General features: G+C 41.5%; 1 protein-coding gene and 2 long non-coding RNA genes across 6 annotated transcripts; 2 read left to right on the top strand and 1 right to left on the bottom strand.

Moving 5' to 3' along the window:
- Positions 1-5,848: 5,848 nt before the first annotated feature.
- LOC116041302 lies at positions 5,849-9,003 on the bottom strand. Its single transcript, XR_004102900.2, has 3 exons — positions 8,526-9,003; positions 7,107-7,198; positions 5,849-6,843 (listed from the first exon to the last, which is right to left on the bottom strand). It is a non-coding gene; the product is annotated as an uncharacterized LOC116041302 (long non-coding RNA).
- A 2,531-nt stretch (positions 9,004-11,534) lies between these two features.
- Positions 11,535-42,679, top strand: fam49al (family with sequence similarity 49 member A, like). Of its 4 annotated transcripts, XM_035993169.1 has the most exons (13): positions 11,535-11,883; positions 25,814-25,904; positions 29,964-30,043; positions 31,419-31,498; positions 34,832-34,953; positions 36,629-36,734; positions 39,079-39,215; positions 39,316-39,393; positions 39,640-39,756; positions 40,386-40,465; positions 40,805-40,931; positions 42,030-42,100; positions 42,235-42,679. In XM_035993169.1, the coding sequence occupies exons 4-13, from the start codon at positions 31,426-31,428 to the stop codon at positions 42,296-42,298; spliced, it is 975 nt and encodes a 324-aa protein (XP_035849062.1). In that variant the 5' UTR covers positions 11,535-11,883; positions 25,814-25,904; positions 29,964-30,043; positions 31,419-31,425; the 3' UTR covers positions 42,299-42,679. The 4 variants fall into 4 exon arrangements, with proteins under 4 accessions (XP_035849062.1, XP_031142997.1, XP_031143000.1 ...); XM_031287137.2 differs by lacking the exon at positions 29,964-30,043; XM_031287140.2 differs by lacking the exon at positions 31,419-31,498 and having other exon boundaries at positions 11,536-11,883.
- Positions 42,680-49,225: 6,546 nt separating this feature from the next.
- LOC116041274 lies at positions 49,226-49,623 on the top strand. The gene is made up of 2 exons (XR_004102889.2): positions 49,226-49,345; positions 49,397-49,623. It is a non-coding gene; the product is annotated as an uncharacterized LOC116041274 (long non-coding RNA).
- The last annotated feature ends 6,633 nt before the right edge of the window (positions 49,624-56,256 follow it).

Raw genomic sequence — 56,256 nt, 5'->3', positions numbered from 1 at the left:
AAATAGAGATGATGGGGTATTTACAGGTGATGTTGTATAATGTTGTGTTCTGGTTGGTCTGCTCTCTGTTGGTCACTGTGTGTACTAGAACTACGAGGATGAATAGTAGTACAAAGAACATTCGAATAAATAGTGTATGCATATAAAGTGGGACATTAAATATAGAGGTGGATGTATGTACAACTATTGCACAATACGGGCAAACAGGCTGTGTTGAATGAAGATGGTAGAGTATTTGAGAACTAAAGAAATATTATGTACAGCACAGTATATAAAGGCCCATATATACACACAGCAACAACAATAGTTACTGCTGGGTGTTGTGCAGACACTGTAGGGAGACATTCACATATCTGAGTTTACTGTTTATGAGTGTGATGTCCTGTGGGAAGAAATGCTCCTTGTGTCTGCTTGCTTTGGCGCACAGTGCCAGAGGAATTCACATACGTTTCAGCCAAGGTGTGACGTGTCTGTGATGAACAGTGGACCTCCACTAAGGGAGTTTTCCTGACTCTGGATCTTACAGCAACATTGCAATTTTTGGGACATGTGCTATATCTTCACCATATAGGAACTGGGTTTTAATTTATGTATATGTATATTCTGTATATGTTAGTTTTTTTTAGACTTTAGAGATGATTTGTTATTCTCATAAATTCAAGCTATTAATGCCTGCCTGAACAACCATGTGTTTTCATAAGAAACGGTGTCAAGTCATGAGGACTTTCTCTAGCCACAGTATTTACTCACACTAAAAAAAATTCTGTGTAAAACAGTCCTGTGTAAGATTTTAAAAAAGCAGGGCAATTAATGCAGGCCTCGATACTTCACAGTTCGTAGCAGTTATCCATCAGTGAGAGAATGATAGAAATACTGAGAGTAATGACTGTAACATCGCAAAGAGGAGCAAGAAAGTGGAGGGTGAAAGAGTTGGAGAGTGTGAGAGAAATTAACAGTAGATGAGTCTCATTAATATCAGTTAGCTGTCAGCTCCATCTCTTACAGCTCCTTATAACCAGACACCACACACTGCCTGGGAGACAGAGTCCAATTTGATGAGTGATAGATTAGGTGAAAGGGAACATATTCTGTCTCTCTCAGTCTATTTCACTGAGTGTGTGTGTGTGTGTGTGTGTGTGTGTTTGGACCAAAGACAGAGAGGGATCCTCTCCAGAGTAAATAGCCTGACCCCTTCACCTCTCCTGAGTTAGACAAGTTGGGAGTCACTTGGGATAAGACCTCCAATTTCAGAGTCAATGTGTGTGTTCTCTTGGTCCTACTGGACAATTCACTATACTGTATGTCTCTGGTGTTGAAACGCCCCCTCCCCCCCTCACCCAACTCCCAACTGATCACTGTCTGGTTCTAACTTGCCCCAGAGCTCTGGCCAGAGAGATAGAGAGATGGAGGGGAAGATGGGGATGACGGAACAACAGCTGGCTGCCAAAAGGAGGTGAGGGAGGAGAGAGGAGGCTAATAACTGCTGTGGCTGCTGCAAAAACAAAACACTCTGACCACACTTGGCTGCTCTGGAGTAAAAAACACAATCTCTAAAATATCAGTTTTTCAGGAATCAGAAAAATGTTGGGTTTTTAGGTTGAGTGCCATTCATTTCTTAAGAATAACAATATGAAAGCTGAAGCTACAGAATGACCTCATTGTCCTAATGTGTGTACACTGGCAGGCATGAGTGTATTTAGAGTTCAAAATAAACTAATTTTCTCATCTTTCTGTGTGTAGACCATGTTGAGGACCTATAGACACCCCCTCCAGGCCTGCCATGTCCTTTCCACTTACATTAACCTACAGTCTGGTGTGCTTTTGTCTTTGTCTGGCCCGTCCCTGCAGGGTCTATGTGCATTATTACTGTGCCATTGGCCTCATGTGGAGCGTGGGGCCAAAGGCCGCCTCCATCGGTCCATTATAATTCACATTATCATGCATTGTTGTTCCCTATTACTGTTAATCAACTCAGCCTCAGGGGAAAGGAAAGGTCTGGACGTGTAAGGGTTACTGGGAAACTCCGGTCTAGACGCATATGGAGTCATGGCGGGATGTACAGTACAGTACAGTGCAGTGCAGTGCAGTGTGTCTGTGTGTAAAGAGGGAAAGTGGAGTTGTTTTTCCTATAGACTATATAGGGAATATGCACCCTCACCCCTAAAGCTCTGGTAATCCAGGATCTGTTTTCAACTGATAGCGTTTAAATGGATCTGCACAAAGAGGGTGCAGCAGACAGGCCATGAGGATCATCTGGGTGCCAGGGGGAAGACATGCTGGCATCCCTCCATCTTCTCTCTCTGGCTTTCTTTCCTTCCCCTTTTTCTAGTCTGTCACTGTCCATGTGGGTGCCCAACGTGGGGGGAAGGGTGAGGGGCAATTGACAATTTCTGGGACACCCCAAGTTCCCCCCCCCCTTCACAGCTTCTCCTATTGGCACTGATACATACAGACACACACACACACACACACACACACACACATATACACAAACAATGTGTTAACCCCTTTTCTTTACCCAGTGACTGTGTGGTCACTGCGACTCATCCAACAGTGCATCATCTCATTTTGAGCCAATAGCTTCTGAAAGTCAGTATTAAAGTCAGCCTGAATCATCACCATGCGTAAGTCAATGTTGCCTTTTTGGCCTGAGGACCCCTTGTCACAGATTGCATACTGTATGTCTACATATGTCTAAAAATTGAAATAATACCAAATGAAACACTTGCTGGGCATTTTAGTAGGGACAAAGGTAAAGTAAATAAGGAGAATAAATGTGCATTTAAAAGAGACCTACAAATAAATTACACACAGGTACTTTATTTCAATTGCCCACTACATAAAAAATACTTACAGTAAAGACAAGGGACCAGCAGTCTAGCCTACATGTTCGTTCACATTATGCCATGACAAGGAGCCAAAACTGTGTATTGGTATTGGAAAACAAAAACCATAATATAAACTTTAAAATAAAATATGATATATTGTGCACACACTTGAAATGGGTACAAAATATAATAGCTACAGAAATCTTCTCAGTGTCCATCAATAATAACAATGCTACCCAAAATACCGTTACTTGGTATAGATCGAGGACAGTCTCTGTAGGGCCTCAATGGCCTGTTGCTTGAAAAGTGATGCATTCTGGGTATGAGGATGATTATGTTGTTGCTAGTGAGTCTTTTTTCTCTCTCCAATGATGTACAATACTGAGAACAAAATGCCCTCATAGTTCTAGCTATTTGTTGCTGGTGAGAACCATGCTAGGGAGCCGAGGCAAGTAAATGTGTTTTCTTCTGAAGTTTAGAAAAATCAGCATACATGATGTACCATTAATATTAACTACTGCCAATTAAAAGAGCCCTTTGTGCTCAAATGCACGTCTATCCTGTCAGCAACCCCCCCCCCCCCCCAACATTGTAAATCTGTGACCTCGTTCTTGTATGTCCTTCAATTTACTCATGCCAACAACTCCATCTCTCCTCTTGGGTTATATTACAGTCTCTTTTTATAACACAACAGAGAGAGTTATCAAGACTCATCTCTCTCTCTCATCAGTTTTCATTCCCTAATTCCTTCAAAGGGAAGGCCAGTTGAGAAACATGATGGAGAGATGTGAGGAGATTATTCACTGTTATATAGTCTGAGAGGAGAGATGGTGAGAAAACTCCAAACTCCTTCAAGATCCTATTTATTCATCTGATCTATTTTCTTCTAAGATCTGCTCAGTTGCTAGGCTTTAGGGTGGGTTTGAGTTTTATCCCCGTGGGGGAATTACTCAGAGTAAATAAAATATTGCCTACAGGTTGGTAAAGATCAACTAGAGCAGATGTTTCATACTGATGAATATGCCGAAACAAACACACACAAACCCTACGCCATTAACGACCCCCCTGGCTGCTTCCTTTCATAGATGCTGACACACTTAGCAGCCGGGTGTTATGTTGGTTTAATTCCCTTCTCTTCCCTTCCTTGCGTCTGCCTTTTACTCCACTTAGGGACCTGTGACTAAATGGATTTGCATCTCTCTTCCCGCATCATTCCCAAAGGGGTGTCATCCCTCCATCTGCGACAAAATGAGGGGTCTATTTACCTTAACAGAGACAGATACCAGCGCACAGAGAGGAGGTGTGTTTGCAGTCTGTGGCACTGCTGACGCTGATGTACCACACACACACACACACACACACACACACACACACACGCACACACTGAACAAACACACATGGATTACATGAGGACCCCCCCCCCACTCGACACATTCACCTCCATTCATGGCAGGCGCCTCCATTCAGAAGCTATAAGCCCAATTAGCACCTGCCCAGTCCTCACAGGCAGACCAGGCCTCTTGCTACACAAGAGGTGTGACGCTGAGAAATGCTCCAGCTGAACCAACAGGACCGACACACACACGCAAACACACACACACACACACACACACACACAGGCTTGACAGGGGAAAAACTTCATTTTATCTGTACCCTGTCACTTGCACAAGAAACTGAGACTCCTTACCCTCCCGCACTCTCTGTCACACTCCACACTGAACTTTATATTTGAAGCTGATCATGCACATTCAAGTTCATATGTTCATCTTTTGACATATAATGAACTGCATATACTGTACACTCGCCAGCCACCACACCTTGCTGGTACTGACCCCCTTTTTCCTTAAGAACTGCCTTAATTATTCCTGGCATAGATTCAACAAGCTGCTGGAAAACATTCCTTTCACATTTTGGTCCATATTGACATGGTAGCATCATTGCAGTTCTGCAGATTCGTCAGCTGCACATCCATGATGCGAATCTCCCGTTCCACCACATCCCAAATGTGCTCTATACAACCAGTTTGAGATGATTTGAGCTTTGTGACATGGCACGTTATCCTGCTGGAAGTAGCCAGAAGATGGGTACACTTTTGTCATAAAGATTTAGCCATCAGCAACAATACTCTAACAATACTAAAATAGGTAGGCTGTGACATTAAATTATGCTCAGTTAGAACAAAGGGACCCAACGTGTGTCAAGAAAATACCCCTCACACCATTACCACACCAGCCTGAAGCATTGATACAAGGCAGGATGGATAATTTTCCTCTTCTTATTTTAAAGCTTTTTGTTTGATTACATTTTGCGTAACTGATCAATACTTTATCATGACGTGGAAGAACATGATGATTAAATAATGACGATGCTGACAGCAGTCATTGTTATCAATACTGATGCTACTGTCAGTATTGATAAAGATGGAGTTTCTGAGCAAAAGGCTAACTCCACATAAGTGTAACTTACTGTGGCAATAAATGCTCTTCTGATTGTGATTCTGATCCAGCCAACAAACCAATACATTTTACTGTGTCAGATTCTGAGACTTGCTGACATCACCTTTGGGGATGACAAATATCTTCCACTGGGAGGAAACTTTTCTGCATTTTAGAGTTATATCACAAGCAACGAGCAATACGTTCTGGAGCCAAAGCCTCCTGTGTATAATATGAGTGTTTTATGTTACAATGTTAGGTTTAGGGTAGCCTATTTACCATAATTGATGCATACATTTACGTAATTGTTCATTTTATGAATGGCTTATTTTTTAGATTTGTGGTCTGCATTAGCCAGGCTACTTAAAGTGCTTGGCACTTTGATCAGCTTTGGAGACATGGTATCATGCAGTCGGATAATTATGGGTTTTGGAGGAAGGTTTTGTTATATTTGTCTTAATGCTGTTTCACTGTTTTTGTCTTTCCAAAAATAACATTTAGAAATTTACAAATATTGTATATTCAGACTAACTATCAGCCGTTTCTAATCTGATTAACCTTGTACCTTGTTTTAGTGGGTTTTGTGTTTCTTGGTAGGGTTTTCTACCCTGAAATGAAATGAAATTCACGGAGAAAAACTAGATCTTGAAATCTGAAAATCAATGCCACAAAATGTGCTACTGGCCTCCTCAGTGGACAAATGTTGCTATTTTCTTTCATAAGCCTCCAAGCTTTAGTTGAACCCAATTTTTTATGACACAATCCCCATCACCCTCTCTCCCTGGCCATCTTTGTCTCTCCTTCTCCCTGTTCACTTTTTCCTAATCTCTGCTCCTCTGGCATAATTTCTCTCTCCTCCTGTTAGAGCCACTGTCCCCCTACCTGCCTGCCTGTGCTGGTACAGCCCCCCTATCTCTGCCTCTGTCAATGTATTTTGCCCTTATAAGGAGAGAGCACAGGCAGACTGTACTAACCGCGTGTGCTCAGCAGGGGTGTTGCAGGGGCAGGGAGACCACAGCGACTGTAACGGCAGGGTAAGATGGGAGGTGGATGGAGGAGAGTGGATGGACGGGTGTGTATGTGTGTGTGTGTGTGTGTGTGTGTGTGTGTGTGTGTGTGTGGGAGGGGGTGTTGAGCTACCACACTTCTATCAATGACTCCAAATAAGACGACAGAAATAGGCATAGGAGAGGAAGAGGTGGGGTGGAGGGGGAAGAGGCTGGAGATTAGAGAGGCAGGTGAATGTATCTGTGAGTGGGGATGCTTGTATGGTATGTACAGTATGTATGTATAGTAATGTTAGTAAGTTACTGAGTGACAGAGCACTTCCCAGCAACATTTACCTTCCATGTCAAAAGCAAAAGTCGGTCCACACTGATAATATACATTTACAAAGCTCTAATTTTCTTGATTCTGACACTTTGAGTAGTGACTGCTTGATGCCAGCTCTCCCGCTGCCCACATACTCATCGATATGGAAGACTAACATTTAGCTGGTGAGAGTCATGGAGGGAGAGTGTGGGCTACAGTACGGACGTCTGTGGTGCAACGTGACTGGTCCAGGCTTCAGATGTTCCGTCCTTTTATGAGAAGAATAAGACAACATTTGACACGTGGAACCTAGTCATGCAAAATAATAACTTATTTAAAATTGTTAAACATGTTCACCCTGATTATCTTTTTTTAAAAGTACTTATATAACAAGAGTACTTCTATAACATAATCAAACTCACAATGGACAGTTTGAAAAAAAAAAAAACAATAAAAATCAATGCAGTAAAATCTGAGATATCGTCTCTTTTATTCCACATATTCTTCTTCCTTGTCAAAACCTGGCACCTACCCTACCCACAATGCAACTCGACCGCCGACCCTTTGGTTTGAGATTCTGGTGTGTAATGCTAGTAGCAGCTAATGTAGCCTGGAGCCGGCAGCCTAAAACAGAGATGAGGAGTGGGCTACAGAGGTCTGGTAAGTCACTCCCAGATTATTTTCATTTTCAAACTTGCAGTCTTCAGCCCCAAACGATGCTGACTCAAGTGACATCACAAGAGGCAATATAATTCAAGACTTCGCACAGCTTCCTCCGAAACCGTAAAAGGCAGTCTACAACTGTTTCCCCATACGCAGCAGTACTTCTCAAGACCTGCAAGCAGACTTTGATGTGTAAAAGAGTTCCCCTTTAATGGAATAAGCATAACGCAGTAAACCATGAGATTTCTGTAAAATGTCATGATTTATGTCAACAATGTGGCTAGAATTCTTTTGGTTTGGACAGCTTGACTGTGGATGTCAAAGGTCACCATGATGGACTGCTGGTTTTTACATTTGTTCCTTTAGACGGGAAGAATGAATATCAAATCAGTTAAAGTGAAACTATGTTTCTTACAAATGAAAAGCACAAATGATAAGCAATAAAACGCATCCTTCCACAATTCAAAACACTGTTTTTTCTTGTGCTACTATTAGACTCTATCTTTTGGCATTTACCATTTTTCTCAATTGTCACTTGTGTCCACAGTGATTGATACAGTCTCACTTTAATACAAACCTACTTAAAGAAAGCCTGTTTCATCAAATTATCTCCTGTTGCAATTTTAATATTCCTTAAAAGTGATTACACAAATAATCAAGTCATTTAATTTAATCTCTCTTAATTTTATTTTTTGTTGAATTCTCCTGAAATAAATGTCCTCAGCTTTGATTTTCTCACCCCAAGTTGTTCTCTCACTGGTGCACTTTCATTCTCCTCATAATTCATAAAGCCTGCCTTTATAAAGAATAAACTCATCTGAGGACAGGCTCACACACCACAGGCAGTCTCTGCCATTCATGCAACGGCAAGCAGGATGGGACAACTGACCTAAAAAATAATAGACACTATATAAATAATCCAAGGTGCTGGTTGGCAATAATGTTCAGGTATTAATATTTCAGCCAAAAAAAGACCTCCATTTCTGTCTTGCACATTCACATATTGCAGGTTGGGTCTCGAGAAGACAGCTTGTCATCTTTTGCACCGTATAATCAGTATGGACAATCAAACTGAAAATGCTTTCAATTTCACAGCTGATACAATGTTAAAGGAGAATTTAACGTATTATCAGATAAAGAGCATGAAACAGAGACTTCTGTTCAATTAACCAAGTTAATGAGCGGCTTAGCAATCATTAATTCATATTTATGTACTGAAGGACTGTATACAGTAGGGTTCTCTGGAGGCAAACTTTCCCTAGAAGCTTATGCAAATTGACTTACTCACCATCCTCCCACAGTATCCTTGGAAACGAGTCATGTATTCATGTTGGTCTCCTTCAGTGCAAATCCGCTGTCTTTCAGAGCAGGTGATGATCATGTGTCTCAGCTGGGGTCTGCGGTATCTGCTGTTCAGTCTGGCACAAACACACACACACACACACACACACACACACACACACACACACACAGAAAGACACTGGTGTGAGTCTACCATTAACAGCATACAGAATTGAATTTCACGGTGTGGTGTGATGTAAACAATTTATCTGTTAGCCAGAGTTCAGTTAGTCAGGAGGGTTCAATACAAAGCCTCACATCAAAGATGATGTTTATTCACAGACAACAGGTAAAGCTCACTGCTCTCTCTCTTGTTTCAAAGAGAACATCTGGTCCTGTGCATATTTGAGTCATTATGGGGTGGCCCTGCTTGTTACCACTGTAAAACTGGAGTATTTAATTGTTTGAAAGCCTTCCAGATACGGATGCAGTGAGTAAATAAATGATCTCAGTCTATGTCGGAGTCATTTTCAGAAGGAGAGAATGGCTCAGGCCATCACATTTACTGTAAACTGCTGTGCACCAACACCAACAGATGCCTCCATTTATGTGATGCCAAAGCCTCAAATTTCAGGACATATCCTCAGGACCTAATCACTGAACAGATCGGTGCAAACAGCTTTATAATAAACTACCACTCAATGAGCTTCAGTGACTCATGAAAAAATGTCTGACGTTGGTTCTCTTCCGTTCCTCAGCCTTATCTGACATCCAAGTAGGGAAACTCTTCATTGTTAAATATAAAGCTAAAAACCTTTTATAGCACTACAAAATGAAGTGATCACTGTTTTTCCTATTCTGCCTTTCCCTTCTTTATCTTTGGTGTCCGTTTCATCTTTGTGGTGCTCAGTTGCCAGCTAACAGGAGGGTGTCAACCACTGCAGCACCATGTTTCTTCCTCTGTGATGTACTACAGATGGAATAGGTGCATTCTGGTATATGGAGTCTACTCAGAGTTATTTCTTAGAACGTGTGCCTTGACAGTATAAATCCTCAAATATGTATGTATGCAGTGGTTGAAATATATTGTACCTATATGTTTTTTTTCACTATAACATGGTTTGGTTCATATTTCATCAATTCTGCTGACTTTTCTCATTTCTATTACAAGATGATGTCTGCAGAGTTAGTAATGTATTATAACAGGGAAGTTGAGGTCAAAACAAAACTATGTTTAATGTTTTCACGTGATTACAAGCTGCCAATCTGAAGACTGTTTAGTAATGTCGGACAATGTTTGGTCATGTGAAAGTAGCAGTCAGAAGATCCACTTCTCAGACACAGCTTCAAAAACAGGAAGAGCCATATTGGTAGACATTAAACTCTTCCTCTGGTTTTCATTTAGGTTTAGCAGACAGCACAGAGACTGTATTGTTTCTTATTATCAACATCACATGCAAGGCTTTGCATATGATGACATCTGAACTGAATTATTTGACAAATTAAAAAATGTTATGACAAAAAAGTAAACGTCAAATGTGAGAGAAGGGCACTACTAGCTAACTAGTAACCACTCAGCTATTCTAAGTGGTGGTATTATTAGCTACTAGCATGCTAGTTATAGATCATCATACACAGATAGTTACTAACCAAGGCCACATGGGAGCTCGTCTATGCTTATTACTACTCTGCTAGTGCAGACACCTCTCCATGCTGGATGATTTTTTTTTCTAGCAAACACTTCTTTTGAACTCTATGTAAACCTTGAATTAGTATTTCTTTCATCCAAAGTTTTCTAACGTTAAGTAAGTAGTAAGTAACGGTTTGCATGGTTTTCCTAAGAAGTGAAGTAAGCTTGTTATATTCCCACGACAACTGTCTTCCTGGTTTACATTTGACACAACAACCTGTTTAAATATTAATAACGTCCTCAGTGGGAAAAGTTCACCAACTGGACTCTTCTCACCAGTCCCCAAATACACTCATTTTGTAACCTGATTATAAAAGGGCACTAGGTGTTCCAACCTGATTCTGCCCTAAATTTGGCTGTAATAAAAACTGTGGTTAAGTATCACACGGCAGCATGTGGCCTTCAGCTCTTTTTCACTGTTTCAGTCCCCCGGGTGGCCTGCCATCAACACTGATCTGGGTAGAAGACCACCAGACAATAGACACTCTCCCCCCCCCTGCCCCACACACACACACACACACACACACACATATGAAAAAGGGACAATTTAGCCATGGCTCATTTAACCATGCCCTTATTCCGGGCTGCGACCCTAAAGTAAGGGTTTCTAACAGAGTTTTCACCATACCAAACTCTTACTGAATGACAAGGACCAAGAGGGAAGGACACACACGCACACACGACAGCAGTTACCTAACCTGGTATAGTAACTGTTTCATAAATGTAAGCTCATTTATGCCCATGGTTGCTCTGTGCCGTTCTTACTGTCTTACAGTAAATATAAACAGCCTCACACTAACGCTGCCTCTAACCACAAATAAAGTGAATTTCCTTCCCCTCTGCAGCACAGTAGCAAGAGATGCTCAGCAGTCACCCACACAGTTTGTAAAAATATCCTGCTGCACATCCTTACTCACCATGATTCACTTTCACACCGTATGGACAGAAAAAGTCACTCTGTTGCTGAAACAATGTCAAACACAATACAACTCTGCACTACACACACGCGCACACACACACACACACACACACACACACACACACACACACACACACACACACACACACACACACAGAGTGGTGCCCCCTCCTCTTATTGCCAGCAGGCTAGTGGTAGATGTTCGTCAAAGGGGGAGGGGGCGTTGTGAGGACATGCCGAATGTGTGTGTGTGTGTGTGTGTGTGTGTGTGTGTGTGTGTGTGTGTGTGTGTGTGTGTGTGTGTGTGTGTGTGTGTGTGTGTGGTGGGGGTCTTTGTGAGCGAGCGTGGTAGGAGGAGAAGGGGAGAGGGAGGGGGACATAGCGTTCTATTTCTCATAGACCAACAGCTGCTGTCTTTAGTGCAGAGAGCGAGAGAGGAAGAGGGAGGGCTGTGTGGCGTGAGGCATTGCGTGTGCTCAGTGTTTAGGTGAATCCACAGCCCTCTGGCTCACAAGGATAAAGGAGTCTCTCCAAGAAAGACAGAGAAAAGCAACACAAGGACTTTTTTCCCTCTTTTTTTGCATCCTCTTTCTTCTTTATTCTCGTTTCATTCTCTCTCTAGCCACCAACGGCTAGTGTCACTTTGTGTCCTTCTCTTTTGTTCCCTGCATCCATCTGTGTTTCACCCCCGGTCCAGAGAGACGGAAGGAAGAGCAGTGTCAGAGGCATCATCCTCCCGTCCTGCACGCCCAGCCGGTAAGCTGAGCCAACGCTCTCTTCATTTTTTTCTCTATGTTTTATGTCTCACCATCGCTCCATCAGTTTAGATCCGATGGTAAGAAGGGGCTTTACAGTCACACCCTGCACCTAAAAAGAGAGGCTGCAAGCTGGCTTTGCAGGAGGAAGAGGAGGAGGCTGAGGCTGGAGGATGGATGTCGGTTAGACTCTAGACTACGGCTGGAGGCTGACTGGTGCTTGGTGGCCGAGGGGTTTGGCTGAACGATGGTGCTTGTGCCTGTTGTTAGAAGGACTGTGGAGGACTAGCATGGGTCAGGATACTGGGGGGGTAGGGAGGGAGCGTTGAATTTGGTCCGACCACATCAAACCCTGTGGGGCTGGTCAACTGGGGCTTGTTCTCTTTCACTGCAGTGCTTAGCCAGAGCAGCACGGCCAATGCCACAGTCATAGTCACACACATATCTATATATATATACACACACACACACACACACACACACACACACACACACACACACACACACACACACACACACACACACACACACCTCAGCAAAGAGCCATTATTCTGTGTATTAGCAGGAATCAATCAGGAGAATGTGTAGCCCACATTGTGTGTTTGTATGATGGTTTGGTCACAGGACATACACTGTGACCTAGAACCATCACATCACATGTCTCCTAGCCTTTTCAGCTCCATTATCACAAATGCATTATATCAGGAATTCTTAGCATCACTACAAAAAGTATCAAATTTTATACAGTGAGTTAGGTGTGTTTGTGTGTGTGTGTGTGTGTGTGTGTGTGTGTGTGTGCTTGTGCAAGCCGTCTCTGCAAACAGCCTGCTAAAAACAATAGCCCCAGATTGCACTGCTGATCAGAAGGGGTGGGTGCATGCGACTAGAGTGGAAAACAGGGAGGAGGAAAGGAAAGAGGGAGAGGGAGGGAGGAAAAAACTGAATGGAGGGATGGATGAATGAGGGCTAAGGCTTTTCAGGAGTGTTTGGTCCTTTCCAATGTGACAACATTTCTGGTGGAGGAAAGGGTGTACATGAGGTTGTTAGACAGAGCGGGAGAGCAGAAAGGGTGACCTACCGTGCGACTCTGCAGGTCTTCTTTGTGTGTGCGGGGGAATGAGAGAGCGATGTATGGAGAGATGAATAAACAGTAAGGTGGAAAGAGAAAGCATGATAAAGTACTGTTGGTGTTTGAGTGACAATGGGCGGGTGGAGGGGGAGAGGTGTGTAATTGAAAGATCTGGTCCCTGTCTATCCCTCTCTAATCTACTGACTCTGTTTATAATCCGTATGAGTAGATTAAACAATGATTTACTGCCATGACTTTTATGACACACACACACACACACACACACACACACACACACACACACACACACTTTGGTTTGCAAGGAGGTCATGGTGGTTTGCAAGGAGGTCATGGTGTAACCTACAATGTCATTTTACAATACATCCACAAACAATATGCAGGTATGTCTTATCCTCTCTCTTTTTTTTTTTTTTTTTTTACAACATAGCTATGCATACACTTATTCATATACATATACAGTATATATGCACAAACATATTTACAGATACATTTATCAATACACGTGTATGTAAATGTGTGTGTATTACATATACTCATATATACACAGATACCAGCTAAAATAACATAGTACTGAATATCATACATCTTGTCTATCTATAAATAGAGACAGTATATGTTTTATGTTTGCCATGATTTATCACAGTCATGTGAAACATGCTTACATACAGTGAGTGCCATAAAGGTTTCACTGTATGGTCATGAATCAGAGTATGCAGATTACAACCCATTTGAGTAAATGGCAAGGTGCACTGAAACAGCTAACTGATCTGTGTGTGTGTGTGTGTGTGTGTGTGTGTGTGTGTGTGTGTGTGTGTGTGTGTGTGTGTGTGTGTGTGTGTGTGTGTGTGTAGGTTTCCTTTTTTTCAGTCTAAGATGGAATGGTGGCTGCAATGGTATTTACTCTGCTGTTGCTAGGACACTCCCTTTGAACATTTTAACCGAGCCTTTTCATTGGCCTGCCGCGATGATGCAAGATTCCCTCATCCCAACTCTTTCCTGAGTGCCCATAGAAACATGCCCGTCTGCATTTCCTCCTCTCTCCTCGCTCCTTCTCTGTCACTCTTTGTCTCACACCTCCTCTTCTCTCTCTTTTTCTTCTGTCTGTCAGTATCTCTCCTCGTGCTCTCTCTCTCTCTCTCTCTCTCTCTCTCTCTCTCTCTCTCTCTCTATATTCATCTCTTTCGCTTCCACCATTAACTCGTTAATTCATCCCTGCTCTCAATATTTCTTTCCCTCCAAGCCCCTCCGATCAGTCTCTATCACCTCGGTACATTCTGTCACTTCCTTCGTCCTCATCTAGTCCAAATGCTCAGCGCAAAATGGTGTTGACAGCATGTGCCGGTGTCTTCCAGCGCTGCACAATCATTCTGTCCTGCAGTCTTGCAGAGGATTAGTGCTCTGTGTGTCTCACAATGTCCCATTCCCTCTGTCCATATGAGGTGCAGTATCTTATTAGGGTTGCCTTAGCATGTGTCAGGATTATCAGGTTTGACAAGGCGGAAGACAGGAAGGGGGGGTTGGGGTGTCATGGTGGAGGAGGCTCTCTTCTTTTCTATTTTTCTTAATGTACATCACCTCAATCTTTTCTCCTCAACCATTATTGTTATGTTATTCATGTCATAACAGCAATTACTCACCGCCAAGCAATATTTCCCATGATGACATGTATTTCACGGTACAGATATGTGTAATCTTATGGCTCCAGCATGTTGATTATTACATGTTGAGGGACTGGGAATAGAGAATGGCTATGTAAGGTTAGAATGAATGAAAAAAGCAGAGGTCGGGTAATTTTTTTTGCTGCTTCTTACCGTATTTGTCCCCATTGAAGCGCTGTCAACAATCAGGTGTAATGATGTGTGACGATCTCCCACAGCCTTCACTGAACTAGACATGGCATCGCACCACCAACAGTCTATGAATGAGGCAGATGAGTGACATGTACAATGATATGGAAATGTGTGCAGCTACTCCTAAGTGTCATGGTTCACGCCTGAAAAAGGGTTTTGTCAAAACATTTTGACACTAAATAGATGCCTAAAAGAGCATTTCAAAGCCTGAAGTGTAGCATTAAAATGCAAGTTTCTGTAAAGACACAAGGACATGTGCTGCTACTTGCATTGTTTACTGTTAAATATCTTCCTTATACCATCTTTTAACATCCTGTACATGATTAAATAGTGGATTATTGCTCTTTTTTTGACTTAAAAAAAGCTTAGCAGACAGACTTCCAGGAACAAGTGGATGGAGATCCAAGTGCATTCAATACTTTGATCAAAATACAACATCATCCATATGTTTGTCCATGTGGCCCAACTGATTTCCTCAAAAATGCCTGACAATCCACACTTAATCTAAACACTCTTAATCTTGTTGACTGGCCGTCCCATCTGTCCGGCAGTAACATCTGCCATTCAAACATCTGTCACTTAAGCTTTCATCCTGGCTGTTGATGATCCTTTTGTTTTCACTGAAGTTCAAAGGTCGGATCAGACTAGAATAGACGTTTCAGAATTTAAGATGGGATCCGTCTCCACCTGGTAATCTTGTGGTTTTTAAGCCAGTTTGTTAGAAATCAGGGATTACTCCCTCAGAGCAGAGATGATCCTGTTAAAGGGGCACAGGGTGGTGAGGGAGGGTCCTGATATAGTCTGCAGAAGGTTATATCTATGCAAGAAGTATATTCAGTAATTACAACTTTTTTAGAGAACTGGTGGCAAAAGAGAAATTGGGGGTGTTGCCTATGCAGAAATTCAGTTTCACAATATAGGTTTCTTAAAACAATAGTGCAACATTTTGAAAAATGTGCTTATTTGCTTTCTTGCTGAGGGTATGATAAAAAAAAGATCAATACCACTCTCATGTCTGTTTTTTAAATATAAGGCTTTAGTTAGTCTATATCCTATATATATATATATATATATATGTATATATATATATGTAGTCTATATCCTATATTCTCTGAAAATACATGCATGTATTTTCCGTTTTCCGTTTTCCGTTTTCCGTTTCGCTTTCTTTGTGTTAGAATTTTAAATTCGGTGGATATATGAGGACTATTGTTAACTGCTCCTCAGATCTCTGCAGGGTAAATTGAGACAGCTAGCTAGACTATCTGTCCAATCTGAGTTTTCTCTCGCACGACTATTTTGCAGCGGCTCTGTGCGGAGTTTAGCACCGCCCATGATGATTCTGATTGGTTTAAAGAAATGCCATTAAACCAGAGCACATTTTTCTCTCATCCCCAAATGCTATGTGGAGTAGCCAGACCCTCCTTCAGCGGGCTTGGGAGGAGGGTCTGGCAAAGCTAGACTAGGCTTCAGTAAAAAGCCAGTTAGCTTTGCTTAGCATAAAGACTGGAAACATATGGAAACAGCAAGTCTGGCTCTGTCTAAAGTTAACAAATTCGTAATATCTCATTTGTTTAATCTGTACATAATAATAAGAGTAAAAACACCAAGTTGTGTTTTTACTATTTCTTGGTAAACGGTAAATTCCTAAAGTCTCTGCTGGTTGCCTGGGAACCTCAAGGTGATGAGAATACCTTTTACACTTTGTTTTTTGTACGGAATATACTAACAAGATTTAATGTGTTAATTATAGAGCTTGCGAGGTGCTGGTAGACAGATGTACTGTACAGATACAAGAGTGACACCGATCTACTCACCTAAGCATATTTTCAAAATGTCGAAGTATTCCTTTAAGACAAATTCTGCTTCGTAGAGTAATTTCATGTGAAAACAAAATCGATCTAGTTCTACTTTCCACTTGTTTTGAAATAAATTAGACTAAAGACTCAACACTTGATTAAAATCTTGCCTAACAAGATTAGAAATTAGGGATTCTTTAATTTAAGACGTCTATGAACCAGTGAGAAAATAGATTTAGGAGACATTGAGATTTAATTCACAGTGACAAGGGAGCCAAGATCTGATAACTCTTTGATCATATTACCTAACGCTCGATGTTGGATGGCACTTGTGGAAACTACTGAAAAGTCGTATTAAACTCTGTTATCATCCTTGTTACGGCTGTCCTGCTGAAACTCTTTGAAATGTGTGATATTACATTCAGTAAGACAAAGAGACAGGCCACCGTTAATCCTCTCCTGCCTCTGTGACTTTACTTCTAACCAGATATGACTTGGCTTGTCAAACTCTCTCTTTCTATGGCAATGAAAGAGGAGATGGTGAATTTTTGCATGTAATCAGATTACTCCAGATCTGCTTTTTGAGGACTTCCTACAGTGTCATGGCCTGTTGTTGATCAGATCAATTGCTGTCCACTAATGTCAATGAGCAGAACAAATGCCCGCCCTCTGGTCATATTTAAGATCAATAACCCCAAATCAATGGGAACGTGAAGCCAATTTAGGCCGATGGAGGCTAAAGTCAGCAGAGCGGGAAGAGTGGAAGCGAGGAAGAGAGGAAGTGAAACAGTATTGCAATTAGTGTGTAATAAGTGAAGAGGCAAATCATCTACTTAGCGATGACATCTCAATCGAGGCTCCAGCTCTCTTAATAAGTTCTGCTGGATAATATAACCGTGTTTGGTTACTGAGGCTCGAGGTAAATACACTTACATGAGAGGAGTACTTTGACTATCTAGTATGAATGACAGAGTGCATTTAGTGTAACAGTCATAGTGTCAAGGACTATGCTGCTGATCAAGGTCTCTCTGTTATATCTCTATCTTCTCCTCAGTTGACCGAACAGCGATTTCTCCAATCAATCAAGCTTAACAACAGTAACCAAGCACAGCATGTCTGTCAAGCGCTAGTAAGAACCATACTGTATCAAAAGTCTCTTTTTTTGTATGCTTTTCCAAAACCAAAAACACAAGATCGAAATCATGTGTGTACCTGCTCCAGTGTAAGCTGCAACCGTTAGACTGTCCAGCTAACTAGCTTGCTATGTAGTTTTATTGCTAACTTGGTTACTTCTTGGTTACTACTTGGTTTGTGAAAAAGCAGAGGGGAGGATGTTTTTTGATCATGCACAACAACAAAAACATGCAAGAATTAAATCCACCTTTCAATACCATGGATATAGTGCCAGGCATGCCAAAACACTTAAATATGCACTTTAATATTCAATGGAAAAAATAATCTCAAAATGAAATAGCACAACGTGGTGTCAACATAAAACACAGCGCTTTCAAGTCAGAGAGCGGAGTTCACGTCACGGTGAAAACTAAATACTTTCACCCAGGAAACGCTCGTTCCTTCCTCGGGAATGTTTTAATCCAAACCACAATCTTTTTCCTAAATTTAACTGGGGAAAAAATAATTCAGTAGAGGCAGGGATATGATGACCAGAAAGGGGGAAAATCTTTGATTTATAAAGTGAAAGGGGACATTTTATGCTCATTTTTAGGTGCATACTTGTATTTTGGGTTTCTACGAGAACATGTTTACATGCTTTAAGGTTCAGAAAACGCATTATTTTCTCAGTTTTAGCACCTGTCACTTTTTACAATATGGGACCTTTAAAAGTGAGACATTTTTTGAAAATACTGCCAATAAAGCATAAATATAACCACCATAACCTCTGTGTTGCTTGCCCAAGAGGTCTTCTGTAACATAAGCAAACAATGCAAAATGTACTGTCGGATCTTAAAATTGTCCCTAATCTGTGCTGTATACTAATACTAGGGCCGACACATTGCAGCAAAAACAATGCTGCTCCTTTATTTCTGTCTTATACATGGATCATCAACTGATGAGGATGATGAAAAGCCTTGTTTGAAAAATTACTAAATATATATATATATATATATATATATATATATATATATATATATATATATATATATATATATATAATTTATTTAATCAGGAAATCACACTGAGATCACGATCTCATTTACAAGTGAGACCTGAGTACAAAATGAGAAATCATCGTTATCACTGTAAACTGCATGTGTCGTGCAAGAACAGAAAGCTTGACAAGCATAGCAACAGTAACCAAGGAGGCTGGGGCTTAGTGATCGGGCAATTTCCATTTCAGTATCATCACTGTATGTTTTATGTTTCAATCTGTTTCTGTATTTGTGTGTGCGTTTGTCCACATGTGTGTATGCCAGATCTGCCGTGGGCACACTGGGGGGCTGGCAACCATGCTTGTGTTCAGTGTTTGATCAGGCCTGTGAGACAATAAACATAGATTCTCTCTATTTTTTTCCCTTTATGTGCACACAAACACACACACACACACACACACACACACACACACACACACACACACACACACACACACACACACACACACACACACACACACACACAAACGCTTACTAATTAGTTCAGCTTGGGCCAGTGAGGATTCATCTACTATATAAATATCATTATTTTTTACATCAAACAACAAAGAAGCGAATAGGCATGTAACTCAAAAATAAATCACTGGACAGAAATAAACCACAAAAACAGCCAAGATCTCAAACTCTCACACTGGGGATCCACCAAAACGTCCCAAATGATTTTTTAAGTTAATTTTCATCCTGTTCCATCAGTTATTTATTTCTCTGCGTCAGCGTGAGCCCATACATTACATCACAGCCAATGTTCCTATATTTGAGAGCTGCTGCTGCTATTTTGTCCCTCCCAGTGGGAATGGGAATAGTGTAACGCTGCATCCGCTGCCATGTGAGACACACTGCAGCACAGTGTGATGGAGCATTGCCTCTGTCAAGGACATGTCTGCTCTTTCCGGTACGTGGAGGGTGGGCGACTTCGACGCACCAAGCTGTATATAGATTCTAGGTCACGCTAGTGTCAGAGGTCACACCATTCATTCATTCATTCACTGTGGTCATGTACTACGGCACATGCTGTGTCCCAATTCCACACTAGAAATAGTAAACAGTACATACAAATGTTAACTGTTTTTGCTGTTACGTAATATACAAAACTGACTCTACTTTACTTTAAGACTGACATTAATAAAGTTTTTAGTCTTTAGTTTGTTCATGTGAGTTGCTCTCTGTTGAGGTTGTTATTTTGCAGTGACGGTTCCATCACGCTGACAGGATTTTCAGTCAGCTGTGATATTGGTTACCAGGAGCAGTTACTGTAACTTAAAGTTATTCACAATGTAGAACTATGTCAATTTAAGGGTTGTTATTTTTATGAGTCAGCTGCATCGAACCTGGTCCATGCACGTTGCCATTTTTCTGGCAATTTCTCTGTCATCATTTTTCTGGCTCTGGTGCAGAAAGATGATGTCGCCATTCTTAGTCCCACCTACAAAGTTCTGGTTGGATCAGTTGACAGCCGTCAATGAGCACAACACCAAACCTTTTGGAATTGCTGAAAATTCCAATCGGATATGTGGACAGTGACTTAGAGGTCTACTTTATTGTTTTGTGCAAGAGAAACCAAAAATGTGATACTCTTTTTGTTTTCCAAGATCCCTCTGGAGCTTTCTTACTATTCTCTATTTCCATTGTGATAAAAAAAAATAATGTACATTTTACAAGCATGTTTCTAGCCACAAAAAAATCTTTTACAAACAAAAAAGCCTTTAGTAGACTATGGAGTTAGAACACCGCTACAGAGACACAGAATGGAACTGTATAGAGTAGGAGAGGGAATTTATATTTCTGACCACTACACAAAAAGATATAATTGTGTTAAAGAGAAGAAGGATTGCTGACGTGGTGCATGCTCGCAGAGAAGTAAGCAGGGAAGAGGTCAGACAGAAAGACAGACAGACAGACAATGAATGGACTGAAAGAGTGAAGGAGAGTTGAAGGAGAGAGGAGAATCACACGACAGCGAGACGCCAGGGTATGAGAGCTGAGTTCAAACTGCCTTTATGTACTGTTTTATAGTAGTCCTTGTCGCTCACTCTCTGTTTTACACTCTCACTCTCTCTCTCTCTCTCTCTCACTCAGACACACACAAACATACACACACACACACACGTATGCACGCACGCACGCAAGCACACACACACACACACACACACACACACACACATCTAGCACTAAATTTTATTTTCATCCCATAGAAATTAACTTCATACGTAAACACGCACACTGCCCTGACCTATATAAAGCAGTGTGTAAGAAGGTCCATCAGGGACAAAGAGTGGCTGGCTGTACAGACGTATATCGCTGCTCTCTTTGTTTACAGATAGCAGGGGGTCAGGGAAGGACAAGGAAAGGAGGATGCAACAATAGTCCTAGCAGTGGTTGTAACACACAGGTATGCACATACACACATCACGAGCCCCCATGCAAGTGTGTGTAAGCCCATAGTGTAGCGTTCCCTTTGATAACAGCTAATTGTCATCCCACACCACAAATAAAGATAACAAGAGCTCAGTGTACATCCAATCACCCTCAGACAGCCAAAGCTCAGAGAGGAAACTGTTCTTGAAACTGCAGTTCAAAGCTGTCATTTTTTAGACTCTGCTTCCCTAAGGTTCAAAACGCCCCTCAGCCAAATTGTGGTATTCTCATATTACTATGGCTACATAAAATATAAGATATATATATATATATATATATATATATATATATATATATATCTCTCTTTGGTGGAAAAAAGAATCTCTCATGTTAGACACTTCAGGATACTGTACATAACAGATGCAAATGCACGTTATGCATATAAACCTTCATAATATCTACACAACAGAGACATTAGAGCTCCGTTTGTAACCACCTCTGAGCAAAGAAGCCTTGAAATCCCTCAGTTGCTGCCCCAGTTCTTTAGTTCAACCGAAGAAGATGAAGCATGTTACACAATGAAAATGGATTAAAGTACAGCTTAAGTTAATGTAACGAAACATGCCATACACACTCTCTCTCTGACATTTTTCTGTCTCTGACTCTATCCATCCCTTTTTCTTTGTCAACCTCGCAGCACAGAATCACAATGCTCATTTGCAATCACCCTTTCATGAGGCACCGTGCGCTGCTCTGGACTCAGACTCAGCCAGTGTGTGTGTGTGTGTGTGTGTGTGTGTGTGTGTGTGTGTGTGTGTGTGAGCGAGCGAGCGAGAAGGGGGAGGGGTGATGCTAAAGAATCGTAACCTCCTTCCATTTCCATTTCTCTTTTGCTCTCTGGCGCTCCGTCCTTCGCTCCCACGTTCAGCCACTCTCCCCTTTTATTCTCCTTCCCTCCTCACCTCAGAGAGGGACGGAGGTATCTGTAACTGTGTAGGAATGTGTGTGTGTGTGTGTGTGTGTGTGTGTGTGTGTGTGTGTGTGTGTGTGTGTGTGTGTGTGCGTGCCTGAGGCAAATTGGCTGTAGCATTCCATCAGTGGTCAATCTTTAGCGATGGTCTATCTGGGTTTGACACTGCCACCTCCCATTATCCTCTCCTCTCCTCTCCTCTCCTCTCCTCTCCTCTCCTCTCCTCTCCTCTCCTCTCCTCTCCTCTCCTCTCCTCATTTTCTCTCATCTCCTCTACTCACACAAAACAGAATTCCAGTATATGATCATCACCCAATCCGCCATCCGCACTTACTGCAATGTATAATAACAGAGTCCATTATATAATTCACCTTTTCTCCAAACATGAACTGAGTGTAGGTGGGCGTTTGGTTCACTCTACATCACTCTACACCCCCCCCCCGTCTTTCAAAACACACGTATGAGCTGGTCATTTATCCACAGCCTCCTGCACTTCTCTCTTTAGGGACAATATGCTGAGAACAAAGCAGAAAAAAGATGGAGGGAGGATATAAAAGACATACAAACAGAGGAAGAGGTCGAAAGGGTGTGCGGTGAGAAGATGAGTGAATGAACGGCTGTATAAAAGAGGGGTTTTAAGTGAACCGGAGGCAGAGAGCAGGGGTGTGTCGAGATAGCAGGCGAAAGGTTGAGAAAGAGTGAAAGAGATAGAGAGTGAGAATAGGAATCACAAGTGGGGTTTTTTTCTTTTAAAGGAGGATATGTTCAGTGGGCAGAACTAACATGAACAGAGTACCACAGACTCTCAATTAAATGGTCAGACGTCTCCATACAACGAGACCCTCCGGCTCTGTCTTCATCTGTTTCTGAAGTTGCTGAAAAAGCAACTACATTTAAAGACTGTCCCACCGATTGGACAGACTTCTCTCTCAGTGTCTGCTCACTGGAGACTGCAGAGCAGTCTAATATTTAATTAGAAGGACACTGATTCATGATGGGGCTTACTAAGTGGCAGCGCCAATATAAAAGTCTTCCAGAGATCTGATTCATTAGTTTTTACTTTAAATACTTCAAACAAAAATACATGTATCAACTCTGCATTCACACAGACTAGTGACAAATTAAAGGGGGAAAAAATAATACATTTGTGGAGAAACAACAAATTCCTATGCTACTGTACAGGGCAGTGTTCGCTGAATGTGTTATTGAGTTTAAAGATGATATGAATCGTATGCTATGGCCTTTGGAGCAATGTGTCATCTCCCATCATCAAAACACCAAATCAGGAGATATCTTTTGGAAGAAATTGTGTTCAGTCTCGCAGACTTAGAGAATCATAATAAACCTTAAAGCCTAGCCCAGAATCTGTTCTGGAGCCTTGTGGCGGACTAGATGGACAGTAGAGATGAAAGGAAACACAAGGGAGAGAGAGATGCAACAGCGGTCCCAGGCCGAATTAAAACAAGGGACGTTGTCGTTCATTAAACCACATGGGCAGCCCCTTACTGAGACACTTTATGTTGGTGTTTGATTAGACTGTATTTTAATATATCAGTTTAAATGTAACTGAGATGAACTAAATCTGATCACAGTGTATGCAGTTGCATCTCAAACCCACATGCTGTATAAACACAGATGGAAGTTGAAGTTTGTATATGGATCAGATTGAGCGCTGCTGAGAAATCAAACAGGTGGCATGGAGCGCTAATGGCAAACTAAAAGCACTCAACTAATTAACAGAACTGAAAATAGTAGTCCATCAAACTGTGTAGGCAGGGCCCTGAAGCTGGAGTAAAATTATATGTCTGCTCTCAATTTGATCTGAAAAAAACATTCATATCTATAACAGCTGCATAGAGCTGGCTTTTCATTAAGGGTACATTTTACAAAAAACAACTACTTCTCTGTGGTTCGAAAACATGGGGAAATTTACATTTCTGAGGGACTTTCAGTGCTGATATATGAGATTCATATGCAGACACAATTTAGATACCAATTCATGTAAGTTTTAAAGGTCAAGGGGGAGAAGACTGTAAGAAGCAAAGTGAGATGTAGTTTACTTTAACTCTGGCCACAACCTCATTGTCTTAGTTCAAGTCGTCACCTCTCTTAACCTCAGCATCTGGTGCAGTACTTGACCTTTGCCCTTTCACTGAGAGGAGAGATCAATAAGCATTAGGCAATTTAATACTTTAAGGGAACACACAGTCAAAATGGAAGTCACTATTTAAGGAAAGGACGTGTAATTCCAGGAGTGGACAGTCTGGTTTACAACCCCCACAAGTAGGAAAGTCAATGCGTTGGTGTCCCACACACTCTGGAGATTAAGGAGAGCCCCTATCCATTCACCCAGCCATCCAATCCACCTGATTGCTAACACTGAACAGTACCCAACTGTGTGTTGCCATGAGAATGAGAGGCTGTGTTTCCCTGGCAACTATTCTTCAAAGGCCCCCGACTCTCTCCTGTCTGCACTCTCTCTTGATAAGATTCGATGACGCAAGGGCGGCAGCAGTAGTGTTAATAGTTACACCAGTCAGCGGGTAAGACGACGCTGGAGTTGTGAGATTCGCACAATGACTGAGATAAGCTTAACAAGCTTAATCTGTTATCGAAATGTAAAAACGGGAAACAAAGAAGCACCTTCTAGGTTCTCAGATTAGACTGATTTAACGTTTGAAAGGGACATGCTGATCATTTTGAATTGAAGCTCAACATCTTTTGTTTCTGACCATGATCCATGAGTGTTCAACTGTTGTTTTGAAACGTTGTAGTTTAAATGGTATGACTTCCATCGGGACCATCAAGGGACACTTAAAGCCGCTATAACTTTAAAAAAATTTTTTATAATAATAGATCAATTGATACCTCTAACAGAAAGAGCCACAGAGAATTATCACCCGACTCTGCAGTTCCTCTCAGCGCTGCTGTGCCTTTTAGCTCGTTTTAGTTTCCTGCTCACCAAAACAACCACACTGTGGTTTTGCTTTGGTTTGTACTGTGTTGTCCACTCTTCACTCTCATCAGACAGCTGTTTTCAGAGAAAAAGCTTGAAAGAACAACTTTACACCACCTGCCCAGCACCAAATGGCAGAAAGGGTTAGCAGCTAAAGAGCAATATATGTTTCACAGGAGTTAGCGGACACCAAAGACGAAGAGTTAAAATTGAAATTTTTTTTCATTGGGTGGACACAGACACAACTTCAAATCTATGCTAATGTTTCTCTGTATCTGATAGATGTGCAATTAGGCAACTGTCTGTATGCGAACGTGTTAATCAGTTTAGGTCATGATATGTTAGTGGTGTGATCTCAACTTGTTTTTGCTGTCCCCAAGTGGGCAAAATCTGTTATTGCAGGTTTATACTATAGCATAGTAACATTTTTAGATGCATTAGCAGGTTACATCTGGGTGAAAGTGAAAGTTTCACTGCAAAGCCAGCTAGGTAAAATCGTATCCCTACCTGAAGGTAAACTAGCACATCAGCCTAATTACATAATAATTGTATTATTTTGTTGCTCCTATGTGAATTTGCTGTTTACGGCACATGCTTTTTTTTGCCGATGTTGACTTAATGTTTCTTAAAACCAAACTTAAGACTTCTATATTCCTGCTTTTCCCGACACTGCGCTACATGATGTTGAATTGTATGTTAATTTCTCTTTCTCTCTGTCTACCTGTCCGTCTCTTTGTAAGGTGGTGGGTGCTGATGCTGTAACCACTGTGTGGAGCTGACAAGCCCTGGTTGATGCAGTGAAGTGTTCCAGAGGGATAAGCACAAGCGAAGGTAGGAATGAAAAATGAGGAGTATAACATTTTTTATATATATATATAATGAACAACAGCTAAAAAATAAGGACACGGCAGAGAAACTGTCTGAGAGAGGAGAAACGGGTGGAGACTTTAGGAATAAGGAAACAATGATGGGTAGAGAGGAAAGATGAGAGCTGGGAGAGTAGAGTTGCTGCATCCATGGTGTACAGTACAGCTGCAGCAGGGTTTGATTCACAAGCCAGTGAATACCCAGCCAGCCAGTGTGTGAGAGATCATTGTGGTTTGGAGGCAGAGAGAAAGGGACACAGATGGAGAAAGGGAGTTCAGATGGTATTAATGGTGAGTTAATAGTGGTTAGGCTTGGCAAAGACGAGCGGTGCTGTTTCTTTCTGTGCTCAGTATATCCACACTGGTGAAGCTCCTGGGCTGTAACAGGAGGAATCTTTCAGAAAGAGCTGAAAGGAAGCTGGGAGGCCTCGCTCTGCCTGCTTGGCTTCCAGTCTGGACCAGGTTTGCTTTTCAGACACCATGTGGGAGCCGAGCCGCGTCTTTATTAGGACTCGAGGAGCCTCTCGTTTTGGTTTCTCTTGCCAGACTACAGATGAGAGCTGTGTGCGCAGTTGCATAAGACAAGCACTTTGCTCCACTTTCACGCTGGCTGACTGCAAACATTGTCTGTGTTTGCGTGTAAGAGAAACTGCAACCAGTGACCACCAAACACACTTCCTAATTCACAGAATGCCATGCCTTAATATCCACACTGTGAGCCTGTGACACATCCAACGGCTTTTATGAAATGTATCCCAGTTTAAGAAGAAATCATGGCGATCGCCATTTCCATTTTGCCACTTAGATTTGTTTGCACCTAAGGGCCACCAGTGAGACTGAATGGCACCGTGACAGAGATGTTCTGTGACAAGACAAGGCCAGAAGAGCCGGGAGAGTGCTACTGAGTGGTGAAATAGAGAAGTGAGGCAGAGAGAGGAGCTGGAGGGGATATTTTTGAGGAACCCATTCTGACATCAGAAACGAAAAAGAGAGAAGGAGTTTTCTCTGTTTGCGTATGTGTTGAAAAGATACGGACACACATAAAGACAATACAGCCAGAGGAAAAAAGACAGAAATGTAAATAACAGTGAACACATCTTAGGCGCTTTGTACCAACAACCAGCAGACTATCCTCTTCTTCAAACAAAAACGAGTAGCATCTAGCACACAGACCAAATAGAGAAAACCACAGGCCTTTAAATAGATGGCTGAAAAAGAGAAGTGTGAAGTGGACAGCGATACGCAGAGGCAGAGGGAGAAAGAGCGAGAGCAGAAGTTTAGATCAGTCTCTTTAAAAAGCAGAGTGGCAACCAGTGCCAGCGTGGAACTGCAGTTATCGCTCTGAGCTAACCTGGGATTTACTCACAGCAACGATTTCACCAAGCAGGGAGGACAAAGGCAGGAGGAAGAAGAGGAAACGGAGGGCTTAAGATAAAGGAAGAGGCGAATCACTCGTAGAAAAACAGGGTAAGAAGAGAGAGGTGTAAGAAGTTGACAGTTAGTTTCTTGATTTCCTGTTTTTTTAAGGCCTGGTGATTTTTTTGTGTTCTGCAATTACTACAAAGACAGATTGCTGTTTAAGTAGTAAAGATTGATGCATCAGATCACTGTTGTAAGCGAATGACCAGTTCGTGAACAGAGCTGGATGCTATCCCCCCCACACACACTCACACGCATCTTCTGCTGAGGCTAGCAGACGATATTACCAGGCCAACAGTATCCTGGCAACCATCAGCCGAGCGCTGCTCTCAGGATGGACCACATGCTGCTCCAGACTTGGTGTGTGTGTGTGTGTGTGTGTGTGTGTGTGTGTGGTGTGTGTGTGTGTGTGTGTGTGTGTGTGTGTGTGTGTGTGTGTGTGTGTGTGTGTGTGTGTGTGTGTGTACGGCATACCACACACTCTCCTACTCACATGTCAGAGAGCTTTCATTGCTTTATATGAGGCTCTGATTTGAAACTCAGCTTGATTTCGCCTTTGCAACCACCTTGTCAGGCTGAAGATGTGAATCTGTTATTCATATATTCATAGTGTCTGTTCAGCGTGTATCTTGGAGCAGGTGGTGTAAAAGTCAGGAGGTGATGGGGCGCATATTACAATTCACATCTGGACTGATGCTCACAGGCTACATCAGTGACTCAGCATACAGCTCTCTTTCCCTGCCTCCCAACTGATTTTGTTGATGGAGTCAACTTGTCTAACTAACTAATCAGAGAGCATCTTCAGTAGAATACAGTAGATGCAGTAGTACTCATCTGAAAGTGCTACTTTGGAGAATGTCAGCAAGCTGTCTCAGCGACTGGACAGTGTAACTCCATCCTTCTCTATCTGTACCTCAGTGCTGCATTGCATCAACCATTCTTGCTGAGTAACAGTGAAAAGGCTGGGCTTATTTTCTTTGCGGGACGGTGGCATCTCATAAACATGCTAATGTTAATGCAGGGGAAAACTGATAGGCCTCCGTTGTGTGCTAACATAGCACATAAACACAGAGGGTACGGCAGAGGAAGTGAAACTTGGCAGCTGCTTACTTTCTGCTACCGAAGGCCCTTTATGAGGTGGGGGGGGGGGATTAAGGAGGGAGGCTTTCATACTTACACAGCTGAGAGTCATTTTTGAATATTGGATTCCACTTGGGTTTTGTATTTATTGTGTTTTTTTATGCGATACATGTGGCCTCTCAATCCTCTCCTTCTTTGATCTCTTAACATCCATTTTTACTTAATCTTCCTCTTTAAGTAGCTTTAAGGTTTTTAAAATCATGTTATTCCACACTCTCTGACAATATCACATTTCTCTATCAGCTTGTTCCAGCTCTTTATTGAAGCTGTATGATGTATACAATATAAAATCCCTTATTAAATTCCTTCATATTTCTCAGTCTACACCATTCAATCTGATTGAAATAGTTTAGATGTCATGTGCATCATTTTGAACACAATTACAAAAGTCAGCCCAAAATATTTGGTATCTGTGGAAACTTCAAAATCTCCACTATTTTCACTCCACTAAACTGTGGGGTTGAAATAGGGGTGGATGATCTACTACCTTAAATATAGATACTACTTATACTAAACTACTAAGTCTGTAACATGCTTGTGATTAAGTAATTAGAGAATAGTAAATAGATATGATTAATAATTGGTTGTAATAAAATTGTATTGTGAAAGATCCCATTAATGATGCATCCACCTCATAAATAATGGCAGATAGCTCTCCTCTACATGAACATAAGGTGTATTTCCTTTTAAATGGTGGCTCTGACCTTGGTATTACTTGGTATCGGATCAAAACCTAATTTTGTATCATGGCCCACCCCTATTTTTGAACAATATTTGGCTCCACACCGTGAGTTTACAATGTCCAGGATTGAAGAGGTTGAAACCAGGGACCACTGCCATGGTCTTAAATTCTAAAGCACCTGACATATGTTGTTTTGTCTGGTGCTAAATATGAACATATACGCGTACATTCCTATATATCCTGCTTGTCTGACCTACAGTATAATCTAATAAAGCTTGCATCATTGATTTCATAAAGCTCTGGCATCTGGCCTTTGGGTATGAAGTATAAAGAGCTTGTCATAAAGTATCCATAAACTGCTGTACTTGAAGAGCATTAGGAGAAAGTAGGCCGTACATAGCAGGCTTTTATTAGGTTACTATAGTAATGTAAATGGATTAAAACCACTGCTCAGCTCTCATGACTACCGATGAGTGAGCTAAACGGTACACTACTGGATCTCAGACCCCCTCTAATCGAATACAGCAAATACTGTGTGGGATGCAAACTGTGATCAGTGTCATTTATGAGTGCAATATCTGACTTGTCTCTGGACGTATATTGCTTAGACAGAATGATGGATAACAAAAGATTGGAGGGATAATTAGAAAAATGCAGATGGGTAAAAAAAATAAATAATTAAACATTCACAACCTGCTGTGTTCTCCATGTGCATGTTGTGTATTTTCATGCGGTTGCCAGGTTCTGCATACTGTATGCATTGTGTTGTTTCCTCCCGTCCAGGTCGCCAGCCATGGGGAACCTCATTAAGGTCCTTGGCAAGGATTTAGAGAACTGTCCACATTTTTTCCTGGACTTTGAAAGTAAGTGAGCGCCGGGGTGTGTGCACGTGTTTGTGTGCTTGAAAATGTGAGTGCACATGTGTGCAGCAGAGGTGTTCAGTGGGAGGATGCTGGGTGGGGTCATGGGAGGTATATCTGGATGTGAGCTGCAGCGTTGTTGATGGTGTGATGGAGTGTTGTTGTGGGTGTGGTTTGTCATTATCAGACGCTCTCTAGTCCCACTCTCAGTGCTTTCAGATGCTGAAAGCGGTTCTATCCAATGATGGTATAACTATATGGTATAAATAAAATAATGCAAAGGTAATTACAGTGCGGCAAACAGGCATTAGTATTAGATTTTTTAGAGAAGAGTTCATTTATTCTGTTACCTCTTAAACAACACTGTCCTCAAATAAAAAAAATAAAAAAACTGATTTATATATATTCTGACTTTTATACAGTATATCCGGCTTTGACTCCTCCTATCAATATCATTCAACAAAATCTCCCAAGATTAGAAAACATAGAGGATGAATATAACTAATTTGAAACCAATAAATGACCTCAAAAGTAAAACCTGCAATAAAACTATACAAGAGTGCTCCATTTAATTTGAATTGTATCTACTTTTATGTCACAGAAACCCAACTCTTTCACACTTTCGCTGTTCAAGTTGTGCTCTTGTGTAGTTTTAGGTTTTACTTTTGAGGTAATTTGTTTGGTTTTAAATTATTGTTATTCTCTCTCAATTTTTTTTTTCTGTACTTGATTCTTTTTTTTTTTGCTCAGTCCATACTGAAGCACATATAATCCCATATAATTTATGGTTTTTGACAGAAAATTAAATACATTAGTATTTAGCTCTTCTTTTTTTGTACACAGAAATTTCAATTACGGTATTTTCATTCACTCTTAATTATTATTTTTCTATTTTGTTTGATTCTTGGGATAATTTGCTAAATTCCCATTGAAACAAACATATAATCCCATATATTTTAAGATTTGTCCCATAAATTTAGGAATGAATTCTTATATTTATCATTTTTTCACATTGTATTCTGCAAATCTAAAGTTTTTTTAAAACTCCTCTCCTCTATGTCCCATTCACACACATTCTCTGTAACATTTGACCTTTAAGCCTAAGGATTGCCATCATCACCAAATTGATCAACTTTTTTCTATTTAAAGCAGAATTAAATAATACCAAGAGTGGGATTAAAGAAGCTCTGTGTCCATGTTGCCATGCGTCACCCAGGACATACTTCCACCATACCATTCCAACAACCCCCTCTCATCCAGCCCCAACCCCGACACCTTCACCTCTCACACACACACACATAAACACACACGTACACGCGCACAACCCCGACACCCGTCCCCTCATCACCCACAGACTTCTCCCCTCTCTCTGTTCCAGGGGGCTCATGGGAAACCTCCTGAAAGTGCTGGCTTGCGCCGAACTTGAGCATGGCCCAATAGTTTTCCTTGACTTTGAACGTGAGACCATCCGCTTCTTATTTTTTTGAGTTATCCCTTTCTCTTTGTTGCCTTTGCTTTTTTTTTCCTCATTCCATTGATCTTAGCTGACCATTGTGTCATCTTTACATCCTTATTTATCTCTTTCTCCCTCCTCAGCTCTTCTCCAGCTCACCCTCTTGTTTAGCTTTTGAGTTCTGCTCCAGGGACTGGCATTTGAAAGGCATTTGCATTCTTTCTTATTCACACGCGCAACATCTTATTAGATGCAGACAAATGCACAATGGCATGGTGACGGTGTAGCAAAATGGCAAAAATGCTTTGATCTCAGCTCCTAGATACAAAAAACTGAGAGAAATAAACAGTGAATGCCAGTCCTGTGTGGGTTTCTGTTCTGTTACTCAGGGATGATTATAGTTCATAAGAAAAAGTCTATAGTCATTCCTCTACCTCCTCATCTCCTGATGCCTTATTGTGTGACTTATCGTATGTCTGACTTATCTGTGTGTGTGTGTGTGTGTGTGTGTGTGTGTGTGTGTGTGTGTGTGTGTGTGCGCATTGCACAAAAAAAATGTGTGTGTCAGAGAGTGAGACTGAAAAAGTGAAACTGAAAGAAAAAGAGAAAGATCAAGAAAGAGGTTGGTAAATAAAACCACCTCTATCCACCCTTTTCTTTTCTTTTCTCAGTGAATTTTAAACCTTGCAGTGTGGAAATGTCCATCTCAACAAGTCCTTTAATTTTAGTACTCAGTGTTAAAATCTTCTGTAGTTGTAACAAATAAAACATTTTGCCAGAATGGTTAACATAAGTCCATGCTAGCAGCTTTGTGAGGCTGTTGTTGAGCTAAATGCTAACAGCATGCTAGCATGCTCACAATAACAAAGCTAAGCAGATATACTGTATGTTTACCATCTTCGTTTAACATGTTAGCATATTTGCTAACTAGCACTAAACACACACTGCTATCATGGCTAACACTCCAAACTAAATACTATATGTTTTACTACATACTACAAGTAATCCAAGTAATCCAATCAAGTCATCTTTGTCAAAAGTAATTCCTACTGAAGATTTTAAGACTTTAAGATTATGAGACTAAATGAATTGTCAAGATGGAGATGTTTTGCAGTGCACCCCAACGTGTTCTGCCCCTCCTCAACCACTTTCCCCTCTGTAACAGCTGGCTTCCTCCTCCTCTTCCTTTACTGACTGTATGTTAGAGTGGGAGTGGGAGAGCTCACTGCTGGCAAGAGACGTCAGCTGTCAAACAGGCTGAATTTCCCCTTCATTTATTATGTGATTCACTTTACTTCAAAAGCAAGTGGAATGAGTCAGACCCCAGCATGGCAGCTTTAGACACTTCCCCCCTCCCCAGCCGCCCTGTGCCATCTGTGAGCTCTCCTTCTTAACCCAGAGACACAGCCACCTCTGTCACACAGCTCAAAGTTTGGTTTAAACTCTATACTGAGCTATCATTAAACGATTTATGGCTGAATGCTAATTATTATACCACGTTAAAACCCTTTGAAGGATTAGGAGCAAATCCGATGACAAAAATGTGGATAATTTCTGATTCAAAGTTTCCATCTTATATTGAAAACATGATGCTTGGATTTATTGAATTATCTCTTCTTTTTTGCTTTTCTTTTTTAACTTTTGAAGCTACAGACAGGAGTTGGGTAGCTTACCTTAGCATAAAGACTGGAAACAAGGGAAAACAGCTAGCCTGGCTCTGCTCAAATGCAACAAAATCCACCTAGCCTATCAGCATCTCTAAAGCTAACTATACACGTTATATATCATTTTTTTAATCCGTACACAAACCAAAGTGTAAAAAAAAGCAGTCACTGCTCACTTTAAGTAATAAGTAATAGTAATAAGCCCCATTAAAACCTTTCAGGCACCACAAGTGACAAAATATTTTTTTGGACAGAGCCAGGCTAGCTGTTTCCCCCTGCTTCTAGTCCTTATGCTATGCTAAATTCAAATTTAATGTACAGATATGAGTGGTATAGATTTTCTCATCAGATTCTGCAAGAAAGTGAACTATTCGTTTCATGCTATGAGCATATGCTGTTTATTTAATTATTACTGTACCTAGTAAACAAGATATGTTTTTTACCAGAGAAATGCAGGAGCACATCACTAAAATAGCAGTGCTTGCTGTGCTTATTACAGCAGCCGGTGTGCACGTAGCAAATATTCCATGATTACTATTTCTCTGCAGGGAGGCAATGCCTAAGGGTGCAAAAATAATCAGTGGTGCTACCACATGTAGAGAGCTTCCCACTCTCACTTTATACCTGAGTCACACACTGAGACGCATAGTTAGAAGAAAAAAAACACAATGATGACTCAAGAGGACACATCCTAAATTGTGTTTCTCTAACACTTAATCCCTCCTGTATGCATGCAGCCCGCCACATGGGCAACCAAAGCAGAACTGTGACTGGGATGTGCCCGGTGGCAAAAACACTGAGTTTACAGTATGCACGCTGCTCGGTGTGTATGAGTAAAACAGAGAAAGAGAAAGAGTGAGCATGCCCAGAGGTTGTCCTCCCTGCTGCTTGTTTGTTTTAACATTTCTCACAATTAAACCTCAAGGGCAAAAAAATATCTCTAGCCATCTATAGACATGGAGAGAGTGAGAATAAGATGGATAAGACATATAACATTAATCTGATGGGACAATTACACCTACCGGTATCCAGGCCTGTATAAATCTCCATTGAATAAACAGTCGAGACGATTTAGGAGTCAGACACATTGTTCAAGTGATGCTATCCAGGCCTTTTTACTGTGGCTGGAAACCATCAAAATGTTAAACTACCAGTTGTTACATCCTCATCCAAATAGTTCCCTGAGGTGAAACTGACTTGTCATCTTCTGGTCCTTGTTGGTGACCACACACTGTAATCAAACTTCACTGTGTGACAGAGCGTGGCTTCCAGGTCTCTTGTTATAATTCTATGGTGGGTAAATTAGATCATTCATTTACAGGCCAGATTCTGAACATAGATGGCTACAATGTCCACGAGCACTATGAAATGTAGTAATTTCCACTTGTAGGGACATTTTTCTCTAATTGCAGTCAAGTTTAGCGAGTACTTAGTTAATTCAGATTTTTATCTGGCCTTCTAGGATATCATATTTTCCGCTCTTCCTTCATCACTAACCTCCTTCTCTCCTCAAATCTTCAAATTTTCTTCCCCCTCCACCCTCCCCGCCATCTCTCTTTTCTTGTTTTCTGCTACCTCCCCTTAATATTTTTCAACATACCTGCCATCTAACTTTCACTTCCCACTCCCTCTCTTCCTCTCCTTCCCTCTGTACTTTCCTCCCTCCCCTCCCAGATGCCCAGCCCACGGAGGCAGAGACAGCAGTGTGGAACCAGGTCAGCGCTGTGCTGGAGGAGGCTCATGGGATCCTAGCCGAGCTGCAGTCCTATAACGGCGCGGGCCAGGAGATACGAGAAGTGAGCACGGAGCAGTCAATAAGTGCTAAACTGTTGGGCCAGGACCCAGTATGTGATTCACATGGCCTGCTAGGGTGAAAACCTGGACCTGTAGCATTCCATGCAGTATGAACTAAATATAGGCAGAGACAGAAATATGTGAAGGTATTTTTCAAACAAACATTTAATGCATTATGTGTTTTTTTTGGCAATGCTCTGGTAGAGGTATCAATATCACCTGTTAGAAAGTTGGTATTCTGGTCTTGATGAACACCAGCTTTACTGTGCTCAGGTTCAGCGACACATTACTGCAAACCAGTTCCCTCTGCAGTAAACCACTTGCTGCTGATTGCTCAGCTGTTGGCATAGTACTGAAATCAATATATATATATATATATATATATATATATATATGTGTGTGTATTTCTTTTTAACATGTGCACCTGCTGAGGATTCCTGAAGTCAGTGTCTAACCTTAGCTGCCGTGAGGCCACTACTGACATATAGAGATTTTTTATGGTTATTTAATCCCACCAGGGAGAACAGTTCAGAATATGGCAAGAGCATACGTGAATCCATCTGTTTTAAAGGATGTGATTATCACAGGAGCATTAAAGGATAATTTTGGCATAATTCTGTATTTTTCTTATTGTCAACAAATCCCATGAAAAGGCCAAAACCAACAATGAATTGATCCCACTAAGCCTAAAATACAGTGGCTTAATCCTCTGTGCCATCGACCTCCATTATTGTTCAAAGAACTGTTAAAAATGTATTAATGAGTCACACCATTGCACTAGGTGACATGTTCCTTCATTAGGATTAACATGGGCACTGCAGTGAGTGAATACACTCTCCTGCCACTAGCAAATGTGTAATAATCCATGGCTGAAAATAGTCCCCCACAAATGCTCTATTTACTCCTGTTGGAGTAGCATTTGCTAAAACTGTAAGTGAGCCTTTTTTCAACAGTGAAACTATATATCTGTGACCCTTTTTAATTTATATCTTCAATAGACAGGAATTGGGCTTGGTGCCACAGAAATGATAGAAAGTTGGAAATTATTTCAAATTATAATTTGTTGGCAATAAGAAAAATTTAGAATAAGGGCCTGTGTCGTTTTTCTCTGGCAGAAAAGCGCTGGCAGGGCGCTGGGGTTCCCAGCACTTTGAAGCACTGCCCGTGGGTTTCGTTTCTATGACAAAGACATTAATGTTAGCTAGGTCGCTAACTTAACGGTATGTTAACAGGGGGTTGACTAAAGCACAACACTCACCAGCAACACTCAGTGTCCAGCCAATCTGCTCCCACTAATGGGCTGTCTTTTGTGGACACAAAAGTGTTGTGTCGTGTTGTAGGCCACTGTACAGTACAGTATATGCCCTTATTTGGTTAACTATTTCAAAAAATGTATTACAATAACCAAACAATACTGTGATATGTATTTTGTTGACATTATGTGCCCTGTCAATAAAATGAAATTAGGTTTTGCTTGTAAATTACATTTGATACAGAGTCTTTGATACCTCAATTTTTGCTGAACTGAAATCACTATAACATGGAAGTACTATTAAAGTTGAAAGTGAACATGTTTTACTAAAGTGAAATATGATTTTGAGGAAGAGAGGATAGAAGAGATGGTGAGTCATTTTGAAGAGTAACATCTGTGCTTCTGCCTGCGTTTGTTGCCCACAGGCCATCCAGAACCCAGGCGACCTCGCTCTGCAGGAGAAGGCCTGGAATGCAGTCTGCCCCCTGGTAGCCAAACTGAAGCGCTTCTACGAGTTTTCCCTCCGACTGGGTGAGCATGGCTATTATGTACTGTACAATCAGAGTAATTTCAGGTGCTGTAACACACTCTCTGGTGGCCATAATGGACGTCTAACAAGAGCTGAAATTATAGCTGCCAGTAGCTGTAACCTAAATCTAAATTTAGAAAGAGCATTTGCCAGTCAGTCAAAGAAGCAAGGCCTTGACTATGGCTATCAAAGGGAATCACCATAGTGGGTGAAAGTCTTGTATGGGTATAAAATCAGAGGAAGGGAGGTCTGGTAAAGCTGTTGAGTCTTAATGTAGTCTCTGGTTTGCACATTTTGTGACAAAAATATGTGTGGAATGTTTCGGAGTGTTATTTTGCGTTTGTAGTGCATAAAAGTGCCCAGGATTGCTGACACTGGTAACACTAGCTGTCACTTTGTCTTTTTGACAGCTATGTGACATTTACAGGATGTGAGACATGTGACATGTATTCTATGTGACAGACTGTTACTGTAATACATTGTGACCATGACAGGGAGACTCTTTTCATTACAACCAACGGGGAGAAGCTCATCTTGTACTGTGAGTGCTGTTTCACAGCTCCACTACATAATGGCTTGCACCACCATCATGATTTTACATGCAATTTCAGTCCGGCAGCATTCCTTAACACTAACACACACTATGATGTCCTCCCAGCTATCTCTGCAGCATCCTGACCTAGCAGCCAGGCAGCCGTTGCTACGGAAACAGTGCTACACGGTCCTCCAGCACAAAGAGAGACAGAGAGAGTAGAGAGAGAGAGATAGAGAGAAGTATGAGTAGAGGAATAGAATTGGGCTGCCGCCTCTGCTCTGCCTTCCAATAATACTTCGATCTCATGAACATCGTGTTCTTAGCTTACCATAGAAGGAGGGCTGACTAATAATTAATGATAATGTATCGGCGCTAATGTATCTATGAGATAACAGAAACAACAGATATCTTGTTGGCATCGCCTTCCTGCTCTCCAGGGATCAAATCTAAGTGACTCGGAGAGTACAAACTAGAAGATCTTTCCTGTTTATGCCCCTAGGCACCACCTTTCTTTTTAGGTATTTATTTGACCAAAGGAGACAACAAGAGTGTTAGAGGTCCCATATACAGTACACAAACAGCTGCAGTGTCTCTCTGTCCAATCTGTCTGTTTATACCCTCAGGAGTCCGTGCTCAGGATAGGGACCGTGCGCTCTGTCTTAACAGCAGGAGGGGGAGTGGGGTTTCTGCCCAGGCCCTTTAGATGAAACACTTCATTGCTGTATTTATAGAAGGCCCTTATGCATTTTTAATGCACAGGAAGGGATGGGGCCTCAGGGGACTTTGCTTCTGAGGCATTACTAGTACACAGAGCCTCTGAGGTCCAGCTCCGGTGGTGTCTGATTTGTTAGAGGCAGCAAAGCAGTGAAAAGGCTTAGGTTCAAAAGCATATGGGACACAAGGGGATACGTATGGTCACTGATACAGTGTCCACAAGGATGCTTAGGCTGTATGATCGGCCGCAGCACGATTACTATGGAGTGCCACATTCACTATGTGTTCATTTAGTTTGTCTTGTAGAGTGAAATTTATTGGTAATGCATGTGGTCATAGAGGTTAAAAAGAGAGCTGCTGAACTGCAGAATCTCTGCAGCCCCCTCCTCATCTGTGCCTGAGGCTACGTTAGCTGCTACTGTCGACTAAACTAAAAAAAAGATGAACTCTCTGGTTCCACGGCATCCTTTTTTTTTTAAACTGTCCATCATGAATTCAACAATTCTAGGAGTGCAATGCTAAATCTGTGCAGTACTCTTTAAGAGATTACCAAAGTCATTATGTCATCTATACCAAATTCCATGTCTATCCATGAACTTGTAGTGGTTGAGATATTTCAGTCTGGACCAAAGTGGTTAATAAAGTTTACCACTTTTAATAAAGTTAATCAGCCATGCTTAAAACTCCACATTTAGAGTTTAACATTATGTTGTTCCTAGGCTTCAGTGATTGGAATGTTAAATCTCAGCTGTAAGGGCCCTGTTTTAAGGACCTGAACCCTGTTCTCACAGGGGAACCAAAGGTCTGTTATAGTGCCTGAGGTCAGATCCCACTGTGCTGGGTCCATTTCTAAAAGCCCAACGAGTATCCACTGATATCCAGCAAGGAGGTGACAGAACTTGAGTGAAGTGATTTCATCTGTTTGAACCAATTTAATTCCTGCTGCTGCGGCATTTTGTTTTTAAATCTGGTGACATGATAGAAAATTCCGATCCAGAGTTAAATTAGAGACAATCACAGCAGTCTGTACATTAGTAGCACGACATGCAGATTCCAGTTTGTGCAGATACATTTCTGACATCTAAGTGTGTTTGCAGAGAATGCCTTGCGCAGCCTGCTGGAGGCGCTGACGAGCCCACCCTACGCTCCCATGCAGCACCTGGAGAGAGAGCAGGCCCTGGCCAAACAGTTCGCTGAGATCCTTCATTTTACACTCAGCTTTGATGAACTAAAGGTGAAGAGCATCATTTTTGCTCTAATTACAGCCATCATAGACTGACCTTTACTGTACTGGAAAATCAATATCATAAATCACCTCTTCTCTGACTATGCAGATGACAAATCCAGCCATACAGAATGACTTCAGCTACTACAGGAGGACTATAAGTAGGAACAGGCTGAACAACCAGCAGGTGAGGCCCTGGAGGCACAATCTGTCTCTGGCTGTTTATGTTGCATGGCTTCTTTAATCATTAACAACTGAAGTGAAGCTGTTCCTTTCCTCCTAACAGCACAAAGAGATGTACGAGCAATATGCCATTTCCCATTCGAGTTATAAAAATTAGAGCCACTGTCATTTTATCGACTGGATGACACAATTGTTGGACTGAGTGCGATTGATGATTAATGCTGCATATCCGTTTTGTATTGGCACACAGCTGGAAGCGGAGAACGAGGTCAACAACGAGATGGCCAATCGGATGTCCCTGTTCTACGCTGAAGCAACACCAATGCTGAAGACTCTGAGTAACGCCACCACCAAGTTTGTTTCAGAGGTAGATTTCCAATTGTTCCGAGAACAAATCCATATAGAAGTCTACTGTATCGAGACTTTGGTTAACACAAAGAGTGGGCACTTTCACAACTGAGCTCGAGTCCAGATTTAACCCTCATGTGGTTAGGATTGTTGTCATTGAAAGCATCGAGCAAAAGTCTCATGAAATTGATTTAGAAGGCATCAAAAAAAAGAATGAAGATTAGCAAGTTAGTTCTCCCTCAGAGGATGGCTTGGCAACCTGAAGTCAGCGGTGGAGAAAGTATTCGGATGATTTACTAATGTACAAGTAGCAACGTCCACGGTGTTTTTCTTGGTCTCGTTTTGTTATGCACGGGTGACTCTTAAATAACTGATGAAGATAATAAATTACAACCAAATCACCATATAACTATGTAAAATTATTGCCTTGCCTTCCTTATACTCTTCTCATGTACTTTGTCTCCACCTTGTGGTAGAACATTTTGTTCAGTCAGTACATAAACTATAGAGGACAGTGTCAGGGCATTTGCTAGTGAAAGGAAGGGATAAATAACCTCAGTGTTTCATTTCCTAACATTCTGGATGTTATTTTTAGGCAAAGAGGCCTTTTTTTCCTGCTCTGATTTCTCTCTTTCTTCCGTCCTTCAGAATAAGACCTTGCCCATAGAGGACACCACAGACTGTCTGAGCACCATGGCCTGTGTGTGCCGTGTGATGCTGGAGACACCGTGAGTACTTTCCACACTTTCCCTTCCCTTCTATCCATTCACCTCCTTCCTTGCTCGTCCTTCTCTCCAAAGGTCAGAAGCATAGATCTTTAATTAACAAGCCCTTTCAAAGCGAGCACAGTTTTTGAACCACTAATTCAATAGAATGAATCAAGCTAATTCATAGAGTAAACCATTTATAAAGTCCTTCACGCTACATTTAAAATGTTTAATCTTTGATTAAATAACAGCACCAATATTCTGACCCTGACTCTATATGTCATGTCCTGTTCTCTGGTCTAATTTAATGTTTTTTTGTTTTTGTTAAACTCCTCTCCTCCATGACTGTCTCTGTCCCAGGGAGTACCGCTGTCGGTTCACCAACACAGACACCATGCTGTTCTGCATGAGGGTGATGGTGGGAGTCATCATTCTCTATGACCACGTTCACCCTGTCGGGGCTTTTGCCAAGACCTCCAAAATCGACGTGAGTACACACAAATCATTAGTGTTTAAAACAGATACGCATCTCTGTGATTTCTGCCTGGCAACCCTGTTAAACACTCCCTTTGGAATGTCTATTTACTGACATTAGACACAGTACAACATTTTTTAGCCCAAATTGGCTAGAAAACTGTATGCTTCTGTACCCGATGATGTACTTTTCCTTTTGAAATCGAGTGTTTAGAGTGTTGCAAGTGCTTGGGAGGTAGAGTACACACAAATAGGCACTTCTTTCTGGCAATACAATACTGATGTGGGGGGGGGTTGAGTGAATACATACATTTTTAATTCAACGCTTCAATGTTGTTTTGTTCCAATAACAAAACACCTATTAAAAATCAGCATAAAAAGCTGGCAATGAGAATAAATCTAAAAACAGCACAGTCACTTTCAGCGTTGATATTGATCCAGTGGTCTAACCCAGTGGGGTGAAATCCCCCAAGGCAAATCTGACGGGGGAAGATGATTCAAGAAAGAGAAAGAGTGTTTCTGTTTTCTCTTTGTGCGTTTTCTCATGAAATGCTGAATACATTTTCCTTTTTTAAGCTGTAAAAATCCGTTTATCTGTGTTTTAAGCCCTCAACGTCTTCTTCCAAGTAGCGCTGCCTGGAAGGCACTAGGATTAGGCAATGTTTGTGGTTATGGTTAGGGTTAGGTGCCTTGAAGTCAACGGTCACAGCGCTGCCTTGAAGTCGATTAGGCAATGGTTAGGGTTAGGGTTAGGGTTAGGTGCCTTGAAGTCAACGGTCACAGCGCTGCCTGGAAGGAGACGTTGGGGGTTTAAAACACCATCGAGCTAAAAATCCTTTAAGTTAAACAGCCTGAAGAGCAAAAATCCCGCTTTGCTTTAACTCTTCACAACTCACGTCACCTGTGAAGACAAGTAAGAAGCCATAAGGGAACCACGGGGTCTAACCTTATAGAGACATGTTTGCTCATGTATGATACTTTACACACTTTTATAAAGGTACGTATGTTTTGAGTCAGTGCTTGGCTGCTGTAGCAGCAGCAGCAGGAGATGAGGTGATTCTGAGGCTGCTGACCTTTCTCTAACACCCTGTGTTGTCTTTGTGCCGGCCAGATGAAGGGCTGCATCAAGGTGCTGAAAGAGCAACCGTCCAACAGTGTGGAGGGACTTCTGAACGCACTGAGGTGTGTATGAATGTCTGTGTGTGTGTGTGTGTGTGTGTGTGTGTGTGTGTGTGTATAGAGATAGAGAAAGAGCTATGCCGAGACATGGACTTCTAAGAGCATTCTGATTTCAACATCTCTCTCACCTTCTTCAGGTATACGACACGGCATCTAAACGATGACAGCACCTCCAAACAAATCAGGGCCCTCCTGCAATGAGAAGGTGGAGAGAGGGAGGAAAGGAGTGCACTTGAAGGAGGAGAAAAAAGAAGACGAGGAAGAAACAAACGCCAGTGGCTGATAAAAACCTGTTTGTTTACAACGAACAAAGAAAAGCTCCAGGTTTTAAGGGAAACCTGATGATAATAAGAAGAGGAAAATAATTATATATATTGTCAGCTGTTCATCATTCTGTCTCTCATTTTGTAAAGTAAAAAAAGAGAAAGAAAAAAAAAAGAAGCCAGAAAAGAAAATATAGATATATATTAAAACAAAAGTGAAACACAAGCAGCAGATGAAAAATAAGTAGGATTAAAGAGGAAGCTATATTGCAAAATTATCGAAGCAAACTGAAAGTGTACAAAAAAAAAGGGTTCATGTTCCAGCAGTAGTCTGACAAGTATTTTTGCACACAAACAACACCATCTACTTTACCCTGAGATCTGATCCCGAACTGATTCCCACAGACTTTTACTGTGCCCCTCACACACTTTGTTTAACCGTAGGAGGTTTTAAGCTTTTGAGGTTGCAGATGTAGTGGCGTGGCTGTCTCCTTCAGCTGCACTGATCTCCACCTGCAGGCCATTTATGAAGCAATGTGATGGATGCCCTCCGGAGATTTGCTTCTACTTGTGGTGTTTGTTTTTATGCATCGATGCAGCTGAAGGAATAGAGGCAATGGGACGAGTAGTCTTTTTAGGATCCATATTTCGCCCTAATTTCTTCCTCATTGCCCATCACCCTCAATCCTGTTCCCATCCACCCATCCATCCATCTATGGGATGTGTGGTTTTTCCTTGGCACAGACAAATTCCATCCAATGTTGTGTGCCCTTACGCTGTATATGTTCCAGCACAAAACATCTTGTGAGTAGACTGGCTTTACTTGAACAATGCCGTTCTCTCTCTCTCTCTCTCTCTCTCTTTCTCCATGGTGCTAATGTGGTTTAGATATCACAGTGCTATCTTGTTAGAGATCCGTTTCTTCATCCCTTTTTTGCACTAACATGTTAAATCTCAAATTCTGAGAACATCTGCTTTCAGCTATGCTGTGATTTCACAATAGTGCACAAACAGGGACAAAACACATTTTACAGGAGCTGTAAAATAAAATAAAAAATAATAATAAAAAAAAGGCATTCTAGGAAAACCACAGCACACTTACTTCTTCACCCAGTGCCAAAGCTGATTGGTTTTTGCTTTTATTAGCCAGGCTCGAGGAAGGGGGGATTTGAGGGGATGAAATCTTGTAACATTGCTAATCATCATTTTAAGTACATATGAGGATATGAAACCGCCAAAACATAAAATGATGCACACAAAGTCAGAAGACCCACACACATTTTAAGGGAGAGATCTAAGTGTTCCAGTGTAAATATGTGAGGCTTTTCTCAGGCATCGACATGGTCAGCTTGGGTCTTCCAGGAAAAACATGACATACTACTACATCTAAATCTGCAAACAACTAGAGTTATTTCTTTTAGTACGAGGTTGTCCAAGAACCAAGTAAATGATTAAGTGGAAAATAAAAAATTCAAACAGAGATTAAAAAGAAGTGCTGTACTTTGGATGTCTATAGCCCTTAGTCTAATTTAATTTGATCTTATAATATATTTTCTATACAGGGGTATGTGAACAAGCATATTCTGTATAAATATATAGATGGCATGTTGTAAAAGTTCTGACAGAAATGTGTAAATAAGGTGTTTTTATTCATTTTTAATTGTTCAGTGATGCTGAAATTGGATGTGTTGTCTCTCAGAATTACCATGCGTTTGGCTTGGACCATCGGACTTGCCGTAGTCATAGGTTTCAGAAATTCAGCTTCATTATTGCAGATGAACCAGAGGGAGGGGAGGGTAGGTAAGGGGGAGGGGGGGGGGTGATAGGGGCTGTCCATTTGCTTGTTATTTTGTACATTTTGTGCAACAATAAACTTGTCATTTATTACATTCAACCACTGATGTTGTGTGTCTGTAGAGCTTTGTAATGCAACATTTTCTATATGTGGTGCAAAGCTGGAACAGATTTCCTATTAAGTGTATTATCAATGCAACACTGATCCCATTACATTAGCTGTAAGCAGCCACAATGATAGGCATCATCTCAATAGCTATGATATAACCTCTGTTTCATTAACAAACACTTAATCTGGCCACATATATACACAATGCAAGCACTTTTTTTAAATGACAGGTTCACAGTTGTTTAAAGTGCCCATATTGTGGTGGCCAGGTTGGCTCGGTTGGTGGAGCGGGCGCACATATATAGAGGTTTACTCCTTGGCGCAGCGGCCACGGGTTCGACTCCAACCTGCGGCCCTTTGTTGCATGTCATTCCCCCTCTCTCTCCCCTTTCACATCTTCATTGGTCCTGTGGAACTAAAAGCCTAAAAAAGCTCAAAAAATAATCTTTAAAAAAAAAAGTGCCCATATTATGCTCATTTTCAGGTTCATAATTGTATTTTGAGGTTGTACCAGAATAGGTTTACATGGTTTAATTTTCAAAAAAACACCATATTTTTGTTACTGCACATTGCTGCAGCTCCTCTTTTCACCCTGTGTTGAGCTCTCTGTTTTAGCTACAGAGTGAGGCATCTCACTTCTGTTCCATCTTTGTTGGGAGCCGAACATACAGTAGCTAGGTAAGGACTACTAGCTAGAAGCTAGAAGCTGCTGCACCTCTTTCTCAATGGCAAAACACTGCTACAACACACACAAGTTCACCCTAATCTACAAAAGAAATTGTATAGAACTACTTACATGTCCCTCGTCTGCGGGTATTCCACACAAAGTTGGAAGTCCACCCTCGTTTAGAAGAAGCTTGTACTGACTGAAGTTGGAGAAACAGCTAGCTGATGTGGTATTAGCTAAAGTGGTTAGCACACACCAAATGTTTCAGTTAATGACGTAGACGGCCCTGCTTATTTTGAACAGCTCACCCGGAGACTGAAGGCAGGACACATTCAGAAACCGTATCTCACTCTAAACAGCATGGATGTTTTTTTTTTCCAAGTTTGTATGTGTGTGTTAGCACCAGAGACACAACATAACACCCCAAATCCCAGAAAAAGTGTTTTTTTTTCATAATATGGGCACTTTAAGGCTGTAAAACAATAATTAAGTGACCATATGAACATTGAAACATGTTCTGCATTCTGTTATCATTCCTTTTGTTCATATTGACCATTAGATGCTTTCCTATAGCATGCGCTCTCAATGCGAGTTATGGGGGACAAAACCCACAGTTTATCATAAGCCATTGCAGCTTAAGAAGGAAACACTGTTTGGAAAACACAAATAGGGATCACTTTTGGTTGATGTCTACATGATTTGACCAACTCAGACTGATGAAACCTAATAAATTAAGATAAACGTTTGAATACATGTTTGTACACAATGATGACTGTGGATTTGGTCTCCCATTACTTCCTACAACACAAGTTGATGTAAATATAGCGCTTTTCTAGTGTTAACAACTACTCAAAGGCCTTTTACATAAAGTAATACAGGCACCATTCACACACTGGCGGCCGAGGCTGCCATACAAGGGGTCACCTGCTCATCAGAGGTTCACTGCCCAAGGACGCTATGACATGGGACTGCAGGACCAGGGATCAAACCACCGACCTTCTGATTGGTAGACGACCGCTTGATGGTGTTTTTTGCCTCCATCGGCGACTTCCAGGCAGCTAACCCTAACCCTAAACATAACCATTGCCGCGCTGCCTGGGAGGAGACGTTGGGGGCAAAAAACACCAAAGACCTAGACGACCGCTCTACCATCTGAGCCACAGCCGCCCATTAAGTAGTCTGGACCATTTTCACAGCAGACATTTTTGACTTGTCATAGTAGGAAAAGCACAGCTGAAATTGATAACCTTAACGATGGCTCAATTCCATCAAGTGTCCCAGTGAGCTATTTCAGTGAGTCAGCATGCACAATACCAGGGCCTCTCCTAAGTGGAATGCAGCCATCATTAATGGTTTTGAATATATCTGTGTATATATGACACGTCAACATGTCTGCCGTGAAAAAGGTCTATTATCAGGAGGCACACGCACATCCATAAAATCTTTGCAGGTGCAAAAACAAAAAAAGTACCCACACAGAAATCTTTAATTCTGCATGAACTTGGCAGCGATTCAACCACAAATGGTCTTCCTCAGGTGAAGACGTTGAGAAGTCCTAGCCTGAGGAAGACCATGATCTTCACTCGTTTATGCCTCCACACCCGCGACAGCCGTGGCCGGTCGCATTAGGTTTCCATGTTGTCCATCCGCCCCATTCTTGTGAACGTGATATCTCAGGAACTCCTTGAGGGAATTTCTTCACATCTGGTACAAACCTCCACTTGGATTCAAGGATGAGGGTTAGGATTTGGTGGTCAAAGGTCACTGTGACCTCACAAAACAAGCCCATAACTCAAGAGTCCATACGTTAGTTATGACAAAATCTCACACAAATGTCTAATAGGATAGAATGATGAAGTGATGACATTTAATATGCTAAAGGTTTAAGGTCAACTTCACTGTGACGTCACAATGTTCTGCAAAACTGCTTTTCTGGCCTTTTTTTCCAATGCTGTAACTCAGGATCAGAAGGGGAGACATTTGGTCGGATATTGAATTGGTGACCCTAATCTTGAAACTGATCTTGAACTGTGATTTTAGAGATATTATTCTGTGCTGCCGGGTTGAAGATGTGTGGGAGGCATCCACGTTTTGCCAAAAATACACTTAATTTCTTTTTTATTAAATTCCTTCAAAGTCTTTACTACACATAATATAGGAGTCTGGACAGACATGGATGTAAACTGCAACTAGTTCTAATTTCTATTCTATTTTAGTACTGCATAGAGTACTGTATAGTTTCATTGACCTCTTAAAGTATCCAGGTGAAACAATATAAAGAGAGTTAAGCACTCTTTGATTGACCTGATAACTTCTCATAGGTATGCAACCTGTGAAGAGGGGTCACATGCTAACCACTGGTGTAGAATCATTCAAAAACCAAAACATAAAAAAAATATGTATGGAAAAAAAAGGAGCTTGGAAGAGAAATTAACTTGGCCAACAAACTCCATTCAAGGAATTAAAAAAGAATACACCGCCAAAGCGCACACACACACACACACACACACATACACACATATACACACACACACACTTCCAAAAAAAGCATAACAAAGTAAATGCAGTATTCCTCATATAATCTTTTATGGAAAGTTTAGGTACAAGGCTTCAGACTGGCAGTTAGTGTCACTTGTCATGTTTCAGGATGCACTTCAGATTAGTTCTCAATCTTACCACAAGGGGGCAGCAAAAGATCAATTTATGAACAACTGCAAAACCAACCAATTAAGATAAATACTTAATTGGGATCAAAACAGACCAGTCCTACTTCCCCTTCCAGCTGAGAAGACTCTGTCACTTGACACTATAATGAAATAGCAAATAATTAATGATGGAATTGATCTGTTGACCAAAATAAGCATTCATGTTTGATAATTAAACCATCTAATTAAATATGTAAACATCATTTGTGAGGTATCACTACCAGTCATGGTGACTGTTATAAGGCCCTAAGTGTGTTTTTAAAAGAAATCCACAGAATTAGCTTTAGCACACCGTCCAGCTGTAAGGTCCGTCTGTCTGTACGGTACAGTGTGAGTCCTGGGAAGATGTAAAGTAGGTCAGGGGGACACAGGAGAGCATGTCAGAACTTATATATGGAAAAGGGAGCAGCAAGCAGATACAGTACCATATTAATGGGCAAAATACAACTAGAGCTTACACACAGAGAAAGAAGCAGCTGTAATAGACGCACAGGCACTGCTGAATTCAAAGTGATTTTAAAGTAAAATTAAAAAGATAGTAAGCAAATATCTTGTGGTTTGGAAGGAGGAAGGAGGAGTGAGTGAGTGAGTGAGTGAGTGAGTGAGAGAGAGAGAGACAAAGAGAGAGAATGTGTGTGTGTGTGTGTGTACACCACTATTCACCGGTCTGGCTTAGTGCCCTAACTGTCATGTAATAAAGGAACCAATGTCTGACTTTACTTCCCAAATGGGATACATTCAAATTCAAAACTGCATTACTCCTGACAAAGGTCATTTTTTTACTGCCTTTCAATAGACAATATGAAGTACAAAATAACAGAAAGTTAAACTTAGATAAGCAGGCGATGCATTATGACTGTGTGGATTGATTTACAGAAACTGAAAGGTACTGAAGTTGCTGCAAGGAAATTAACTAAAATTTCACTTTGGAGCCCAAACCTATAAGTGTTTTCTCTAGAACTTGATTCTTGTCAGGGTGGTGAAACAGCATTCAGATCAACCTGGGACATTGAAACTTATTAAAACCCAGCCTAGTGGAATTGATTGAGTGTTAGCGCCACACCTTTTTAATAGTCTGAGACACTGGGCCTTTCAATAAAGAAGTTAATTACAACCAATTTTATAATCAAATAAGGAAGTAAGATATGCAAATACAAAACGCCATTGCTGGTTTTAGACTATTATGTACTTTAGGTGGAACCTCGAGTTGTGATCATAGAAACAAAACCTGCAGAGCAAACAGGGTCATGAATGGGGAAATTTTCTTTTCAGTTAGACTCTTCCAACAGTCAAGGCTATCACATAATCCAGAAGTTCCCCCTGAAATGTTTTGCATATTCTCTGCTTGCATTGTTGTTTTCCCTCTTCAAGTCGCGCCGCTGCAGCAGGACTCGGCCCATACAGATCAGCTATTAACCGTTAACTGCCCGAGGAGGGAACACCTTATCAGCCAAACTGTGTGTGTGATACTCATTCAACAGTTCCCTCTGTTGGCATCCCCTCCCGCCTTTCACTGAACTTTGTGTCAGCACACACACACACACACACACACACACACACACGGTCTCTTTTTTTCCCCTCGTTGTCTCCCTCTCACACACCTAACTGATGAACACACCAACCCTCATATATTTCATATCAGCAGAAAGTCCTTGTCCTCGCCAGCTGCAATGTAAACCAGCCTGGGTGTCGTTAACGGTTGGTGACCAAGTGCTGCTCTGCACAACCTGCGCTGTACAAATGTGCTAACCAACTGTGCAGAGCAACATTTCTGTGTGCATGTAACATGAGTGTCTGCGAGTGTATCTGTAGCTGTATGAGGACAAGTGTTTTCTAACCATTCAAAATTAAAAATGTTGCAGTTTTTAACACATTTTGTCACCTTTTTCTTTGAAAGCTTGCCGTTTGGAGGCTTTAGAGAAACAAACATAGTTAATAGATGCAAACAGTATATGTTTTTATTCATTTTAGCCTATAATCACAAGACCGATAATGTATGTATGCAGGTAACAAGAATAAATGCAAAAACTTTATTGCGAGACTAGTGCGTTTCGGCTTGTAGTCTTCATCAGGGTAATCCACTGTAAAGTTGTTCTTAATACTACAAGTTTTGCTGGAGTTTTGACTTTTTCAGACTTTTTATCTGCACCTTGAAGTAGGTGAAGTTGTGCCAGAAATCCACACATATGCCCACATATGACGTGTGCCAAAAGAAAACACAGTTGTATTGCTTTCAGGGTCAATGAAGTTTTTTTTTCTGAATCAGAATCTATAAATTATTAGGTATAAAAACAATCTAATGCCGTATTGCAGGCAGAACAGCAGGTATGTCTGTACAAGGTATTATTATAACCTCAACTAATGTTAGTGTAGTAATATACCCTTGTGCCTTCTATAGTGTCGCACATGGGTAAAGCTTTAAATGCTGCATGACTTACATGTTCAATTCAATTCACACACAAGTCACATACTGTACATAAGCATGCAGCTGGAGAAAAGACCACTACGCTTGTTACAGAATCAATACAGCACATTATAATATAATGTTCAGTGCCTTGTGTCAAATGTCACATACGTTGTACGCCCGCTGTCAACTGCATGACTCTTATGTTTCCCATGCATCAACTGGACATACACATGTATAGTTTGTAATAGAGAAATGCACAAATGGAGAGTACAGTGAGTGAATATATGAAATATTTGACAGTCCCTAACCCGCCTGCTGCTTTACTTAGCATGTTGAAGCACACAACTTCTTCATATAATAGGGCCCTTTGTTTGAAATGGGATGAAGAGATTGTGCGCGAGGCGCACATGTGTGGGTACAACAGCTGCTATTGGTCTGCATGCCACCTAATGTTACGTTGGGTTGCATAACACACTATAAACATGGGTGAGCCGTGGGCAGTTACACAAGAGTGGACACACACACACACACACACACACACACACACACACACACACACACACACACACACACACACACACACACACACACAATCTGTTTTACAATACCTGTAAAAAGCTAGCAGTGCTCCAATTTTAAATTACTGCCACAGGTTTTACAGTTTTTAAAGAAGTATCAGTAACTCAATGAAACTTAAGTAGTTTAAGTTTAAAGCATGTTCAGGTGTATCCCCTTTTTAGCTTTAGATTTACTTAATGTCATAGGTAAGAAAACCAGTGTCACAGTCTCATACTACATGCTAGAACCACTCTAGAAGAGTGACAAGATAAATGTCACTCTCAACTATACTGACCCACAATGCAGTGCACAATGGAAATGTAGAAGCTATTCACAGCTGGAAAAAAATGAAGGCGTATTGTGGACAGTGGTGAGACAGTTTAAGAAACAACTTGGAGAAGAAAACAAAAATGTGATCCAAAGTTTTTGGAAAAACAAAATTTCCAAATTGTAATGTTGCAGCGCTGTCCTTTAGCTTACTGTTTGGTCTATACCAACTTCTGACGGAAATATCTGACTCTTTAGCTGCTAAATGTTCCACTATGTTCACCAGCTAGTTGTTAACTTCGTCTGTCTGGCTTTTAGTGCTGGGCAGGTAGTGTACAGTGGGGTTTCAGAGCTTTGTCGCTGAAAACAACTGCCTGCTACGTCTGAAACTACTGCTAATGAGAGCGGTGAGTGAATCAAAACGGTTAAAAAACAAGAACAATGAGTTGAAAGAAACTAGGTAAAGTTACGGGTTAAGTTAAGGGAGTTGCAGAGTTAGGTATGTGTTCTTCACTATGAGCAACCCACGTACACATGCACGTAGTAATTTGATCCATTAATATAACAACATTGATTATAGCAGCTTTATTTTCTAACCATTAAGCCCTGTTTGGAGAGGGTCCATGTGCCAAGATCTAGTTTGTGCGTACATGGTGCAAATTCCTAATACATTTTAATTTTTTTAGCAAATTTTCCTCAAATCTGGGGCCACGTGATATTCCACCACAGTAATACTATACACGTAGTCACAGGTATTTATCGGCTCCAGCTCCGATCGGCAGTAATGGAAACATGACACCCGGTGGACACAAATTTTCGCCCCTTTTCTGGCGCGATGCTGACTCTATGTCATTGCGGCCACAAATTCAATCAATCAGTCTCCAAGCAGTGCTTGAACATCGTTCCAAATTAGTGGGCACAGTTCAAAAGAGACACTGAATGAGACACATATCAAAAGAAGTAACCAAAGTTAACAGTTTCACTGGCCTCACCACACTGACACACCACAAAAAAAAACAGAAAGGTATATTTGCCTAGACTGGGTAAACCCCGCCCACTCTGTTGGCGATTTGATTTCGCCCTGCAGCTCGGTCTGGAAACCTGTACGTTTATCTCTCCTGCTTCCGTTCACAATTCTGCAGGAACCAATCGCAAACTGGCTTATCCACCTGGCGCGCTATTGGCGGGTTTAACACGATGCCGATAGAGAAGCGACAAGCTGATTTTTGAACGAACGAAGCGCAGCAACAGCAACCCGTTGATGCTGCTGTCTCTGCTGTTTTAAAAGATTTCAAAGGCAAGTTTTCTCTGAAAGCGGAACAGAAACTTGCCCTGGAACAATTCCTACAAAAGAAGGACGTGTTTGCCTTCCTACCGACTGGCTTTGGTAAAAGCCTAATTTACCAGCTAGCCCCGCTGGTGGCCAAAAGAATGGAGCTCAGCTCAAACCCCGTTGTTGTGGTCTGATTGATTGAAGGACTATCCAATTGCGTACAGAGTCATTTGAACTATGCCCGTTGATCACACCTCTTGTGCAGATAAAATACAGAGCAGACTCCCCAGACCAATGCTCAATCTTAAATGTATTGAGCTTGGTCTGGTGATAGCCAGACTAATATTTTCCTACTGGGAATGGGAAATTAGTCTACTGCCTATTTTAGCAATTTTGCGTATATGCATATATGCGCTAATTTTGGTGGAAAAAGAATTAGATTGCGACACATCTTGGATATACTAAACCTAACCCTAAATCCTGAACCTAAACTTCAAACCCTAAACCAAAGCCTCAGCCTTCAACTGTGCTTTCTTTAGACTTCCCTCATTGTTCTGTCCTTTAGAGGACACAAGAACAAGAAAGAGCGCACACACACACACACACACACACACACAGAAACACACACCTACACCTTGCCTGCCTGCCTGTCCTTTGCTGACTTTCACCCTGGCAGTGAAAGCGTTAAGCGCTGCAGTAGAGGAGGATACCTGCCCCGCCCACTCTCAGCCTATTTGCATATCGGGCGGGAAACTCTGGCTCTTTGTTGCTGCTGAGCCCAGCCAAAACCCCTCCCACAAAACACCGCGGGAAAAAGCCATCTCCGGCGCTTGAGCCACTGACAATGGAGAAACCCAGAAACACACACACACACACACACACACACACACACACACACACACACACACACACACACACACAGCCTCTTTGTCTCACATGCAGTACAGTGCAGAGAGTGCATTGCTCCCTGTGTACACACATACACAAAAATGAACGCACATAAATGCCCACGCACACACAACAAGCAGTCAGGCTCCATTGTTGGTCCTTTATGAGCTGGCACACCCATTTCCTGCCTGAGAGCAAATGTGAAAGCAAGTGGACACACATATAGATATGGACAGGAGGATGGATGAGATAAATTATTATAATATGAAGGGAGAGAGAGAGAGAGAGAGAGAGGGAGAGAGAGAGAGAGAGAGAGAGACAAACACCCACACAAAATGTGAGACAATGACATTTATGCGGCCCACCAGACACAATACATCAAGGGTAAGCAGCTTTGTCTAAAATAAGCACATTACTTACAATACATGACGATACAGTGTGTGTGTGTGTGTGTGTGTGTGTGTGTGTGTGTGTGTGTGTGTGTGTCCTCTTAAGTGTTGCCCTGGGAAAAGAGTTCACTGGGTTGCTGGAAAAACAGGAAGGCATGTTATGCTCTGGATTGGGAAGAGTAGAAGAAGAATATTACGCATTACATAACCGGGAAGGAAATATGCAGTAGAGAGAGAGATTGAAAAAGAGAGAGAGAGAGAGAGAGAGAGAGAGAGAGAGAGAGAGACACACTATAGGAAGCCATGCATACACTGCACCTATGACACTTTCCTGAGAGGCATTTCACATCTAATCACATCTCATCCTCTCCTTGTCCTTCTGTCCCTTTTTTGTATACAGTGGCCACTAGCAGCCAGACAGCGCTACGAAAAGAGAGAGAGGGGGCTGCATAAACTCTTTGAACCTTGTTTGTCCCTATAGACACACCCACATCAATAAATGATGGTCTGCACTTGGCTCTGGATGCATACATCAGATCGCTGCCTTTTCCAGGCAACCGCGGGGCACAGAGCTCCAGACAGCCAGGGAAATATAAGAGCAGGCAGCATCGGAACAAAAACAGCCACACATCACTGACAGTATATTAACGTGCAAAACACATGATTCACTCTCAGTGATTTCTGTGACACCAGAAAAACGTTGAATGCGACACACTGCTAAAAGAATGTGGCCATATGTAGCCTGAACCACCTCCGAACGTGGCCTGAGTTAATGGATCCCAATGCATCCTCAACGCTTCCCGGGTGCATTCCCACCAGTACTTAGAGCTGTCCACTTGTGATCGGATCACTCAGATCGGATTTTAATACCAGGTGGAAATGGGGTCACCGAGAAAAGCACAATGCACTTTTATCTGATTGAGTCACACCTGACAGTGTTGTGTTTCTCACTTTGTTACGCAACACCCAAGCTTTGAATCGTCTTTGTCCTCTAACTGATAGACACCAATACACGGACCCTAAACAGAGGAAGCTCGCGTGCATGCACACGCACAATACTTTTAAAGACAATAAATAAGGAAATCATGTTAGAGGGCACAAACAAGAGCACTCTACATCCTCTGTATTCAAGACAAAGCTCAAAGAAATCCATGCACACAACAGCTGGCAGCCTGATAGTTGCCCTTTGCCACGGTTTACTGTTGTGGCAAAAGTTACACATTCTTAACTAAGTCCTTCGCATTCCACATACTTCTTCTACTCTGAGATTATAGGACTGTGTGGTGTCTAGTATTCTGCCACTGCCAAAGATGTGTCCTTCTGTATTATCTGAAAACATGTTTACCCTGCACACTAGCAGACCTGATATTTCTCATAAATAAAAAGGTTCTTCATGGTAGTCAACAATAGTCAACAATGTCTGTCTGCGTGTGCGTAGGTGCGTGTGAGCGGGTTTTTTTGTCTCGCCAGGCCAGATGGCAGAGAATGTTTAGTCAAATGGGATTAGAGATTAGGATTAAGTGGACTTCAAGTTACCTAGACGCACAGTCACTGGATGACACACTACTACCCTGGAAGTTCAACTACACAGACCCTGATTAGCATCAGTAGCATACAACCAAGAACAACCCAAAATGGAGTTTGACTGTCTCCAAATGTTGCATTAGAGTAAATTCAATTTAAGGTTTTCTCAAATATAACCAGTGTAATATTTATGGATTTCTTAAAAGGAATAGTTTGAATTTCTTTTAGTTTGAATTTGCTTTCTTGCTGAGTTAGATGAGTAATAGTAAATATGAAGCTACTTAGCTTAGCATATAGACTAAAACAGGGGTAAACTGCTAGCCTGTCGCCGTCCAAATGTACCAAAACCTTACCAGTACCTCTAAAGATCTTAAATTAAAAGAATATATCTCTTTTGTTTAATAGATATGTGTCTTCATGCTAAGCTAAGCTACTACTGGCTGTAGCTAAACATTTATCGCGCACCCTTGAGAGTGATATCGATCCTCTTATCCATCTCAAATGTATGTAATGTGAAAGAATTAAAAAAAAGATTTGAAAAGCACAAACCAATTTTTCTCAATAAATAACTAAAACAATTTATTGATTATAAAAATCGACTAATTTCCTGTTGACTGATCTTTTCATCACTAAATCACAACATTGGTATCATATGTGCATCATGATACAAACTAGGTTATATCTCACAAGTTAATGTAAAGAAAAACTGTGATCTACAGTAGTCAAAAGTATGATTTTGCAGCATACGGACACAGGATGCAGTATTATGCTGAAAAGTCAATACCAGAGGCCAAAAAACTCCATGGCAAACAGGCCAGACACAGACAACAAGCATCTATAGGCTGCAGCATGTGTTACATAAGTAAGCCTGTAGTTCCCCCACGGTGGGCCTCGTGGATAGGACAGTGTGTGTTCTGTGAACATATATAGCTACTGAGCCGCTATACAGAGGACTGGACTGAGAGAGGGAGAGACAGAAATGGAGCGCTAAAACTGGGTGAATTATTGTGTGGCTCTCTGACTGATGCAGCACACACACACACACACACACACACACACACACACACACACAGGATTGCTCTAAGCTTGCTCAAGTAGCAGCAGTCATCAAATAAAACACTCAAGAAAGCTGAAAACCACACTTTTAGAGCACTTATTTTTGTGTGGGGAGGCCATAGTTGCAGGTTTCCCATTTCAAAGCTGGTCTGGTGTGTTGATTCTTTGTGCTCACTGTCTGCAGCTAATGAGTTTACTCCGTGTGTGCGTGTGTCCATAGATGAGCCACTGCATCGCGGTGCGTAAATCACTAATAAGC

This window comes from Sander lucioperca, chromosome 16 (genome assembly GCF_008315115.2).
Source record: "Sander lucioperca isolate FBNREF2018 chromosome 16, SLUC_FBN_1.2, whole genome shotgun sequence".
Taxonomy (NCBI): Eukaryota; Metazoa; Chordata; class Actinopteri; order Perciformes; family Percidae; genus Sander; species Sander lucioperca.
The sequence above is the reverse complement of the archived record's forward strand: the minus strand, read 5'-3'. Positions and strand labels throughout refer to the sequence as shown.

Excerpts from the sequence above, each read along its gene's own strand:
- fam49al (XM_031287137.2), top strand. The coding sequence starts at position 31,426 with ATGGGAAACCTCCTGAAAGTGCTGGCTTGCGCCGAACTTGAGCATGGC. Across the intron at positions 39,394-39,639 it reads ACAGGCTGAACAACCAGCAG|CTGGAAGCGGAGAACGAGGT; the intron begins GTGAGGCCCTGG and ends ATTGGCACACAG. Across the intron at positions 40,932-42,029 it reads CCAAGACCTCCAAAATCGAC|ATGAAGGGCTGCATCAAGGT; the intron begins GTGAGTACACAC and ends TGTGCCGGCCAG.